This window comes from Gossypium arboreum, chromosome 10 (assembly GCF_025698485.1).
Source record: "Gossypium arboreum isolate Shixiya-1 chromosome 10, ASM2569848v2, whole genome shotgun sequence".
Classification (NCBI taxonomy): Eukaryota; Viridiplantae; Streptophyta; class Magnoliopsida; order Malvales; family Malvaceae; genus Gossypium; species Gossypium arboreum.
The window spans coordinates 110,102,572-110,163,519 of record NC_069079.1 but is presented as its reverse complement, the minus strand read 5'-3'; the positions used below and the strand labels follow the sequence as shown (position 1 = coordinate 110,163,519).

At 30.9% G+C, this 60,948-nt stretch overlaps 1 protein-coding gene and 1 long non-coding RNA gene across 2 annotated transcripts; one reads left to right on the top strand and one right to left on the bottom strand.

Moving 5' to 3' along the window:
• Positions 1 to 5,536: 5,536 nt before the first annotated feature.
• On the bottom strand, positions 5,537 to 6,837 carry LOC128282539 (uncharacterized). Its single transcript, XR_008272841.1, has 2 exons — positions 6,751 to 6,837; positions 5,537 to 5,729 (listed from the first exon to the last, which is right to left on the bottom strand). It is a non-coding gene; the product is annotated as an uncharacterized LOC128282539 (long non-coding RNA).
• A 29,078-nt stretch (positions 6,838 to 35,915) lies between these two features.
• LOC108489391 (acetate--CoA ligase CCL3-like) lies at positions 35,916 to 39,129 on the top strand. The gene is made up of 3 exons (XM_017793923.2): positions 35,916 to 36,236; positions 37,135 to 37,725; positions 37,959 to 39,129. The coding sequence occupies exons 1-3, from the start codon at positions 36,024 to 36,026 to the stop codon at positions 38,853 to 38,855; spliced, it is 1,701 nt and encodes a 566-aa protein (XP_017649412.2). The 5' UTR covers positions 35,916 to 36,023; the 3' UTR covers positions 38,856 to 39,129.
• The last annotated feature ends 21,819 nt before the right edge of the window (positions 39,130 to 60,948 follow it).

The window sequence follows — 60,948 nt, the reverse complement described above, 5'->3', positions numbered from 1 at the left end:
TACTTTCTTCCAAGGAGAAACTTTGAGAAACACTTTATCCCCGACTGAGTATTCAATGTCCCGACGTTTCAGATCAGCATAAGATTTTTGTCTGTCAAAAGCTGCTTTTAATCTCTGTTGAATCTTCTTAACTGTTTCTTTTGTTTCACGAATTAATTCAGGTCCACTTATCTTCTTTTCATTTAATTCTGTCCAACATACAGGTGATCGACATTTTCTACTATATAGAGCTTCATACGGAGCCATCTGAATACTGGACTGATAACTGTTATTATAAACAAATTCAGCTAACGGCAAGTAACGTTCCCATCTAGATTCAAATTCAATAACACAAGCTCGAAGCATATCTTCCAAAATTTGAATTACTCGCTCAGATTACCCATCAGTCTGTGGATGAAATGCTGTACTGAAATTAAGTTTAGTACCCAAAGACTCATGTAACTGTTTCCAGAATCTTGATGTAAACCGAGGATCTCGATCAGAAATTATAGAAGCCGGTATACCATGCAACCTTATAATTTCTCGAATATAGACCTCTGTAAGTTTTTGAAGTGACCAATCCATTCTGACAGCTATAAAATGAGCCGATTTTGTGAGTCGATCAACTATAACCCATATAGCATTTTCTTACTTGCAGACAATGGCAATCCCGTAATGAAATCCATCGTAACACGATCCCATTTCCATTCTGGAATAGTAATCGGCTGTAATAATCCAGTAGGAACTTGATGCTCTGCTTTCACCCGCTGACAAACCAAGCATTTACTGACATATTCAACTATCTCTTTTTTCATCCTAGGCCACCAGTACAATTCTCGTAAATCTCGATACATTTTCGTGCCTCCGGGGTGCATAGCAAAGGACTATCATGAGCTTCCCGTAGAATTAACTCTTTAAGCTCAGAAGTATTTAGAATACAAATCCGATTTCGAAACCTCAAGCATCCACAATCATCAATACTAAAATTTTCTACTGTACCATTCTGTACCATCTCTCTTTTCTTCAATAATTTGTTATCTTCCAACTGAGCTGATCTAATATGATCAAACATTACCGGTTTTACTCTTAATTCAGCCAAAAGACTCCCATCATTAGTGATACTAAGTCGTGCAAACATTGCCCTTAATTCAATTACAGCTTTTCTGCTTAATGCATCAGCTACAACATTAGCTCTTCCCGGATGATAGTCTATAACACAACCATAATCTTTCAGAAGCTCGATCCAACGCCTTTGTCTCAAATTCAATTCCTTCTGAGAAAGAAGATACTTCAAACTCTTATGATCAGTATAGATGTAACATTTTTCACCATAAAGATAATGTCTCCAAATCTTCAATGCAAAAATCACAGCTACTAACTCAAGATCATGAGTAGGATAATTCCTTTCATGTGGTTTCAATTGACGAGATGCATAGGCTATTACCTTCCCATCCTGCATCAATACACAACCCAAACCACTCAAAGAAGCATCACTATACACTACAAAATCTTTACCCGATTCTGGCAATGTCAAAACTGGTGCCTTGGTTAACATTCGCTTCAATGTTTCAAAACTTTTCTGACACTGATCATCCCAAATAAAAGGAACATTCTTCTACAGTAGTTTAGTCATTGGTAGTGCTATCTTCGAGAATCCATTTACAAACCTCCTATAATACCCAGCTAAACCGAGAAAACTGAGTACTTCCGATATATTCTTTGGCTCCTTCCACTGAACAATTGCTTCGATCTTCTTTGGATCAACTCTAATCCCGTCAACAGATACTACATGTCCTAAAAATACAACCTCTGATAACCAGAATTCACATTTACTAAGCTTTCCATACAACTGTTTCTCTCGCAAAATTTGTAAAACTATTCGAAGATGCTTATCATGTTCTGCCTCTGTCTTCGAATATACCAATATATCATCAATGAAAACCACCACAAACTGATCTAAATACGACTGAAAGATACGATTCATGAGATCCATAAAAGCAACTGGGGCATTTGTTAACCCAAATGGCATTACCAAGAACTCATAATGGCTATACCTCGTATGAAAAGCTGTTTTTGGTACATCACTTTCTTTTACCTTCAACTGATAGTAACCCGACCTTAAGTCAATCTTCGAAAACACAGAAGCTCCTCTCAACTGATCAAATAAATCATCAATGTGAGGCAACGAGTACTTATTTTTAATTGTTACCTTGTTCAACTATCGGTAATCAATACAAAGTCGCATAGAGCCATCTTTCTTTTTAACAAACAATACTGGAGCTCCCCAGGGTGAAATGCTTGGTCTAATAAATCCACGATCTAGTAAATCTTGTAACTGCACCTTCAACTCTTTTAACTCAGTGGGTGACATTCGATACGGAGGTATAGAAATTGGTGTTGTACCTGGATACACCTCAATAGCAAATTCAACCTCTCTGTCAGGTGGTAAGCCCAGTAATTCTTCTGGGAATACATCTGAAACTCACGTCATACCCTAATCATCGCGACCGACTCCCAACCGAATCGAATTAATAACATATGCCAAGTATGCTGGACAACCTTGCTGCAGTGATTTATTAGCCTTCATCGCTGAAATAATGCGTGTCGAACCACTGGTACGGATGCCATTCACTTTAATTCTATTCTCATTTTCTGTCTGAATACTAAACCTCTTTTTATAGCAATCCAAAACTACCCCATGTTCATATAGCCAGTCCATACCCAAAAATGATATCAAAATCACCAAAAGGCATGATCAACAAGTCCACAAGAAACATTTTATCATGTATTATTAACGGGCACCTCCGACATACTCTATCTACTAACACCGTTTGTCCCAAAGGGCTAGACACTTCTATAGAAACTTTAGACATTTCAGATTCTAATTTCCCCGATTCGACTAGTTTTGAATTTATATAAGAGTGTGACGAACCCGGATCAATTAAAGCATAAATAGGCTCAGAATACAATAGAAATATACCTGTAACAACATCATATGCATCGCCCTCCTCAAGGGTCCGGACTACGTACGCTCTGGCTGGCGCTCTGGCCTCTGACTGTTGTGTAACTATATCGATGTTTCTTCTGACACCTCCACCTCTAGACATAGAACCCGAACCACCCCTACTAGATCCTCTGTCACGAACAGTAGGTACTGATCTTTGAGATGTTGCAGGTGTGGCACTTTCACCTTTCGGACAATCTCGGATGAAATGATCTGTAGCCCCACATCGAAAACATCATCGAGTTATCCTCCAACATTCACCTAAATGTTTCTTTCATGATGCTCACGATCTGAATTTCTATACTTGGGATGGACCTCTCACACTACTAGTAGATACTCATCATCTGTTTACCTCTGCTTCTACCACCTTTGTCTGAACTAAAACTGGATCTCCAGTCACTTCTTGATTCTCTGAATCTCTTCGGTAATGGATTAAAACTAGTAGTTCCCATACGTTTCCCGGTGATTTACCAATTTCGATTTTTATCCGCACCAAGACTTGTTCTATCATTTTGCTCGCTCAACCGGATCAACAAGTTCAAGAATTCGAGACTTACCAATTGAATCTTGATTTCATCTCGCATCCCCGTAGAAATCGTTTACAACTATCAGCCTCGGTTGGAACATATTCTAAAGCATACCGCTCAATCTAGAGAACTCTCGCTCATAATCCAAGATCTTGACATATTCCCTGTTTCAACACTAAAACTCTTGCTTTTCTCTTCGATGTACAATTCCCCAATATACTTCTTCGAAATTCTTTTTGAAATAAGTCCCAAGTTACCGATCATCCGCAAATGTCTAACCACGATTCCCACCAGAGATACGCTTCTCCTTGTAATGTTGATACAAACACATATCGAGACTCTCTGGGTGCAATCTAATTGTTGCAAAACTCTTTTGTTGTTTCTATCCAATTTTCAACAACGGATGGATCAGCTCCTTTTAATCCACGAAATTCCGTGGCACCATATTTTCGTAACTTTTTAATTGGGGCTGTCGACAATGGGCATGATGTAGTAGCAGGTATAGCTCTCACTATATGTTTGTAATGCATCAGCTATATCTCTTAACACTTGTGAGGTATTTCTTTCTCTCCCTACGTTAGGAGATTGATTATTTAACTGATTCACACCAGGTGTAACAGATTCAGTTTCTTCTAATTCTCGACTTCCAGTATACATTTCCTATTCAACATTATCGATTCTTTCATCTGACATTTTATCTATAAAACAAAATCAAATAAATACATTAGCATCCAAAAATCCTGACTCAATTTCGACTCGACAGTGGCATGTACTTCTAAACTCACTTCCGAGCCCAATTTAGCCCGAGAATCGGCTAAACCTGATAGCTCTGATACCAATAATTGTAATACCCCCTAACCCCAAACCGTTATCGGAACGAGGTTATGAGGCATTACCGGACATATCAGACAACTTACTAATAATTTACAATTATTAAAAATTTTCATAGTATAATATAATAATTGAGTCCCTATCTTGAACTCTCGAAGTTCAAACACGTATTAAAAGTAGAACGGGAATTGTTCGAGTATTCTAATTTTTTTTATTTTTTATTTTATAAAAATTTCGGCAGCATTTCTGCTTATTTTTACTTAACCCTCCTGCAAATTCAAACCAAAACAACCAACACCAATATTTCACAATCATATAACTAATATTTATATCATTAACAAAATTTTAACTTAATTACTATCATAGCATCATTCAAAATTGGTTAAAAACTTCATTCATTTAACAACTTAATGTTCATGTATCAAAATATCATGTACTTTTCTTTCCATTTCATTTAACCATTTAAATTTTATAATTCATCCTTCACTACCCAAAGTAATATACATATTCAAGTGACTAAACAACACCTATGTACATGCCACCTTTACCCAAAAGAAAAATATACATCACCAAGTTTGTGTTTGAGTCGGGATTGTTCTGGATGCTGAGTCGGGACACTTGACTTCTACTAACCCGCGCACGGAAACAACCGTACGCTGAGTATGGATATACCCAGTGGTATTACTATAAATCAAGACTATTTAATATTAATAAATTACAAACATCAACCATAAATTTTTATAATTATTTAAACTACTTTTATATATAATTATTTTACTTCATAAAATCTTAAATTCATAATTCATTTTTCTCATACTAACTCAATTCATAATTTAACTCATACATTCTTTCTCGTACTTTTCAATAGTGCTAAAACAAATAATCTCATTTTCAAAATTTCATTTCAATTATTTACCCTATTAACAAAGCTCGGACTATGACAGATACACGGATTTCCACCCAAACACACCAGAATATCCAACCCAAACACACCCGGAATATTGTAAATCCTCCATAACACACCGGTATAATATATCCTCCCAACACACCAATAAGGCATTAAATGCGTATTCGGATAAACCGAAGTATATAATAACAGAAACATCTTCTCAGCCGAACTACAATCTCTTTATCACATCACAAATCCAATGGCATACCATTTGTATCGAATCTAGTCCGACGAGTTAATAGGGTATTATTTTACTTTTTCTAATTTTAATTTCACATACTTACCTCAAGTCTTATTTACCATACATAACAATTAAAATTTCAGCAATCAATAATAATTAAAATTCGAATTATAGTAATACACAACGTAATTCTCCCGTTTTAGTCCTCGATGACTTTCTCCTTTCCTTTCGATGCTGATGCTTCAGGTTCTTTGTTGGCTACGAAAATAATAATTTATAATCATCAATAAAACATGATTCAATTTAATTCATGAGCCTAAACATGCAAATTTAGCCATTTTTAATGTATATATATATAATTTCACCATTAAGCTGTCTACTTGAGTCATTGTTACTAAATTATTTATATCTTGAGCTACGAAACTCCAAATTAATATCCGTAAATTTTTCTTAAAACTAGACTCATGATATATCTTCTAACCATAAAATTTCCAGATTTTTTGGTCTAGCCATTTAGTATAGTTTATTCGTTAAATACTCCCCTGTTATTTCATTTGACAGTTCTGACCTCTCTCTACTAAAAATAAATTATCTCATTGTACAGAACTCGAATAAGGTTCTTGTTTATTTATTTTGAAACTAGATTCATTAAGGAGTTCACATATATAAATTATACTCCATAATAATTTTTGTACAATTTTTAATGATTTTCCAAAGTTAAAACAGGACATCTCGAAATCACCCCTAACCAGTATTACAAAATTTCAAATATCTCTTGATTCATCAATTAATTGCTTACACTGTTTCTACTATAAGAAACTAGACTCAATAAGCTTTAATTCCATATTTTGTTCATCTTCTAGTTCAATTTATAAAATTTTTAGTGAATTTTCAAAGTCAGACCATTGCTACTTCCCAAAACTGTTTTGATGTAAAATGTTAATAACCAAATTTATAACACCAATTCACACCTTATTCCTATTCAAATTTCATTTAAACTCAAATTTAACTATTAAATTTTCAACATATTTTCTTAATTCCGAATTTTCCTCAATTTAGTCCCTAAAACACAAAACTTATAGCTTACTTTGCAATTCAATCCTTATATCTATTCTAACTTGAATTTCATTCAATTAAACCCCTATTTCATCATTTTATTCAACATGAACTTTGTTTAAAAACCTAAGAACTTCCAAACTAACAACTTAATTTGATCAAAAACTTGTTTTAAGACTTCTAAAATATCAAAATTATGAGAAAAGAACTTGATTGAGCTTACCAATTAACTCCAAGCTTCATAGACCCTATTTCCCCTTTTCTTTCTTCTTTCTCCCCTGTGTCTTCTCTATTTTCGTTTTCATTTCCTTTTCTTTTAACTTATTTGTCTCTTTTATATATAATAATAATATAATATAATATAATATAATATACTTAATTATTAAATAAATATATATTTTTTTAATCAATAAAATCTTTGATATTTTCCACGTTAAACCGCCTCAGCTATAGGAAATGGTTTAATTTCCTCTTAAGTCCTTCTAATTTTCTTTAATCTATAATTAAACTTTTACCCTTATTCAATTTAATCTTTTTACTAATTACTCTAAATTAAGCTAAATTTACTTAATTAAAACCTAATTAAACACACTACTAGACTCATAAATATTTTTAATAATTATTTTCGAACTTATTTCACTAAGACGGAGGCCCGATAACACACTTTTCTGGTGCCCACAGATTTTGGGTCGTTACACTCAAATAATTTTATTCTTAATAATATGTTAATAAATTTTATTTTATTTAGTTTCAAGATTTAAATTGGTATTTAAGATTATTTATTTAGGTACCTAAACTTCATTTAAATGTTTAATTTAATACTTAAATTTTTTTGTTTAATTAGGCATTTGAACTTGGCTTTATAGTTCAAATTGGTCCATATAATTAAGTACTGATTTGAAAAAAAAAAGCTAAATTCATGTACCAATTTTAACCAAGAAGCCAAGTTCACATACCTATTTGGACCAAAATAAATTTTAGCTATTAAATTGAACCTTAAAAGCAAATTGACATACATTTACCAATAAAAATTTTAGGTACCAATTTGAACTCTAAAACTAAGTTCAAATATCAAAACGTACATTTACCTTATTATTTATGAATTTTATATATTTATTTTTGAGTGCGTAATTTGTTGCATTACATATGCTTTGTTACTGTCAAATTTATCACATGCTTATACATAATTATTTTTAAAGGAAAATTTATTAATTCATTTCATAAATACAACCATACAATATTAAAAAAAATTAGTACAAGAAAGAAATTTATGGTGCAAGAAAAGAAAATTAAAAGAAAATAAATAGACTATTAATTTTGCCTCTAGAATACAACAACAAAAATAGAATAGTGAAAATGATATTTTGAGTTTTATATATAGACACTTACTACAAAACTTGTGGTGTAAGTTACATTTTTCTGTAACATTGTAACTTTTAGAAAAACCGTGCTTTTCATTAAGATTCTTTTTTTTTTGAAATTATGTCTATTTGAATAAGATTGTTCAAATACAAATAAATAATAATTATAATTTATTTCAGACAATAAAAATAATAATTATATATATACAAATTATTTGCACCAACAATTAAATCCCAAGAGTCCGAAATGCACATATTTTTACCTTTAAAATATTTATATAAAGCCCAATAGGTAAACTCGTCCACTTTTCCAATGGGCTAGGCACTTAAGTCAATTATCCAGGTTACAAAGAATTGTATATTTAAATAATTTATACTTAAATTTGTTAGCAATGTGAGACTATTAACATTGCAAACTACTAACATACAAATCAAGTAAAAAAAAAAAAACAATCAATACCCATCATCAATAATGAAGGACAAGCTTTATCAACACGATAAAGACTTCAAACACAACATTAGTAGAACATTACAACACGTTAACAATCGGCTATGTCATAACTCAAGCATGACATATCTAGAGTGATTGCAAGCAACTATCATAATAAGAAAACTAGCCCTAGATGGTCCAAAACGACAGGTGGGCAAAATCAGCAAAAGAATCGAGCATCCACCAAACTAGAGAGGACGACGAAAAAACCATCCCTAAATTCACTTACTCCCTAAATTCACTTATAAAGTAAGACTACATTCATAAGCAAGACTAAAAAAGTGCTACAAGAGTGGACGAAAACTTCTAAAAGTGAAAAATACATAATAAGAAATGGAAAACAAACAAAAAAAAAACATATAAAACTCAAGAAAATATAGGTCAAAATTAACTCATGAAAATATTTATTATTCTAAAATACTTTCAAAATAGAAATAGATTAAGAAATTGATTTATCGTAATATGATATATCAAATTAGGCTCTTGCGAACACTTGATGAGTTTGTTCTCAAGTAATTGACGAGTCTTTTTAATGTTTTTTGTTCGCTTATACTTTTTAGTGTTAATGATAGTTTTCTGTCCTTTTAATCCTTTTGAGACCCAAATTGGCAAAACTATGCTGTTAGGACTTTAATGGTTAATTTGAGTGTGTGTAAGGAAATGGCTATGACCAAACCTTGAGGAAAATATCAACTACTTTGGGTGTTGTGACACTAATGAAAGGATGTCGCAACACTAATCCTTCATTACCTCAGAGGAGTAAAACTTCAACGAGAAACCAACCTGGAGCAGTCTTTCAAGGATGTCGTGACACCAAGTGTGTTGTGTCGCGAAATCGAGCCTCGATCTCGACTCTAAGCCTTTAAAGTTGTGACTCTACAGTTGATGGTTGAAGTGAAGGAACCAAGGCTACTATTGAGGATGTTGTGACACCATCTAATTTGTGTCACGACATCGAGAACTCCAAAGCCAAAATTGTGCCTACTTTCGAGGACGTTGTGACATCGAAGCTTGTCTGTCGCAACACTGAAGCTTGACAGGGTGAAAAATACTGCAGAGACAATTTTGTTTCCAACACCAACTCAAGTCAACTTATGCACTTTAAAGACATTTTTTAAACCTTAGGGTTGTAAACTTGGTTGTATTAAAGGCACACTTGATGTTGTAACACCCTCACACAACCCAATCACTGGATCTGGGTATATGGTGCTACAAATGAACCTAATTTGATCAACAAATTTTAAACTCACTATATTGAAAATAAACTGTATTACTTGTTAATAAAAATTCTTACAACAGATACAACGAATTCAAAATAAAAGTTTACTATCTCCAATCTCAACTCTAAGGGAACTATTCGACTACAATAATTTGACCCTGAGGCGAAACCTTTAAAGGCACTACATTTTTCTAATGTGCATGACACCTTTCTGACGTAGACCATTGATCTAACACAGTCTGGCTTAATCCCTCCTTGAATTCCTTATCCCGCGAATTCCTGCAACTATATGTTAAAATTCTATAAGTTCCAAAAGCATTTTGTGAGTTTCTTACTAGATTTCTCACAAATAAACCATGCCTTGTAGGGGTAGTAAAAGAAAGGAAACTAAATACAATTAACTCCGTACTTATTTTTTAGGTAACTTCTCTCAACTTGACCTGACGGTCTCTGATTTATTTTTTGAACTTATCTATTGTGATTAGATTGTTAAACAATCTTTCCATAAACCATCCTGTCACCTTTTAACTAATTTCAATGGTTCCTTAGATGACTCGTCATATCTACGGACTCTGCCCTTCCTGTATTTGTATTCTTTCTTTCATTCATACCTCAATGTGGATTCTTCTTTCCACTATGTACGTATAAGGTAGTCATTCGGCCTACCCTCCTAATGGCCCTTAGGTAGCTCCCTCCTAGGTGATTATTCAAATCTATTTAATCCATGGCGGTCCCCCTTACTTACCAGAGTCCCGAAGGACTTGCCAACACTCCATCCATCGAGATAACTAATGAGGTCCTCTGCCACTCTGGCGGACTAAATATCATTTCACGCTACATTCGGGTTGAAAAGTTGTTTCAGATTACTTCTTCGTAATCTGCCCTATTTGCAACATATTGGTTTTAGTATGTAATATATCTGTTTGCAACTAGACAATTTGGACTTATAGTTTCTAGTAGACTGATATTTGATTTACCACTCTAGTTACCAATCCCTATTGTATGACATTTTCCCCATGAAACTACTCCTTAACAGGTATACTCACAATAGACTTTCTTAAAAAAAGAATAGTCTTGACAAACGTAATTGTTACTTGGACTAACCTTTTTAGCGTCTCCTCCTACCGATGGGTTCTAACTAACCCCTTTTTGCCAATTCATTGATCCAGAGAGTAGACGATTAATCTTCCCCGCTCAGACTATAAGTTCGACAAGGTTTATGTCGGGAGTGAATCTCCCAATAACCTCTTAAGGATTTTCACTAGCATGCAGGGCTTCATGGAGGTTCTTAATAGCAGATCCTTAACCGTAACCTACAGATAGATCCCCTTCCATTGTCTTTCCATGAATTATTAACGGCACATCTTTCCCCTAATAGTTCTTAACTCGGTCGTTGCCATACACCTTATTGTTCCTCTTGTTTATCAAAGGGGCAATCTTTTCCCATTTCTATTACCTTTGTTCCTTTTTAGCGGTTTTCTCAAATCTGTTAGTTGGCTATCGACTGCCAATACTTGTAATTTTCCTTGTTTACATGAATTTCCTTATTCACTGTCCTAGGAAACTTCTTACTTTTATCTTTCTGGTGGACTATCCCATATCTGATGTCCTTATGAACTCTCTATGTTATAATAATCGAGCTATGGTCTTACGCCATATTCTCTATATTTAACGTCATGGTAGACTACCTCATTCTAAATGTCCTGACGAGCTATCTCTATATTGCCATAGTCAAGCCATGATCTTACACACTCTATCCATGACATCGTGTTCACTATCCTAGCGGACTATCCCGTGTTTATTGTCCCCAAGGACCATACTGGTCGAGATATGGTCTTACACATTAGACCTCTTTAGAGGTGTTGCCCCATAAGACCTTATCGCCGTCGTGATGTCGCATCATAGAGTCTATTGGCTGTGGTCGTGATGTTGCTTTACGAAACCTAATAAATGTCGATATCGATTCATATCATATTTAAGCTTGATGTTTGAATATTGAAATGTCCCCTGCAAGGCCTGAAGCTTCGTACATCACGACTTACATACAGTAACACCATATAGCGGTATCTTAATGGAATTCCATTTTCCTTTTTCCCTATTCCTCTTCTCGTTCCTCCATTCGTCGTCCTAACTGTAACGACCCGATAGTCAGGGGTGTCAGAAAGTGCATTTTTGAAACTCCGTTCCCGTAAATCGGACTCGAAAATATTTATTAAAAATATTTACGAAGCTAGTTGTGTAGTTAATTAGGTTTTGGTTAAGTGAATTTGCATGAATTAAGAATAATTAGGTATAAGGACTAAATTTCATATAGGGTGAAAGTTGAATTATAAATTAAAGAAAAATTAAAGGGACTAAAGAAGAAATTATATCATTGCTTCTTTAGTGAGGCAGCATAAGGTAAAATTATTATGTATATTATTAAAAAATTAAAGTTAAAATATATATTATAATATGTTTTACTTAATATTTAAGCAAATATATATAATATAATAATAAAGTGAATATAATGAAACAAATAAGTAAAATAAATGAAGAAAGACAAAAGCAAAATGAATGAGAAAGAAAGAAAAAGAAAAAGATAAAGAAAGAAGAACTTACGACTTAGGGGTTTCAAAGTTCCAAGTTCAATTGGTTAGTCAATTTAGTCCCCTTTTCTTGTAATTTTTATGTTTTTGAAATCCCAGTGTTAAGTACTACCCGACTCATGTCGAAATTTTAGCAATTATTGAGTTTTTAAATATTGTTAATGTTGAATAATTTTAGTATTAGGGATTAAATGGATAGATTTTAAGTTAGAAATGAAAAAGGATTAAATTGTAGAATGAATTGTAAATTTTGAGTTATAGAGACTAAATTGTGAAAAATTTGAAATTTAAGGATTTAAGTGAAAATAGGGAGTTAAATTTAGTTTAAAGTGGAAATTGTATGAAAATATAGAATTAATTGTGAAGAATAAAAATTAGTCTCGGTTTAGGGATTAAATTGGAATTTAGGCAAATATTGAATAAAAATTGAAATATTCAATATGAAATTGAATTATGTTGTATTGATAAATTTTAATTGTTTTAATCCCGTAGCTAACATCGTATCGGAAACCTCAACTAAAAAAAAGAAAGATAAAGTTGACGTGAAATAGCTCGGAATTCTTGGTTTATATTTCTATAATCCGAAACTAGTTATTAATTGTTGTATTTTTTTATTTAATACATATGGTAAGTATTGAGGTGAGTATTTAGCACTTTGACATTGAATTGAATTAAAAGTTAATTAAATGGATTGAATTGATATATATATTATGAATATATTGATTATTTGAATTGAAATGAATATATATGTGCAAATATGATAATTGAATATTAGTTGTATTTGGAAAGTGAAATTAAACCCTATTAACTGTATCGGGCTGAGCCTGATATAGATGGCATGCCATAGGCTTGGAAGAGTTCAAGGATTTCTTCAACTTTGAGTCGATGAGGCACTGGGTGCCAATTTGCTTTGGTTTAACCGATGAGATACTGGGTGTCAAATTTATATAGCGCTGGGCGCAGTTATTACTTCGGATTTATCCAATAATGCACTGGGTGCCGAACTGGTGTATTGGTTGGATCTGTGTATCCGTCCGAGTTTGAGTCGTGTTAATAGGGGTAATTAAATAAAATAGTACTATTATTGATATTGAATGATATTTTGTGTGAATAAAAATGGGATAGTGAATTGAAACATGAAAATGAGACACATGAATTACGTATTCATGAATTGGATATGGTTTGAATAATATTATTGTTTAAATGATATATATTAAATTGTGAAAAGCTATTATATAGCAAGTGATGAGATTTGAGAATAATATGAAATGATGTATTTATGAATTGATTATTGAATGGCTAATGTCATTGTATGAATAAATGTGGTCTTAAATATTCAAATGTGCTTATAATTAAAATATGCATATTACATTATCTTGTCTTTAAATATTTGAATTATAAAAATACCACTGAGTTTTACTCAGCATACTATTTTTTTTTTCATGTGCAGATTAGGTACTTCAATTTTGATCACCAATTCAGCATCCAACAACACTCTCGACTCAAATGTAGTGATGTCTATCTTTTGTGTCGGCATATACCTAAGGCCTCTAAATAATAGTTATTTTGTGGATTGAATGCAAATGAGATTATAAACTTGGTAAGATACAAATGAGAATTTGTGAAAAAATGGAATGTGAAAAATGAGATCATTATATATAAAGCACGACTTATAGCAAAAGAATTTTCACAAAGCTCAAAACTAATTATGGAGATACATACTCTCCTATGGTATATACAATTATGTTAGATATCTTATTAGTCGACAATATGTGAAAAACTTGATATGTGTCTAATAGATTTTATTACAACTTATTTGTATAACTCATTAGATGATGAAGTTTATATGAAAGTCCTTGAAGAATATAGAGATTCTCGGAAAATTACTCAATTAGATTAAAGAAATCCTTATATGGATTAAAATAATCTAGTCATATGTGGTACAATCGTTTTAGTGAATAGTTGTTGAAAGAATATTATAAAATAATCTAATTTGCCTATTTGTTTTTATAAAAAGTTCTTGATCAGATTTTGTTATAATTATTATTTTTCTAACGATTTAAATATTACTAGAACTCACAAAGAGCTTTAAAATGCAATAGATTACCTAAAGAATTAATTTGAAAAGAAAGGTATTGGGAAACAAAGTTTTGTCTTGACCTGTAGATCAAGCATATAAAAGATGAAATTCATCCATCAACCAACTTATACAAAAAAGATCTTAAAGAAATTTTACATGGATAAAGAACATCTATTGAGTACCTTGATGATTGTAAAATCACTAGATGTGAATAAAGACTTGGTTCATCCTTGTGAGAATGATGAAAAGTTTCTTTGCACTAAAGTACCATATCTAAGTGTTATAAGGCCATTAATGTATCTTGCAAATAACACACAACTTGATATAGCACTCGTTGTAAGCTTGTTAGCAAGATTTAGCTCTTTTTCAATATATAGACATTCGAATTGAATTAAACATATATTTAAATATCTTAGGGGAACCACTGATATGAGGTTATTTTATTCAAGTGATTCATCTTTATTAGTTGGTTATGCTGATACTAGATATTTATCATATTCAAATAAAGGTCTATCTTAAAAGGGATATTTATTTACATCTTAAGATATTATCATATTATGGCATTCAACAAATTAGACATTAGTTGTTGCCTCTTCAAATCATGTAAAAATAATTACAATGCATGAGACATGCCGAAAAAGTGCTTGGCTAAGGTGATTGTGTTGAGATTTTGTGCTCTTAGTGCAATTATTTTATCATAATGCTGTGATTTTTTTACTAGATTGGTTAATAATATTTCATAGTTTAATTATTATATTTCTTGTTTGGTCCTCTCTAGTTTTTGCATGAAAAAAAATGAACTAAGAAAATATTGGCTCACAATTACTTTAGGTTTAACTAAAACTAAGTTGCATTATAGGGATGGATTATAATGTAGGAAGAAAACTTATATTAGTAGGTAATCTAAATAGTTTGTAGTCCGACAAATCAAAATGAGAAACTAATTCAAGGGGCTATTATGTCATCTATTCAGTCCAATTGGAAAGATATCTTGTTTTAAGTATCAGAGCGTATGACTCCCAAAAAGATAAAGACGTGTGTGGTTTTCTAGCTTGGCAATACATTAGACCAAGCCCAAGTTGAATTAACCCTAAATTTGTTTATAGATAAATTCACTTTTGATGTTCATAGTGTGGTTTATCTCAATTCTAAGTAAATAACTGATTGTGCGTATGTAACTGGCATGTTGAAAGCTTAAGCTTAGTCATTGTTAGAGCTGAAAGTTGATGTGTTGGGTATAACATTATGTATGGCATGAATTTTCTTACAATAGTAGAATTCATAGCTTAATTAAAAAAGTAAATGATATCCTCTCATTGACATTGCATGAATTAAGAAAAAGGAAATGTGATCACGGGTTATTCGATGGGAACACATGATTGTTATTCTAATTCATTAGTAATAATCTTTTTTCATCATGGAAAATGCAATGGTGGTCATAAGATAAAATATGATTATATTTGAGTGAACGAATACAACCCAAAAAGACTAATAATATCTTAAAAGATTAACACACAAATGACAAGATCTTTGGACAAAGCATAAATCTAGGTTGTTTTCATGATAGTATATAATGAAGAGATCAATCATGCTACTTATAGTGGATTGACTCCATTACTAAATAATGTTGTAACTAATAGATGAAGAGTAGAAAGTTAATTACAAATTATTTAAGGCCTAAATATATATGTCCAAGCGGTCCCTCTGCCAACTCAACACAACCTTGTATTGGTTGCAATTAGAACTGATATAATGAATGAATGAAAACAATGAAAGAGAAATATATTGAATAAATTACTATTTGCAGTAAGCATTTTCTCAAAAGGAACAAAAAATTGACTTAGAAATTAATTTAGTTTCTTTTATTTGTCATTTAATTGATTATAATTACATAATTGAAGTTCAAACTGAAAATTAAATTAATCAGTCATCATATTTTAACTTAATGAGAAAATTAAATTTATTTACTCATAAATTTTAATACGATAAAGTCATCATTACTTTGGCAAAATTAAAACTGAATTGAGAAAATAAATTAATTTGATTAATTAATTTTAATTAATTAAATAAATAATATTTTGGGAATAGAAAACTGATTATTAGGTTGGATAATTATATGAGCTTGTTTTAATTAATATTAAAATTTGTTTATAGATATATAATTGTACTCCATCTATGAAAAGCTCAAACAACATATCTTGAAGAAGGGATGGATGGCACACTGATATCCCTAAGTGCCAGTGCCGCCCACCATATATTATCTTAGAGGGACTCTGAGTTTTCTATTAAAATATTATTTTTCCTCTCTTCCTGTTCAAATAGAAATCTTATGATTTTTTTCTATATAAAGGGGCCATGGGTGACCTAAAAACACACGCATCATATACATGGACACTCTATCAAGATTTAGAAAAATTTACTAGTTAAAAAATAATATCTAAATTTTCTAAGTACTCAATTCTATGTTTTGACCTAAAGAAAGTTGAATTTTTCCTACTGGAAAGTTATTATTTTTGTTTTGTGATCAGTTTGGGTTAAGAGCTTACTCTCTTACCAACCGAGAGTTCGAGAATAACGGAGAAGATCATTTGGTAGAAAGTCAGGAATTCGACGGGTCTTGTGATTCCAAAACACAAGTACTAATTTTGATAAAATTTATTGTCATAGATAACACAATATGGATTTAGTTTTATGAAAATTTTAAAATTTTCACATAAGGTACATTTGACACGCTACGTGTAATTGTTTAATTATTTCATCAATCACGTTAGTTTTTAACAGTTAAAACCATAAGGATTTGAACATCCAAACATTATTGTTCATTAGTTTAATAATTTCTAAAAAAAATCTATCCATCATCCTTTCAGATCACTCCCTTTTGTTATAATTATGTTTCCAATCCTTCCCCTTTTTTCCCATCCTTATTATCTACTTATTTCATATTTTTAGTTTTAATGCTATAGCCCAACACTTTTACAATTTAGTAAATTCCTTGAATTAAATTTCCTAAATTCAGAAGTCCTTTTAATTTCTTAAAATGTCCAATCACCTTTTCTATTAATATTATTAATTCTATTTTTTTCATATTTGAAAATTTTGAGTACATATGAACCCAAATTGACATTGTTCACTTCTCGAAAAATACCAGGAATGTTACTTGTGGCCTTAGACACAAGTCTTATGCTAACATTACCTAAATCAACATTCAATCTTTCTTGAAGAGGTACTAGATAGCCTTTAGGATCTAATAAGCACACTAAGAGAGCACTTTAAAGCATGCTGAGGGCCAATTTGACATTTCTAGTGCGATTGATAAGTGCTTTTGAAAAGCTCAGTTTAAAAAAAGTGCTTTTAAAAAGTGCAACAGAAAAGTGTTGTGAAAAAGTGTGATTTGTTAATTTAAGGTGTTTGACATTGTTCTCAAAAACTACAATGGGAAGTTAAAAAGTTCATTTTAGATGTAACACCCCTATCCCGTCTCTGTTGTTGGATTAGAGTTGCGTAGCATTATAGTACAATTCGAACATTAAATCCCAAATAGAAACAAATAAATCAATTTAATTTCTAACATTCATTTACACAATTCATTTATAAAATAATATACACTTAATGACTTTAAATCGAGTTTATGAGACCCTAAAAATAATTTAGAAACATTCTAGGACCATTTTGAAACAAAAACAGAAAATTTTGAAAAATTTGAAAATAGAGGTCACGTGGCCGTGTGGCTCAGGGACATGGCCGTGTGGCCAACCATGTGAGAAACCGTGTAACATTCAAAGTAATTTCACACGGTCGTGTCCCAGGCAATCCTACATAACATCTTAATTTTCTTATTTATGTATTTATAATTTATGATTATAAATGGGTGGAACTTGAAGTTAAATTTTCAAAATTTCTTTATTGACATTAAATTGAAATTTTGTGATCCAAGTTTTTCCGAATTATACAACATAAAATGATTAAATAAATAATTTAATTCAAACTAATAAATATAAGGAGTAACCTATACATTTATACAAGTTGTGATGCAAAGCTGAAATAGTCAAATTAGGCGACTTAGGATTTTTGTCTGCCTGTGATGAAGTAAAATGGAATTTCAACTTTCCCGAATGATAAGATGCCAATTTCAAACCCAATTGTTGTTTGTCTGGATGTAGTAAGTTCCACTATTTACTCAATTACACGTTGGTTTACGCAAATTGAGATCGTAGTTATCACTAATTTTTCAACTATAAAGTTTAGGGACGGAAAAGACCACCAACCCACAAGTTTTGAGTACATGAATCCAGTTTTTTTTTTTAAAATCAGGTTTCCGGTGGATTGGTGTAAGGTTGGGTTTAGTGTGAAATCCCCCCATTTCGTGTTGTCCTTTTATATATTTAATATTAATTATATTTAAAAAAAAATTAACATTATTTTACTGGATTTACTTTCATTTCATACCAATTTATTTTCCCTATCTTTTTCATCTTTTTAATGTAAATCACACCCACACAAACATTCACAAAATTTTACTTAGGCATCTCAAGATTTGTTTTTGTTGTAAATCACAGTAGCTCCAAAAGTAAATCATGAACCCAACAAATTCGAAGTTAGAAAGAAAAAAGAACGCAACAAATTCAATGGGAAGTAGTGCCATTTTTTTAAAATTAATTCATTACAAATTCAAAAAAAAATTGAATTCTGGTAGGATATACAATTATTTTTTAGTGCAGATTCGAGGCAGGTTAACTTTTTTTTTTTTTTTTTTTTGAGGTTGGGATCAGGTTGGGACATGGTGGTAGAACATCAAGCCAGAGTAAGCAAAAATCCGCTCCGTTCTGTTACCATTACTATACTTAATCCTGAATATTTGATTATTCTTCAGAGATTAATATTTCACTCGTATGGACTTCTCATTAGATTAATTATTTAATTCTTTTTATTAAATTATAAAGTAAAATTTATAAATTATAATATGCTTTTAAGTTTTTATATTTTTGTATATTTAAAATTTAGAATTACTTTTTGAAATTTAAAATTTAAATTCAATTATTAAAATTGTTAAAATACTATTTTAATGAACCTAATATTAACAAAAAAGAAAGAAAAGAAAACATTAACCATATTAACAATTCTTAAAAATTACAATAATATTTTAATTGAATAAAATATTTAAACTAAATGATAATATTATAAAAATCATATCAAAACTAAAATATAAATAATAAATCTCAAATTTTGTAAAAAGTGTAGAAATCAAAACTAAATTTAAATCATTTTAAAGGGTTTAACCAAAAAGGCAATGGACAAATGTCATGCAGGAAGGCTTTAGAGACTTCCTTTTCTATTTGGTAGTATAGATTATTATTACATCTTTTTTTGCCAGAAGTATGGAACGTACAGTATCTATACTGTAATAATAGTTTTACTGAATTTAGTATTTCAAGCCATCAATTCAAATTTTTAAAAAGTGATAACTATTATTATAATTGTATTTTCTTATTTATAAAAATGCTTAAATAAAACAAATTAGAAATCACCATTAGAAACTAAATATCTAGGATTAAACCCAAAGTTAATTTATATCTAAATAATTTATCACTCCACCTATGATTCAATAGTTGAATAAATTTTATATAAATACATTTTTAATATAATTCTTTTCTTTACCTATATTCTCAGTGATACTAATCTAATGTCTATTATTTATCTATTTATCTATCTATAATATAGAAATAATTGTATGAAATTGTGAAACCACGTCATCCCTATCCCTTTTCAATAGGAGAATGACAAATTGGATTTTTCCTCTTAAAAAAATTCAAATCCAACTAAAAATACTAAAAATCAGGAGAAAAAATCTGATTTGTCATTCTCCTATTGGAAAATGACAGAGATGACGTGGGATCAAAGTTTCATACAATCCTTACTCATCTATAATATTATTAAGGGGTTGACTGAGTCTAGTATCACTCGACTTGATGACAATAAGCAAAAGTAGACTCTCAAGCGAATAAGCAATGAATGAATAGAAACCCACATGAAAGCAAATGCAGACCAAGTGTTTGAATAAATGCTCTCAAAGTATTTTATTACTCTGCATAAATTACATTGAGTGCAAAATGGAATGATTACAAACGAGGGAGAAGACCTCTATTTATAGTTAAGCACCTATCACATCCAATAATACAATTTAAATTACATTGACGATCGAGGTGAGATCCAATGTAGATCCAACTTTTTATTCACTCATGGGATCTGGGCGATCCAAAGGGGACCACCATGACTCTTCTCTTCTCAATAATCCTTATATCCTTTTCAGTGTATGGATAACTATCTCTTGAGCACATGTTTAGGTTCGGCCTTAATGGGAAAATAAAATGGAACACCTAATAACATATTTGAATCTTCTTCCATAATAGTACGAAACAATAGTATCATTGGAGCCTATCTATAATATTAGAGTCTTAAGGAATTTAAACTCTATATAATCTTATCCCTTAGGATTACAAATATTCACCATAGTAACTCTAATTTTACTGGAGTGTTTCATTGGGCCACCAAGGTTTTAAGTAGATGGGTTTCTTAATTTGTTCCACGAATCAGGCCAATTTGTGTGGGTTATATGAGCCTAGAATTGACCTCTGTGGCCAATTCTATGAGCAATGGTCATGGGCTTTCATCTATGACTCGTGAAAATTTCCCCCACCCATTCTCGCGACGCCCTCATTGTATTTTTGAAATAACACTAGTTTAACTCATCCAAGAACTTCCTGAATGTCATGGCTGATTCCCAACTAGTCTTTGTATTGGGTAGTTCCTTTCCTTAGAACATGTTGGAAAAAATCTGGTTCAAAAATGGTTTTCTTGCATAGCGAAGAATAAAAATTTTAAAAATTGACCCAGTTTGTAATATTTATAGCAATAAACCCTAAACTGAAACCATACCTATGTTTTCAAATAAAAGGATCCTTGCCGTTCTCGATTTTCAACCAAATGATCTTCTCCGCTATTCTTGTACCATGAATTGCTTCGAGTTTGGGTTCGAACAATTCGAATTAAACACAAAAAATAGAAATAGTTTTATTTTCTTTTGTGGTTAAAATGAAAAATTCTCTTTTTAAATAGAAATTAGCAGAATCATTATTCCAGAAAATATATTTATTTCTTAGAGAATAGAAGTCTCTCTATTTTCGGGTAGAATAACGATATCCAAAAGTTGTGTAAATAGCTCTACCAGTGCCATCTATTTTTAAGAAGAGAATGTAGAACCTTGTTGAATTGTAGAAGTTTATTTCAACTAGAAAAATAACTTCCTACTTAGAGTAGGAGTGGGGTGGACGCATCCCCTAGTATTCCTACTAGGGTTGCTGCCCCTTCATATTCCAAGAGAGGATTTTGGCCTCTTTCACATCAGGTCTAATTACGAGTACTTCGCTAACTTTTCGACCTAGTACTTTATAATTTGATCCAATCCAATTATATTTTTCTATTTCTGAAGATAAACTTCAATATATTTAAATTAAATGATTTTCTCATCCCAATTTACCCTCAATAAAATTATGATGATTTTACCCTTGGTAAAATTTTTGAAATTGTATTTAATATTTCACAATTAAACTTTTTCATTATGATCGAATAGTTTATTTTCAATTTTCAAGCTTTGAAATTACTCAAAAACATAAACTCAATCTTATGATCATTTTTGAGAAATTATTGTTCATTTCGTATTTTCATTTTCATTCCCATTTCTATTTCCATCTTCATTTTGGAGAAAACCACATTTTCTACATTTTCATTTTCATTTTGGATAAAACCTTAATCATTTCCAAATGTTTTCTATTTCTCTATTTCACCATTTCTATTTATTTCTGCAAATTTGATTCAACATGCAATTCATTTCTAGTTTCAATAAGTTAGCGGAGGAACCGATTGGACATATACAGTTGAGGCTCAAATGATTTATAATTAAGTTCCAATTTTCACCTATTAATTATAAATTCATTTAGTCACGAAGTCATTCCACCACGTAATATAAGTTGTCTTTTTGTATTATAATCCAACCACGTAATACCACTTAGTATTAGTTAAACATTAGACAACTAGTGAGCAACATTTTCTTTTATTTTGCTTTACTTGCAAAAAAATTGTAAGGAAAATATATAAACTATTAATGTAATTCATGAATAATTTTATTAACCAATCTGTTCGAAAAATTACATGTATACATAGGTGAAAATACTACATTTAGGGAACCAGATCCAATAGAGCATTTACCTCTTCTTATGTTTTCGTCGTCTAACTCAAACTATTCCTCATATTTTTACACTTCATTTGCAATAGCCCACCACTCCTACTTGCCCCTATTGTGACTTTCCTTGATTAGGGATCCCTTTGATCCATACAAATAGGCTCTGTCATGCCCACATTGAACACTGGTTAACCTTGAGTATTGCCGCCAACTCCGGTTTGTAAGCCCATTGACTTACCTGCTTCAAAACTCTAAAAAGTCCCCTGTGTCTTTGCGAAAGAAATGGTAAGTCATAATGAAAAACACTAGATAAGTGTTTGCGATGTACCTCGCTCATAGCATTTACTCGATTTAACTTCCCAGTTTGCACCACTTCTTTACCCGTGAAGTTAGATGCAAAACCCACCTCTCATAGGTGGTAGCCCCACTAATAACTCAACAATCTGTTGAAAAAATTTGGTTATTTAAACTATTTTCGGTTACAACAAAAGTCTAAATTTTTTTAAAATCAAGACGGTTTGTGATATTTATAGTAGTAAATATTTTCTCGAAAATTATCAATGTTTTGTGCAAGACAAATCCAAAACGTTCCCAGTTTTCAACCGAACGACCTTCTCCACTATCCTCGTACCTCGAATGACATCGAGTGTGGACTCGAATAACAAGAACCAAACAAAAAAATAAAAACGATTTATTACTTTCAATAGAAAAGTAATTCTCTCAATAGAAACCGGTAGAAATTATTATTTTCAAAAAAATAAAATTTAATTCTAAGAAAATAAAATTTTATACTTTTTGACATAAGAACAATATTTGAAACTTATGTGTTAATGGCTTTACCAGTGCCATCTATTTATAGAATGAGATAGGAGAATCTTGGTTGAATAAGTATAACACAAAATGTATATTTAATAATAATAATAATAACTCTCTTTGTCTAACTAGAAAAAGGGGGTGACACACCCTAGATAAAAACACTAGGGTTGTTGTCCCTCATATGTAAAATGAGAGGAATTGGACCTCTCATGTATTAGGTCCAATTATATGTGCTTCCTAGACTTTTTATTCAACACTTTATAATTTAATCCAACTCAATATTTGTTTTCTATTCCCCAAAAATATTATTTACTTAATTAATTTATCAAGTAAATAATTTTCTCAACTCAATTCTAATTCCATCAAAGTAATGATGATTTTACTATAAAATAAAGTGACGACAATTTTACTATAAAAGAAACTAGTATGAAATATATTTAATTTACATATTCAATGGATTAATACTGAATAATTAATTTAATTCTATTTTTGAACTTAAATTATTTAATTAAAATTAATTAAATGATAATTTGAAGACATTAAATTAATTCTCAAGTCATTTTTAAAATCAGTGATAAAATTCATTCATTTGTGAATGCGACTCATTTCTTTAACTTCATCATTTCTATTCATTTGATTTTACATGCAATTCATTTTTGGTTTCAAAAAACTTGTAGAGGGATCAATTGGGCATATGTAATTAGGGCTCAAATAATTTATAAATTAAATTTCAACTTTTCGCCTATTAATTATAAACTTATCTAGTCATGAAGTCATTCCACTATAGTCTCGTGACTAAGCTCTTCCTAACCACATACCATTAAGAAAGCTACTTAATTAGTGCTTGTCTAATGACCTTATCATTAGTGTATTACACTCATAGGGCATCCTTAACCAATTTAGGATAAATTCGTTCTCCCAACATGGTCCTATTTTATCTTATGTTAATCATCACATCTTCCTTCATGAAAAGTTAATTACTATCAAACAGTAATAAAGTCATTTATCAAAAAGTCAAACGACCGGTGGCTATGTTTACTTTTCATCTAATATGAAATATCGATGAGAAGATATCATTTACCCATTAATTAGGCTACGAATTTCACTATTGTGAATGATACTATATATTGCAGAAGTCGTATACCCAATGCACCAACTTTTGATTCCTTATATATTTTAACTTAGCCTTTTACTTACATCAAATTATACGAGTCGCGTATAAATAGTTCATCATCCATTAATGATTAAGGTATGTCATTCTATGAATGTCAAAAGTGAATAAAGCCATAAACTAATTTAGGATTTCTTCTACTTGGGTCTTGTCTAATGTACTGTTAGTCCAATCAGTCACTTTTGTCTCTATCTTCTAGGAGACATCCGCTCTAATGCTCAAGACATAGCATCTCCCCAATTGGACTTGATAGACAACATATTAGTCTTTCAATCGGTTTGCTCATTTTCAATTAGACTAAAGATATGTTTAGCTTCATCTACTAAACAAGCCATCAATCTGTATTACAATTCGGCCATGTGATACCGCTTAGTATTAGTTAAATGTAAGATAAACAGTAAGTCAATATTTGCTTCCACTTTGTTTTGCATGCAAAAACATTGAGGACAATATACAAAGGGTGTTACTATAATGAATAGATATTTTTATTAAACAAGTGCCATATATTTATAGGAAGATAAGGTAGAACCATTGTTGAGTTGTAGTGGTTTATTTCAAATAGAAAAACAAAATCTTATTTAGAATAGGACTAAGGTAGACGACACACCCTAGTTTCCTCCTAGAGTTACTGCCCCCTTTATGTCTATGAGTGGTTTTTGGGCCTTTCTCACATTGGGTCCAATTACAAGTACTTCCTAAGCTTTTTTGACCCAGTACTCTATAATGTGATCCAACCCGATTTAGTTTTTCTATTTCCCAAAATAAACTTTAATATTTATATATAAAACAATTTTTTCATCCCTATTTTACCCCTAGCAAAAATTTGACAATTTTACCTCTAGTAAAATTTTGATGATTTTTCCCCTAGAAAATTTCGAGAAAATATGTTTAATATTTCACAATTCAACATGTTCACTATGACCAAATGGTTTATTTTCATTTTTGGGCTTCAAAGCAGTCCAAAAACATAAACTTATTCTTCCGATCATTTTTAAGTAATCCATATAGGATTGCAAATGGATTATTTCCATTTTCATTTTCATTTCCGTTTCCATTTTTTGAAACCTATATTCATTTTCAAATGATTCCATTTCTCCATTTCGAAGAAAACCATAATCATTCCTGAACATTTCTCATTTCTCTTTTCCTATTCATTCTGTTCGTTTCTATTCAAACACACAATTCATTTATGGTTTCAATGAGCTAATGGAGGGATCAATTGGATATATGTAGTTGAGGCTCAAATGATTTATAATTAAGTTCTGGCTTTTTTTCTATTGATTATAAACTCATTTAGTCACGAAGTTATTCCACTATAGTATCGTGATTGAGCTCTCTTCAACGACATACCATTACGAAAGTAACTTGATCAATGCTCATCCAATGACCTTGTTATAAGTAAGTTACCCTCATAGGATATCCTTGATCTCTTTGGGTTAATATTCATTCTCCCAATGATCCTATTTTATCTCATGGTAATCATTACATCTTCCTTCATGAAAAGTCAATCACTATCAAATAGTGATCAAGTTATATATCACAAAGACAGATAACCCGTGATCACGTTTACTTTTCATCAACTATGTAATGCTAATGAGAGGATATCATTTACCCATGTTTTGGGCTATGCATTCCACTATTTTGAATGACGCTACATATTACAAAAGTTGTACACCCAACACACCAACTTTTGGTTTCTTATCTATTCGAACTCTGAATTTTACTTACATCAAAGTGTACGAGTCACACATACATAATCTGCCATACACTCAGGATTTAGGTATGCCACATTATGAACGTCACAAGTGAATAAATCCATAAACCAATTTAGGATCTATTTTGCTTCGGTCATGTCCGATGTACTGCCAGTCCAGTCAGTCACATTTATGTCTCTATCTTTTGGGAGTCATCCATTTTGATACACAAGATAAGACATCTCTCAAATTGGACTTGATAGACGACATATTAGTCTTTCAATTGGTTTGCTCATTTTCAATTAGACTAAGGACATGTTTTGGTTGTCAACTAATATAAGTTGCCTTTTTGTATTACGATCCAACCCCGTAATACCATTTAGTATTAGTTAAACATTAGACAACCAATGAGAAACATTTGCTTTCATTTTACTTTGTGTGTAAAAAACATGTAAGGAAAATATACAAAGTACTAATGTAATTCATGAACAATTTTATTAATCAACCTGTTCAAAAAAATTACAAGTGTACTTAGATAAAAATGCTACACTCAGGGCACCAGATCCAATAAAGAAGCACTATATTGGCTTCTTTTCATTCTTTTTGCCCTTCAAATGATTGTTGGGTTTCCTCTTCCCATTCTATTATTTCTCATTACCACCGTTGTCATTTTATCCTATTCTTCCTCATAGACTCCACCACCACTGCCTATCTCTTTAGGCTTGGAAGACTTGAACTTGTATTTCCTCGAACCAAGCTTGACAAAGGATTGCACCTTGGCCATGGCTTTGGTAAGCTCTTTAATCTCTAATCGACTCAACTCTTGCTTCGTCCAAGGCTTCAAACTCATCCTTGACCTAGTAAAATGCCTCTTTCTCACTCAATTCAGGGATTTGGTGTAACAACTCAATGAACTCCCAAACATACTTTCGAATTGTGCCTTACTTTGTAAGTCAATGCAACTTAGCCAGAGCCTCCTCCCCCGCATACTGAAGGTAAAACTGCTTCCTAAACTTATTCTAAAACTCCACCCGAGTCCCAATTATAGTACCATATTGTTTCTCGTTTGTGAATCTACAACGCCACTATAAAAGAGCGACATTAGTAAAATAAATTGAAGCAGTGTTTACATTAATGACATAATCCTCAATGTTCATTGCATGAAAGTACAATCCCATCTTACAAAATAAGTTGTCCACATTCCTCGCGGATCTTGCCCTCTTAAACTCTTTCGATTTAGGTACATCCATCTTAAGTTTGGGTGTTGCCTTCAACATCTTTTTTTTTTCCCACGATAACTCTGCACACAACAAGCTTTCCCTCAAGCTCTTTAATTTTTGTGTTTAAAGTCATCACCATAGCTTCAGTTTCCCCCTTCAAAGCCATCATCATAGCTTTGAGAGTTTAACACCCTATACCCAGTTTGGTCGCCGAACCTGAATATCAGGATGTCACACCACCATCTCACATCATACACAGTACAAATGAGATTATTATTAAAAAAAAAAAAGGTCTTCCATTTTAACATATGCAAGAGTTTTGAGTCAAACTTACTCTAATCATCTTTATTACATACTAAACATACATCAAATAGTCTTATAAATATAATTGAACATGCATAGGGTTCATTTAGCAAAATTCCAAAACAAGTTATGTAGGTATCGATACTGGAACATGGGTACCAATATTTTCCTTACCCGATATCTATACCGATTAGAAAATCAGTATCAAAACAACATTTTGTTTTTCATCTAAAAATCAAATCCCAAAAAATACCAGTACATTTATTAAAGTATCGATTATTTTACCCCAAGTATCAATACTCATGATAAGGTATCGATACCAAATTACAATACTGACTTCTTGCGCAATGAAATATCACAGAGGTATTATTTTTAAAATTCGAATATTGATACATCTGCTTTAGGCACCAAAAATACAACATAACAAGGCAAATAATCCAGCCCAATCATAGATCATTCAACATGTAACTAATACCTCGTCAAATAAACATCAAAATGACCACAATAATAGTTCAATCATCAAAAACATGTCCGAGTAACCAAGCGACATAACAAGAAAAATATCCATAAATCCTAAGAATTAATAAACTATGAAAATAACCAAAACATCATGGCAACACTTATGCAATAGTTCTACCACATTGCTTTTATTTCCCAAATAAAAAACAAATAATAAATCACCTATAAAATATTACTAAAGACTTACTTGGATCAATCCCTTGGAACCACACCGCTCACACCGAAATGCTATAATTTGAAATTGATTAAAAAGAGTGGGTGAGCTTTACAAGCTCATTGAATGATCAGAATAATTACCATGCAAACATGTCATCATACATTAAAGAAACAATCATATAGCACAATTACAACAGTCCCAACTTTAATGTCATATTATACTTAGTCATATTTAACTTATTGGCTCATTTACATATTATTCACATTCATGTTTAGGCATATAACACATTAAACATGAAGACAATTAAAAATAATTTGACATTTGAGCTATGAAACGTAAAAATGGGCTCTATCACCACTCATCGGATACATGGATCTCCAACACACCAAATGACTCATAGAGTCGAACATATCTCAAAAAGTTAAGCATATAGCTAACACTCTCCATCATACCAAACATGTCATATTGAATGGAGCTTAGCTTACATTCCCTTATCTCTTCGACATGTCAACGCCCAAATCACATAACACATATCGGTGAGTACTCATAATCCTATGGCATGCCAACTATATCCAATGGTCTCAAGTTCACTAGGTCAAAGTATTCGTTATTAACACACATTTACTTACCGTTCACCGCACTTATTCACGGCAAATATCACATTATAACACAATATTATTACTATCATCTAGCATGTATAGCATGCTCACATTTGCACATTCTCAAAGGTAATCATGAGCACATATCATATAATATAACATCTCTTATTAGTTCACAGTTTTACAATTAACAAGCAATATTAAATTAAGAGTACGAGAAAGCTTACACTTAGAATTTAGAGTAGGGGTTTAGGCTACATCTAAAATCCCAATTAATGTAATGAATCGTGTCCATAAGCAATTATTCTAAACACTCACCAATTACACTTTCGTCGAAAAGCCGAAATCTCAAACTAGCCTTTCTTTAACTTGTTAAAAGTCCTAATGAATTCAAAGCTTCAACACATTAAATCACACAACAACACAATAAAAAATCAGCTAAGGACTCAACTCAAGCAATCAAAAACATAAGCCTAAGCTAAGTTCTCAAGTAATCGAAACCTTCAACATAGCAAACTTAAATTCCAAATATCTCGGTCTATACTTAATCTTTTCATCTAAAATTGATTTTGTTCATCTATTTATTGGCCTATGGCTAATTTTCAACCTTTAAACAACGCAAAACTACTCAATTCATGGTATCAAAATTTTCAACATGTTTATGGCAATTTTCACAAAAATCCATTAAAACATTATAAATCTTTAACAAAACTTCAAAAAAAGTTTAGAAACCTTTTAATCATGTCAAAACTAATTGAATAACACTTTGAAACCACGTTTTTACCCAAAATCCTGAAATCCACCATTAACGATCCAATTTTCGGCTTTTATTTAAAACATGCGATTTAATAGCTAAAAACTCAAATCAAATAACATCAAAAACAAATAAGGAATCAAATCATTATCTTAGTTGACGAAAAACTAAACGTTTGATCGAAAAACCTGAAAGTTAAGCAATGGAGAAATCTATGGTGTTTTTGGATATTTTTCTTGAAAAACTATAGAGATTTATTTATGACTTGGGAATGATAGAAATCTAAGGAACTAAGTTTGGGCTTTGGAATACAATGGATGGCAAAACAAAAATATGGAGAAGAGACTAACGTGGATTTTATAAAGATGAAAGGGGAAAATAGGGTGAAAAATTAAAATTTGGTTTAATTGCCTTTCAAAACTCATAATTTAGACTCTTTTACAAATTAGTCCTTATTTCAAAATTGAAAGTCTTTTGAACATTATTTTCAAAAAAAAATTTGATTTTCAAAATTCCATAGACAAAAACATTTTCGAATATCATGCTTACGAAATACCTGAGCACACTAGAGCTAAAATTCCTAAAATAACCCTAAAACTCTTAGGCCCAATTTTGGGGTGTGACAGAGAGCATCATTCTTCTCAATCAACTTATTATTAGTGGAGTGGAGTGGAGTGCCCTTTGTATCTCATCCATATTCATGTTCATGGCATCCAACACCTATTATTTGAGTTGATCTTTCCATGATTCCAACCCTATGGTATGTCCCCCAACTATATCAAGACTTTCCTTCATACCACTTACAGATACCTCGAGATTGGTCACTCGACATTCTATAGCTGATAGCATATCCCTCGATTTGCTTACTTTCTTGGCCTTTTCATGGGTCTCCCTCAGCTCAATCTGATCATGTACTTCTTTCGCCATCTAACTCAACACCTTCAAACCTTGGCTCTAAATACCAACTGTCATGGGGCTAGAACTTTAGTATGGCAGACTCGTGCGGCCTTAGGCAATTTTTTTGCTTCACATCCGCTTAAGTCAGCATAACATTAGAAATGTAAGAATTCTCAAAGGAAATTCTCTAAGGTACCAAAAACAAGTGGAAACAAACTTTCAAGTGAAGAAGTAATAAACGAAAAGAAAAGCCACAAGAAAACAAATGCACATCAAGTGTTTGAGTACATGCTCTCAAAGTATTATATTACTTTGAATGAATTACATTGAGTATAAAATGGAATGACTACAAATAAGGGGGAATACCCCTATTTATAGTTGAGCTCCCCCAGATCTAATGGTACACTTTAAATTACATCAATAGTCGAGATTAAAGCCTATCTACAAGATGAGAATCCCAAGGGATTTAAACTCTATATAATATTATCCCTTATGATTACCAATATTCATCATGATAACTCTAGTTTTATTAGAATGTTTCATTGGGTCAACAAGACTTCAAGTAGATGTGCTTCTCCATGTGTTCTATAAATCGAGCTAGTTCATGTATCTCATTTAATCAATTGACCTCTATAAGCAACTTTATATGCAATGATCACGGACTTTGATCCGTAACCTATAACACTAAACTACTTTTTCCTTTTTATTTGACTCCAAAAATCTACCCATTAAGAGTTTATTTTATGTATAATAATAACTATCATTAAAACCAATCATTTACTTAAAAATAGTTTTTTTGATCTATAATAACAACAATCTAAATACTGTTATTTAAAACCATCCACTTGTCTTCTTAACTGTTGTATTCATCAATTGTGGATATTTACCCCAAAAGAAAATTGAAAGCCTCTGCTTTAATTGCAAAGTTTCATTGGCTTGGGCTTTATTTATATGTAAACGAAAAAAATGAAAATAAAACTTGAAAATGTTTTATTTAATCTCATGTTATAATTGTTGATACGTATATTTATACGCTTGTGAGTATACAGTGAAACTCATAAAGAAATAAATCTGTGGGCGATTAGGAATGGCTTTGATGTGATGTGATTGTTTCCATTCACCAATTATGTTATTTTATTTAAAACTATAATATCACAATTCAGTGTAGAAAAAAGATAAACATATATATTGAGGAAAATTATATAAAATTTTATAAAACCAACACCACTTATCCATTTTAAGATTTATTTAAAATTGTAGTTCAGACTATTCAATTTTAAAATAAAATTATAAAAATGTTCAATTAATTAATGTTGCATTTATAAAATTTTAAATAAACATAGAATTATTTCATTTTACAAAAATAAAAATAAGATTAAGTACAATCAACAATTCTGACTTTATATTTAATATTGTAATCACCCAATTTTTTATTTTTATTTTATTAACATATAATGAAAAATATTAGTACAATTTCTACCAAAAAATCAACTACAAGTGTTAATAAATTTAATATATCAAATTCTTATTTTTTAAATAAAATATTGTTAGGTCTAAATATAATTTTACTATATTTTTTATATAATAATACAACAATATTAATAAAATTAGCCATTATACAATCAGTTGGTGAAAATTTTAAAATATTTACAAAATAAAAGAATAATAAGATGGATTTTAGTAATTTATTTTTGGATAAGGAAGTTTTTTAAGTGGGTAGTGTATTTTTTTTAAAAGAGTTATTTGTATTCTGCAATTTTTAAATTCAATAATTATTTAATGTCATTTTAAAATAAAACTTTAAAGTAAAATATCAATTATTCTTAACTTAATCTAATATAATTTTCATAAAAATTCATCTAAGATCACGTACTAAAGTTGATTTTTTTTCTTTTATATTTGTCTAATTGATTTGATATTGGGCTGATTTATGATATTAACTCCATTAGCATTTTTAAAATTAGAGTGAGCATTTAACTAAATTGAGCGAATTGGTAAAAAAATATTCAAGTTAAAGGTTGACAAATCCTATTTTACTAACCGAACTTATTTTAAAATTTTATGAATTTAATTAAAATGAAATGAAATGAAATATGAGTCAAGCGAATAAAAATATTCAAGTTAAATAAAAAATAAACAAATTAAATTAAATTTTATTCTTGATATAATTAAATCTCAAATTAGAGCACATAAATTTAAAACAACTTTTTTAAAGCAAAATAAGAGAAAAATAAAAGAATTTAAAATTTTATAAAAGTAATTTTTATTTTATAACTTTTTAAATTTTAAATATTATTTTAAATATTTTGTAATTTTGAAAATTTTAATAATAATATAGATAAAATAATTGCAGAAATTTAGGGCAGCCCTTTGGATTGGCCTATGTTTTTAGTTTTCTACTTTACTTTCTTTTTTCCAAAATAATTTATAAAATTTTATTTTAGGCTCTCTAGTATATAATTTTTGTAATATAATCACTCCCTTATCCATATCAAAATTTATTTAGATAGTATTTGGAAAATACTTAATAATTGTAGTTGAGTGTAATTGCTTGTAATTATATAATGATTGACAAGTTTGTGTAATTATGATGATTGATGGGTCCCGCTAAATTATGTGTAATTGGAGCACTCAGATTACACTTTTTAATTTTAGAGGAGGTGAAAATTGGAGACATACATGAATAATTACACTTAAATCCAATTTTAAAAAATAATTTTATAGAAGTTATAAAAATTATATTATAAACATAAACATGTATAACTATTTCGGTTGGTTATGGTAAAAAATTCTTATATTATAAATCCTAAAATTTATATTATAAAAATAGTTGACGCATTTTATAAAGTTATAGCAAAAATATATAATATTTAAATCCTAAAAATATTTCTAAAGTTAAAAGGCTAAAATTTTTTAGAAAAAAATAATTTGATTATTATAAAATTGTTATAATATATATATTTATAAAAATTTATGGTTTAGAAGTATGTACATAATTTATTTATGTGTTCATGTTATATATTATAGAAATAATATACTTATACATAAAAATGTTATAATTTTTCAATTATAATTTATTTATAAAAATAACTTTCTAAAATTATCGCAAAAAGTATTATTTATGAGAAATGTTTGAAAGTTATTGAACAATTTATAAAATATTTTTATAAAGGTTATATATTATGCATTTTATATTATTTTGACTTAATTTACATATTATAAAAGGGATATAGCTTAAGTGTTTGTTCAAATTAAATTTATATAAAATTTAATAATTAAAGCCTATTCTATTTGGACTTTGAACCTAAATATTATAAAGTTGGTGTTAATTATGCAAATACAAAAAAAGTTCTTGTATCATATTGTGGGGTATAATACTATTTAAGAGAATGATGTTAGACACAAGTACCATAGACAACTCACAAACTCTTTAATTTGATACATCTAATGTTTTGAAATATGGTTGAGGAGACGTTTGTTGTTTTAAAAAATATATTTTCCATATTAACAATATCACCTTAGTATAACATAAAACAAGGTTGAATCATACTAGTATGTTACATATTTCATAATTTGAATTATAGGCAGAATTGAGATTATTCATACTTCAAAGATTATATGGAAAAAAATAGATCTAGATAATCTTAATGACACAGATTCAAATTCAGATGATGATTAACCTAGTCAAGGACCAACAAATGATGATAATGAACATATGTTAAATATTAAAGATGGAATAACCCAACAAATATGTATTAGAATAATTAGATAAAATTGTGAATCGAGTGAAAAAAATTTCGAGTTAATCGAGTTGACCAGTCCTATTTTATCATATTAACTCGATTTGAATTTTTTTAATCGAGTTGAGTAAAATGAAATTTTAAGTCGAGTCGAATCGAATAAAATCGAGTGAAATTGTTTGAGTTAAATTAAAAAAATTAAAAATATCAAATTAAAATCTTATTACAAGATAACTAATCTCATGTTAGAGCACATACATTTAAAACCATATATATTTAAAAAATTTTCAAAACAAAATAATAAAAATAATATATTTTAGTATGATAAACTTGAATCATTAGTTAACTTATTTAGGTCCCTAAAATTATTATTTTAGAAATTTTTAAAATTTTAACTTTCTTTATATATTCTTTAGATATATTTTAGAATTTTTATAAATATTTTGAAAATTAAAATTATTTTGAATTATTTTGTAATTTTGTTCGGAGAGAGACCAATTTACTCATTTTCAAAATTGATAGTGACCAAAAGGGTATTTATACATCAATCTATTATTCGAATTATAAAATTGAACTCGACTCGAATTCAAAACTGGAAATATTTATTTGAGTTGACTCGAATAATTCAAACAATTTGATTCGGTTAATTAAAAATTCGATTTTATTTTATTTTATTTTATTTTTTCAAATTGAGTTTTGCTCACCCTATTATCATTTCCTCTTTTATACTAACATAATATATATGGTGATTTGATTTTAATTTTGATTACATGTTCATACTAATATTTTTATAGTAATTAATATTTTTAAAATATAAATTATATAACTGTGTAATTATAATTTGTATCATCAAATATGACATATGAAATTACGATATAAATTATACTCTATCGATTAAACATATTTAAAAATTACAATTATTTATAATTACGGAATATAATTACACTTTGATTTAATTACCCGACATGATTTTACATTAAAATCGTTTAGTAAAGCATTAAAATATAGAAAATGTATTGGCATAAATGGTAAAATTTATTACCATCAATGTATATCAAATTTAATGACAGTTTGGGATAAACATCAAATATTTCCATTTCTGATCCCTTAGAGTAGGAACTTTCTTTTCTAAAATTATAAACCCATAGATACAGTGTATATGTAAAAACAAGGAAAAAAATATTTGTTTTACACTAAAAAATTGAAAACATATTATTTTGATAATTCACATTCTTTCTTTTTATATGAGATAAAATTCTTTAAATTTACCTTATAAAAAATTAAAAAGAAAGGTAAAATTTTATCCTCAATCCTTGTAGTTTGAAATTTAATCTTACATTAAAAAATTAAAGCAATAGTCTTACCATTTAAAAATCTTTAATATATCCATACGAATTCTTAACTCAAATAATAAACTCAATAAATATACCTTTAAATAAATGAATTTTTATCAATAATTATTTTTTCATTTTTAAATATAAAAATTTCGCCAATATATTTAAACAGAAAATCTACGTGGCGGTTTCGTACAATTCCTACTATAAATTCTGACTACGAATGAATCACTTTTTCAGCTTCAAAACCTCAGCATTGAATTTTTTCTTTCATTTTTGGATAAACAGGAAGGAGACGGAGAGGGAGTATCGACGGTGATGGAGATGCGAGACATCGACGACCTTCCAAAGAACGCCGCTAACTACATGGCTTTGACGCCGTTGTGGTTCTTGGAACGAGCCGCCACGGTTCATCCCACCAGAAAAGCGGTGATCCATGGATCTCGAACGTACACGTGGCTCCAAACTTACCAGCGTTGCCGTCGCTTGGCTTCAGCTCTTTCGAAAAGCTCCATCGGCGTTGGTAGCTCGGTAATCAAATTTTTTTCCATCGCCTATCATCATTATTAACGATAACGATAGAAAAAATTCGGATAAAGTGAAATCTGTCAGTTTTTAACGTTTTTTTGCTTGAACAAACTTTAAAAAAAGAAAAAGACAAAAAAAGGAAGAATTCTTTTCCTTTTTCCTTGTCAAATTTAAAGTTTTTAGATTTTATTAGTAAGCTTTAGTAGTATAACTATACTCATAGATTTTGTATAGTGGAGTGGAGTTGGTCTAGATCTGGTAATTCATGTATTTATCGGTGTGATTTGCAGAGTAAGATATTATATCTTCTGATGTATAGATTTTGAGACATTTTGTATATTTGTATCTTCTGATGTTTATATCTATGCTGTGAATGTTTAAGATATTATTATATTATATAAAATTTAATATATTAATAATTTGTATTATAATGATTTTTGAAACATTTGGTACATTTGTATCATGTCATGTATGTCATAATGTTTTCATGGAATCGTGTTTAGTATAGCCGGTCTCGTTGGTCCCATGCTGTTGTTCCATTACTAGTTATTCTGGTATTATTAGTGGAATAAGATGGAAGTTTTTAATTTGGAAAAAAAAAAAGATAGAAGGTTTACTGCTTTTAATGCTTGATGCGTGGCCCAAATTTGATATGGGGATTGCCAGTTGTGTTAATCTATTGAATCTGGAATTTTAAGGTTTTCTTTTTGGTGGATTAGTTACGTACTGACTTCTTATATGTTTATACATAGTTGAGAAATCTGAGTATCATTTACTAGATTGAAAGCATATTAATTTCTGCTCCAGAGAATTGTGGATGGATTCTTTATATAATGACTGTCTTTTATGCAACTTAAATGGTTCTATTGCTTGTATTCATTTTTTTTTTAAAAATTGGCAGGTAGCCCTAATTGCACCAAACATTCCTGCTTTGTATGAAGCTCATTTTGGGATTCCAATGTCTGGTGCTGTTGTAAACACCATCAATATTCGCCTAAATGCATCAACCATTGCTTTCCTTTTGGGTCATTCACAATCCACCGTCGTCATTGTGGACCAAGAGTTTTTCAATTTGGCAGAGGATGCTTTGAGAATCATGAAGGAGAAAAGCCAAGGCAATTTCACACCTCCGCTTGTTATTGTCATTGCTGACGAAAGCTGCAACCCGGAAACACTTAAGTATGCTTTGGGGCAAGGAGCCATTGAGTATGAGAAGTTCTTAGAAAGTGGTGACCCTGACTTTGCTTGGAAGCCTCCTCAAGATGAGTGGCAAAGCATTGCTTTGGGCTATACTTCCGGCACGACAGCCAGCCCAAAAGGGGTGGTATTACATCACCGAGGGGCATATCTAATGGCTTTGAGTAATCCTATTATATGGGAAATGAATGAAGGAGCTGTATATTTATGGACTCTGCCCATGTTCCATTGTAATGGTTGGTGTTTTCCTTGGACACTTGCAGCTGTTTGTGGAACTAACATATGCCTCCGACAGGTAATTTCTTGTCTAAATAATAGCTTATTGTTTCTTGGTGTGATTTTGTAGAAATTCTAAAGTGTTGGATTCATTGTTCTATTTTTGTGTATGTCATAATTTCAGTTCAGAGATTCAGACTTTGAGAAGTCTTTAGTCCATTATAAACAATGTGGATGCGAAAGTTGTGCGCTTTATCTATGATCATAGCTTAAGCTTACTGATGCCCCTATTTGTTTCTTTCGTATCTGCAGGTAACAGCGAAGGGCGTATACTCGGCCATCGCGAAGTACAGGGTGACTCACTTCTGTGCTGCACCTGTGGTTCTCAATTCCATAGTTAATGCCCCGCCTGAGGAAACCATTCTGCCCCTCCCCCATGTTGTTCGTGTAATGACAGCTGGTGCAGCCCCACCTCCTTCTGTCCTTGCTGGAATGTCCCAGAAAGGTTTCCGAGTCACCCACACTTACGGTCTCTCCGAAACCTATGGTCCTTCTACAGTGTGTGCATGGAAGCCTGAATGGGACTCCCTACCACCTGAAACTCAAGCTCGTCTAAATGCACGTCAAGGTGTCCGATACGTTGGTTTAGAGTGCCTAGATGTCATTAGTACTCAAACTGGTCAGCCCGTACCTGCTGATGGAAAAACCATTGGAGAAATAGTGTTTCGCGGTAACATTGTGATGAAAGGCTACTTAAAGAACCCGAAAGCAAATGAGGAAACATTCGCAAATGGCTGGTTTCACTCCGGGGATCTGGGTGTGAAAAATCCAGATGGATACATTGAAATAAAAGATAGGTCGAAGGACATAATCATATCGGGAGGCGAAAACATCAGCAGCGTGGAAGTGGAAAACAGTCTCTATTTGCACCCTGCAGTAATGGAGGCATCGGTGGTGGCAAGGGCGGACGAGCGGTGGGGAGAGTCACCTTGTGCTTTCGTGACCTTGAAGCCTGGGGTGGACAAATCCGATGAACAACGGTTAGCTGAAGACATAATGAAGTTCTGCAGGTCCAAGATGCCTGCATACTGGGTTCCAAAATCAGTGATATTTGGTCCACTGCCAAAGACGGCCACAGGTAAGATTCAGAAGCATGTGCTAAGAGCGAAGGCAAAAGAGTTGGGACCCGTCAGGATGAGTAAGTTATAACTTGGAAGTTCCAAAACTAAATTATTAGGCATCTAAATATTGCTGTTATTAACAAAAAAAAAAAAAAAAAAGGAAAAAAAGAAGGAAAAAATGGTAGGGGATGATTCCTACAATTACTGTTGTATTTTGTACTGTCTACGAACACTGTTTGTGTAGGCTTGTAGCGGTATTTTATGAATAAATATTTCTGGTCAAGTAATCTTTTTGCCCAAGTGTCTGAATGTAATAAATACATATTTGATTGAATGTGATAGATAAAGAATAATTAAACTGATAGGAATGGTGATATGATATAATTTAGTAATAAATGTATATAATTTTAATACTATTTTTTAAAGAATTGTAATGATATAAATAAAAATATAATCTACAGAAGAAAATATAAAATATAATTATTTTATGAGAGTTGGAATATATAATTATTAATTACATTCAAACTTATTTAATTTTGTAAATTAATATATTCGATAATTATTGTTAAATTAATATTCATATTTAAAATTTTAAACCATTTCATTTTTACTTTTCTCTCGAAAACCTCTCCCCCTCAATTTCTCATAATCTTTTTGCCCATTGGTTCTCATGTCCCTACAATACCCAGAAATTAGAGAGAAAAAGAAATCAGTTTCTGCAAGTTAACCACCGTGACTATCGTCGCAATCCACCATCCGCCGCCGGTCAAATATCCAGAATGTAACTTTCTTCCATACACCTGATCATTATGTATATTCTTCCTCACTCTTTTTCTCCACAAAAGTAGATCATTCTAAATCACATTGAGTTTCTCCTATTTATGTTTCTACAAAAAATATGGAATTGGTAAAAAATTAGGATTTAATGTTCTGATTTTTGGATAGGGAACAAAACATTCCTGTTTTCTTTGTTCTTATCGTGCGTGCAAAAGAGTCTTTTTATAAACTACTGAAAAGATTATTATATATATTTCTAAATTGTCCATTAAATGACAGGATATATAATAGGGAGGATATTTGTAAATTTAAATTTGAATTTAAATAATAATATCTGAATTCCATAAATAAAAATCTGAAAATCCAAGTGAAAAATGAATTCCAATATTAAGATTTATAAAAGCAAAAGTAACGTTGGTGATACATATTAGAAAATCAATAATCATTATTAAAATATTTGAAGTCATCCCTGGGCTTAGTATTTAGATTTTAAAACATGGATTGGGGTCTCATTTCAAGAATATGAGGCTGCCTAGACGTGAAAGTTGAAGGCTTGTCGTCTATTATGCTCAGAGAAAGGCCTAGCCCCAAATGCTTAAATCCCATTTAAAAACAAGGCTTAAAGAGCTATGGATGTTTGGAATGCTTTATGAACAAGGCTTGGTACATGTTTTCATCACCATCAAGTTTGACTCATATTCTAAATTCTCAATATATTCAATGAAGTTGATACAAGCTATTCACATCTTAACAAATCTCTTGGGTTTACATGGAAAACTCTATATCTTACATCATGTCCTCTATGCACCAGAGTCATTGGAATATCATTTTTGTTCTGTCAAACTTCTATATTTGCAGCAGTGTTAATTGCCTCAAGTATGGGTGATGAACCAAACATAAAAATAATGAACACAATTATATGTTTGCATATTTCGAATTTCTTATTTTTGCTACGCCTTTTCTTGAAATATAATCTATTATTTAGCGCATTATACAAACATTAACGCTCATCATATTAGAATCTCACTCTTTCTTCTAAGATCTAGATAACTCCCTCTAAAACCCTATTTGATAAACTATTAAATAGCTTTATTTTTTCAAAATATGTTTAATAACTATTCAAGAAAACTAATTGATAGAATTTTTCCAAAAAAAAAAATATGAAAATGATAAATAAATAGAGACATACTTTTCACTTAATAGTAAATAGTTCAACATTATTTTATTTTATTCTCTTTTAGACTATATTTTCCTTCAAATATTTTACATTTACTCTAATCTTTGTTCATTTATTCAAACTTCAAACTAAGTAATAATTAGTGGTGAAAATTGTTTGTATTTCTATTTTAATATTTGAGCTTGTCATGTTCATTAGCGTAAACTTAACTGTTTTTGGTTTCGTTATCTTTGCTCATAGTTAATTAGATGTATTATAGTGTATTTGTATTGTTAATATAATGTATTTATATGTTTTATTTATAATTTAATTTAATTTTTATTTTATCGTAAATATTTTTATTTGTTATTATGATTAATTAGTTTCATGTCATGTGTTTTAATATTTTAATATGCTATTTTTAAATACATATTTAATTTTCATATGTATATATACGTTATAGAATTTCTAGAAGAATTTCTAGAAAGTTAACCAATTGTATTCTTGATGAAGAGAATGGCTTACCTTCACCCATCTAGCAATAGCAAGAGGGATTTTGACTGGCTAATTAATTCATACGATAGAAAAGGCTAATGTATAACCCAGAGAGGACCCATCTAGCAATAACGACCGTCATGAAGTCTACCTACCAGTAAATTCAGCCTCCATTGTTATAGGTTGGAATGCTTGATTAGGTTTAATTTCATTGTTGATAGGTGATGAGTGTTAAGCAGAGGAGGCTTGTGAATTTCAATATCCATTTTCAGATAACTCTGGTACAATTGATTTACCCCAAGAAATGAATTTATGATTGAATCTAAGGATGAAGTTGTTATGGTATGGTATGTAGCTGAAAAGTGGATCGTTACAGAGTTAACATCACTGAATCAAATCAATCAGTTTGGTGTGGAAGTCTTGAGTACAAGTTTTATTTTCACAAGAATCTTCTAATCATTTATTTTAACCAACATACGTATCAAACTTAAAGTCCACGTCATTCAGTTTCTTCTCACAACAAGAGATTGAATGATGCATTTCGTAATTGGTTTTACTTCCTTTCCGACAAAATTAAAAAGAAATCGTTGAATTCAATTTATTTCTAAAACTGAAATCCTAAAGGAATTTCAAATTCACAGTAGCCAAACCTAATGGGAGATGGGGATCTTGCTTATGAAATTTTGGAAATTTCTCATTAATTTTTTTGAAGTTTTTAATTAAAATCTCTATAATTTTGAGAATTCTTGTTAAGCCTCCAAACTTTTTAAAAATTTAATTAAGCCCCTCCAAAACTTATTGTCTTCTTCTACCATTAACTGAATAGGTATCTAACAAATTCATGGTGTGAAGCCTTGGATATTTTTGAGAATAGAAAAAGTATACTTACTCTATTTGATGTTGACTAAAATAAGGTATTTTAACCTTACTGCTTTACTTCTATTTCCCTTTGATTAGAATAAGGTTTTTTAAACCTATAAATAGACGTAATCGTCTCTCCTCTTGTATCATTTGAATTTGACATAGTATATTTTCTTTTCCTCTGCTCGTGATTTTTTCCCGAAAGGGTTTCCATATAAAATTCTGTGTGTTCTATTTTTCTCTCTTTCTTTGCGATTCATCATCATTATCAACGTTTAATTTTACACTATCTATTGGTACCTTTGCCTTGTATTGCAACATTTTAGCTACTAACTTGGTTATATTGATGTAAACAAGCCATGTTTCGATACCTAGACTCTTGAAGCATAAAAATTAATTAAAAAAATACACAAAATCATCCCCAAACATCATCATACGATTCCATCAAGTTCCAAATAATTCCAAAACATTTCTAAGGTCCATTCAAACAAAATTTGAAGTCATACACATGTTCAAACCAATTCAAGAGTAAAAAATTAACTTTAAAATAACAAAATAGTTTCAAAATGCATAAGATTACACAAGATACTCACAAATACTTAAAATAGCCTAAGCCTTTACTTACATGCCAAAATACAAATAATAAATAAAAATCCTCACTTTAAAATTTCAAACTTTGTCAATGATGCAATCCTCCCAAGAGCATGAACTCAAACTTCTTCTAAAGTGTAACACCTTACACCCAACCCAATTGTTGGCTTCGAATGCATGATATCATATTACGTTAACGAAGCAAGTCAAGCTATCGCATTACGTAATCACAAAATTTAAATCACAATTATCATTCAAACCAATTTAGTCATTAATCGTGCTCACACATATGCATTCATAAGGTTTAGAATTCAAATTGATCATGTTACGAGGTTGTGCTAGGTTAAATTTTAGAGTTAGGACTTGAAATGAAACTCAACAATCAACTTTCAATGTTGTGTCTCAAGACAAAGGACTTCTTGTCTCGAGATAGGCCTCAATTTATTTTAGGTATTTTTTGTTTCAATGTCAACATGTCTTGAGACACTAGATGTGATGTCTTGAGGCAAGGTCCCTTAAGTCTTAAGACCAACCTCCTATGTTTTCTTGTTTTAGCTTCGATGTTTGGATGTCTTGAGACAAGGGGTTCTTGTCTTGAGACAAGGGGTTCTTGTCTTGAGACCTAAAGTAGGGCAAAACTAATTTAACTTCAAAGTTTACTTGTCTCGAGACTTAAATAGAATTGTCTCGAGACACTAAGCATGTAGGTCTCTTGAGACATGATCATATTATCTCAAGACACAATGGTAAAATGGCCCTAAATGCACATTTTCAAATGTCCAAACTAAACCAAATGGCACCTCAAGTGTATCTAAACTTTACATCAAAGTTACACCATCAATCTAACATATCTAAACACAACCAAACATAATCAAAACATAACCACCAATGCATCAACATTTTACTATCTATTTCTCATAATCAAACTTATATAAACTAGTATCATTATCTACTAATTAAAGACTAAAATTCAATTTAAAAAACTTCATAGGTGAAATATAAATATATGAAAATGACCATTTAAACAACATGAACAAAACAATCTAGGTACATGTTGTTGAAAATGGATGCTTTGACACTTTCAACTTACGAAAATCCTCGTCCAAGACCTGCACACAGGAATAAGCAAAGTCGTTTGACGATTATTATAATTCAAATTCATTTCATTAAAGGTAAACTAAAGTACATTGCTGAAAAATAAAATAAAATAAAATAAATAAAATAAAGAACATACAAATTTTACGTGGAAACCCTTTCGGGAAAAAACCACGGGCAGAGGAGAAGAAAATTCACTATGTCAAAAAATTTGAATCAAATACAAGAGGAATAGACTATGTCTATTTATAGGCTTGCAAAGCCATATTCTAGTAGGATTGAAACACCTTATCCAAATCAATATAAAATAGATGGAGTTTAATAAGGTTTAAAAACCTTATTCTAAAATAAAATAAGAGAAGTCTAGTTCTATATGGATTTTACTTTTATTTTATTTTCCATCGTATTTTATTTAAATAAGAATTTGGGTCACTTAATTCTAACAATCTCCACCTTGACACAAATTCTCAATGAACAAGTTCTTCATCGCGAACTTTCAATAAACAAGTTCTCCACCTCTTCCATAAAACCCCTTAAGGGTTTAACTTCAACAATGAACACCAACTAAGTGTAAGCAATGCTCAAACTTGGTTATAGGAAGTGACTTAGTCATTATATCTGCAGGATTTTCATGAGTACTAATTTTGCTCACAACAATATCACTACGAGCAATAATATCACGAACAAAATGATACCGAATATCAATGTGTTTTGTTCTCTCATGAAACATTTGATATTTTGTAAGAAAGATGGCACTCTGACTGTCACAAAATACTGTGCTGATTTGAAGGTCTTCATTGAGTTCACTAAATAGTCCCTTCAACCAAATAGCTTCTTTACAAGCCTCGATAATTGCCATGTACTCGACGTTGATAGACAAAGCGATGTAGTTTGCAAAGTGGCTTTCCAACTAATTGCACAACCTCCGATTGTAAAGACGTAACCTATGAGAGATCTTATTCTATCAAGGTCTCCAGCAAAATCAACATCAACATACTCTATAATTCCATCTTTAGTTCTTCCAAACTGTAAGCAAACATCAGTAGTGCCTTGTAAGTATCTTAAAATCCACTGAACCGCTTTTCAATGTTCTTTACCGGGATTTGCCATATATCTGCTAACTGCACTGACTGCTTATGATAAATTTGGACGTGAACAAACCATAGCATACATGAGAGATCCCACTGCACTAGAGTATGGAACATGTGACATGTACTCAATCTCATCATCTGATTGTGGAGACAAAATTGATGAAAGTCTGAAATGGGCTGCTAAAGGAGTACTAACGAGCTTAGTACTCGCATATTGAACTCAAAAGAACTTTCTCAATGTACCCTTCCGACTTAGGTACAATTTACTTGTTTTTCTATTTCTGAGAATCTCCATTCCAAGTATCTTCTTTGCTGGTCCTAAATCTTTCATCTCAAATTCTTTACTTAGTTGGGTTTTGACATTTCTTATCTCTCATTTATCTTTTGCTGCTATCAACATGTCATCAACATAAAGAAGTAGATACACAAAAGAACCATCATTGTTTTTCTTAAAGTAAACAAAACTGTCAAAACTACTTCTTTTGAAATCATAAGAAGTCATAAAGGAATCAAACCTCTTGTACCACTGTCTTGGTGACTGTTTCAAACCGTAAAGGAACTTTTCAGCAAGCAAACATAGTCCACTTTTTTCGAGACTATAAAACCCTCTAGTTGTTGCATGTAAATATCCTCCTCAAGTTTTCCATGCAGAAATGCAGTTTTTACATCTAACTGCTCAAGCTCCAAATCATGTATGGCCACAATACCAAGCAAAGCTCGAATCTAACTATGCTTAACAACTGGAGAGAACACATCTGTGAAGTCCACTACTGGAATTTGACTGTAACCCTTTGCAACAAGACTTGCTTTATATCTGGGTTCTTCAACTCCTGGAGTCCCTTCTTTCTTTTTAAACACTCATTTACATCGAGCAGCCTTTTTACCTTTAGGAAGTTTCACAAGGTCCCATGTTCTATTTTTATGGAGTGATTCCATCTCTTCTTGCATAGCAAACATCCACTTTTTTGAGTTTTCACAGCTAACTGAAATTAGATGGCTCTTGATTTACATCTATATCTTCAGCCACATTTAAAGCATAAGCAACTAGATCAGCCTCGGCATACTTCTTTGGAGGTTTAATTTCTCTTCTAGTTTTGTTTTTGGCGATAGAGTATTGTGGTGAAGAAGCAACTCTATTCTCAATTTTTGTTCTGGCTTGAGGAGTTGACTCAGATTAATCGATGCTCCACCGCTTTTGATTTTCTTTATTGGAAGAGTCTTTAAGAGATAAGTTAGGTAGCATAGCGTTTCATCAAAAACAAGATCTCTGCTAATCACAACTTTTCTATTTTCAAGACACCATAACTTATACCCTTTTACACCAGCTTTATAACCAAGAAAAATGCATTTAATAGATATCGGTTCCAATTTTCCATTATCAACATGAGCATACGTAGGACACCCAAAAATCTTTAAATCAGAATAATTAGCAGGATTACCAGACCATACCTCTTATGGAGTCCTTTTCTCAATGGCAACGGATGGAGATCGGTTGATAAAAAAAACATGCAGCAGAGGCCGCTTCTGCCCAAAATGCCTTCGGTAAGTTGGCATTTGACAACATACGTCGAACCTTCTCCATGATCGTTCTGTTCATTCATTCTGCAACGCCGTTTTGCTGTGGAGTATGACGATCTGTCAAGTATCTCATGATCCCTTCTGACTTGCACAATCTATTAAACTCATCAGAACAAAACTCTAAGCCATTGTCTGTGCGGAGGTATTTTATCTGTTTTCCCTTCTGTTTTTCAATCATAATTTTCCAAGACTTAAATGTGGAAAACACATCGCTTTTCTGCTTCAGGAAAAACGCCCATACTTTTCTGGAAAAATCATCAATAAAGGTTAGCATATAATTAGCTCCACCTCTCGAAGGTACTCTGGATGGCCCCCACAGATCATAATGAATATACTCCAATATTCCCTTCGTGTTATGGATTCCTCTAGTGAATCGAACTCTCTTTTGCTTCCCAAAATACAAGTTTACGAAATTTAGTTTGCAAATTCCTTGCCTATCAAGAAGTCCTCTTTTACTCAATTCTACCATGCCATTCTCACTCATATGCCCTAGGCGCATATGCCAAAGTTTAGTAATATCATCATCTGACAAGGAAGAGGAAGCGACAATTGCATCACCGTAACGATGAGAACCACGCAAAACATATAACTTGGCAATCTTTCTCGCCTTTCATCACAACAAGGGACCCTTTGAAATCTTTAAAACCCCACTTTCATTGTGTATCATGCCCTTTTGAATCAAGAGTACTCAATGAAATTAAATTTCTTTTCAATTCTGGAACATGCCGCACGTCACTAAGTGTTCTGACAACTCCATCAAACATCTTAACTTTAATTGTTCCAACACCTGTGATTTTACACGAAGTATTATTTCCCATCAAAACAACACCTTCAGATACTGTTTCGTAAGTTGTAAACCAATGCCGATTGGGACTTATGTGGAAGGTGCAGCCTGAATCAAGTATCCACTCCTCGCTTACTTTAGAATCATTGACAGAAGCGACTAGAAGTTCACCATCGTTGTCGTCTTCTACAACATCAGCTTCACTGGAATTTTTTGGTTGTTTTCCCTTTTGATTCACAGCCTCCCTTTTAATCTTATTTTGTCGCTTATAGCACTCAGATTTAATGTGCCCTTTCTTCTTGTAGAAGTTACAAGTTTTACCTCTATTTGAAGACTTCGATCTACCCTTAGATTTACCACGAGGATTATGTTCCTATGTCCTACCACGATCATCATCAGCATTCCGATCTTGTCTCCCACGAACAATGAGACCCTCTCCCTGAGAGTCGGGTTTAACCACAAGATGCTTCATCTTATTATACGAGGTTAAAGAATCATAAACCTCATCAATTGTGAGAGACTCGCGGCTATATAAAATCGTGTCTCTAAAGGTTGAATAAGACGGGGGCAACGAACAAAGTAGAATCAACCCTAGATCTTCCTTATCATACTGAACCTCCATGGCCTCCAAGTTTGTGAGAATTTCTTTAAACACTGTTAAGTGTTCGTGTACAGACGCACCTTCCTCCAAACGATGAGCATAAAGACGCTGCTTCATATACAACTTGCTTGTTAGAGTTTTTGACATACATATTTGCTTTAGCCTCTTCCATAATGCAGCGGCAGTTTTCTCTTTCATCACATCCTGCAAAATTTCGTTGGACAAATGCAAATGTAATTGTGTTAATGCCTTTCGATCCTTACGCTTCTTCTCTTCATCTGTTAATGTCGAAGGCATCTTATCTATCCCTAGCAGGGTATCCTCCAGATCCATCTGTGCAAGAACTGCTTGCATCTTAATTTGCCACAACGCAAATCTGGTGTTGCGATCCAATAGTGGAATTTCATACTTTAAAGACGCCATTACCGTGATCGAGATGAATAACCCGGAAGCTCTGATACTAATTTACTGAAAAATAAAATAAAATAAAATAAATAAAATAAAGAACACACAAATTTTACGTGAAAACCATTTCGGGAAAAAACCACGGGCAGAGGAGAAGAAAATTCACTATGTCAAAAAATTTGAATCAAATACAAGAGGAATAGACTATGTCTATTTATAGGCTTGCAAAGCCATATTCTAGTAGGATTGAAACACCTTATCCTAATCAATATAAAATAGATGGAGTTTAATAAGGTTTAAAACCTTATTCTAAAATAAAATAAAAGAAGTCTAGTTCTATATGGATTTTACTTTTATTTTATTTTCCATCGTATTTTATTTAAATAAGAATTTGGGTCACTTAATTCTAACATAAATATATGAGTATATATATAAAAAGTATCAATTACATTTATATTTACTACTTTAACTAATTATACCAATCATCCAACTTTCTTTTTAATTTCACAATTCAATATGAATTTCCTTGCTTATTCATTTTGGCCCCTATTATTCGACGATAGACAATAGGACGAATACTCGAATCTATTTTATTCTGTCATCCGGTGTTGCACATTCATACTGTTCATTCTGCCATCCCAGATTGTCCAACAATAATGGCTAGTAAATCACTATATCGATGACCTTATAGCATGCCAATTATACCCGAACTATTGCTAACATTGTTTAATGGGGCATTAACATCATAATCACCTTTGTACACATATAATCATAATATCAATGCCTCAACATTTATATACATAGCAAACACGATTTGGATATTTATCACATATTCCAATTATCACCAATCGAATCCATTATTTAAAGTTAATAAGGAAAATGTCATTGTCTCGATGCATAGTCATATTGATTATAACGATTAATTAGTTAAATAAAGCAAATTGAAATTAAATTATAAAAGCAAAAACTGCAAAAATTAGTAAACATTTGTCTTTTCCTTTCATTTCATCTTTGACGTTCCAACATCGTCTTTGGCTACGTTCAATAATACAATTACAGAATTGTTGTTAATCACACAATTCAACAAAATCAAACATAAATGCATTTAATTCAATTTAGCCCTTTACAACCCTAATATTCGAAATATTTATATTACACAATCTATCTGATCAAATTTAGCTCCGACTTAATTAATATAGTATAGTGACCTCTAGCATTCAATTCATGACATAATTTCTAATAGTTTTCAATTTATTCAATTTGAACCTTAATATCAAATTCAACAATATAATTCATTTTGTAAATCCAAGCTAATTTCAATATCCATTAACATAATCTTACATAGTTTAATTTTAGGATTGAACTACCTATCATCTTTAAGCTTTGAATCTAGCAATTCTTTGATGGTAACTTAATGCATACTAAATAATTAAAGAAATCAATATATAGGTTAGCTTAATCAAGCTCTCATGATTAAAAATCCATAACAATACTAAGAAAATGGCTTAGTTACCTATAGTAAATTTGCCCAAATGTATAGAAGAAAAGCTTGGAAAGTTTCTTTCTTTCTTCAAGCATGTATGACAACTTAAGGTGGAAGATGATAATGGTATGTTCTCTCCCCATTCACTAAATTTTATACTTAGATTAAGGAATTGGTTGGTCTTAATTAAATAAGATTATTCACTAATTACAAAGCCACTATAAGTATAAAATAGTTATATTAATGTTAATTAGTGCACATGCACGTTCCATTCCATTAATCCAATGTGAAATTGGTTAAATTATCCTATAGTCCTACACTAAATTTCTAACTAAATCCTTTTTTATTTTTAAATTAAAAATTTAATATTGATTGCACTTTTGTAATTTAGTCTTTGTATTTTAATTGTCAATCAATTCATGAGAATTCTACTAAATAATTTAATCTATCACTATCGTAGACGACACATGAAATTTTCACTTCCAAACCCAACTATCTCGTTTAGCATTTTGACTCCAAAATCAGGTTTTTCTAACACTATTGGAATTTGGGTCGTTTCACAATGCCTCTCACCAAAATGTTTAAACCATAACTCGTTAAACTTAAAGAGCTAAATACACAAAGATTTCCTATCTTATCCTAACTAGATTAGTGTTGAGTCTTTTATAGCCATAAGGTTAAGTCCAATTAAGCCATTCTCATTATAATTCCACATTAAGGCTCAACACTCAAATAATTTCCATTACATTATTTTCTCGTTACTTATTGAGGTGACTTGCACAATTAGCACCTATTAACCATTTAATGAGTATCCAACTTATATCGTATCAAACTTAATTCCAATTATAATCTTTATTCATTGCCAAAATAATTTCATATTTTATCTACATTTCTCAAAGCTTACCATACTAATATTGAATCCTCGATCTTATTAAGCCAAAGGCTTTTGACTTCAAATTCTTATTTCACATACTAATTGCTTCATATTTATTAATAGACAGTCCATTTATACCGAATACTAATTTAATTCATATTATTGCTAAGTCAGTTATCTTTAGTTAACCTTATTATTAAATAAAATCTTTAGTAGAATTAATTCCCCCTTCAAGGTTCTTATGAGCTGTCAAATTAAACTATTTGTGAATTGAGTTCAATATTTATTACTTACTTTTTCAAATAAACTTATTAACAAATTAAATTGCATATCCCTTTGTAGCTTAAGTAAGAATAGACTCAGAATACGCAGATTTCCATCCAAAACACACCACATATAATACAAGCAAAAATTGCACTATAAGTGCAGACCCTTCAATCACACAAAGAGAACAAATATGTTATACCGTAAAGCATAATATCATATCTCCCTCACACACATACAAATCTGTACAAGCACACATCTAATTTCTATGGCATATCAATTGCATCCTAACTAAACTACCAAGCTCACAAGGGCATTCACAATATTAATCCATCAAATGATTTACAGTTCACATAACAATTCATATACTCACATATCACATAATATTTTCATGTTTTTTTGTCACATAAAAAATTTCATATGACAAACATATCATATTTTTTGTGCTTATTAGAAACCAATATCATTAAACTCATTCACATTATCAAATTGTCACCAAATGACCAATATCACCACACAAAGCTTCATATGTTTATGTAGGCACTTAACAAATCATCTCATTTCACATATTGTACAAATCATTCTTATTTTTCAATTTACTTACTCATTTGTGTTGGAAAAAATCCGGTTTGAAAATGGTTTTCTTGCACAGCGAAAAAACAAAAATTTTGAAAACCAAGCCGGTTTGTGATCTTTATAGAAATAATTTTTTTTCAAAATAATACCTGTGCTTTGAGTGAGACGGATCCTAGATGTTCTCAACTTTCAACCGAAAGACCTTATTCACTGTTCTTATACGATGAATTGCTTCGAGTGTGGGCACGAGCAATTTCGAATCAAACACAGAACCAAAAATAATGTTCCTACTTTTAGTAAGAAAGTAAATATCTCTCTCTCTTACGGAAACTGGTAGAAATGTTATTCCCCAAAAATATAATTTATACTTAGAAATAAATTCGCACTATTTTCGAGTAGAATCACAATATCTCAAAGTTGTGTTTTAGCCCTACCAATGCCATCTTTTTATAAGGAGAGGAAGTGAAACCCTAGTTGAATTAGTAGAACACAAATAATACTTATTTAATAGAAAAAAACTCATCCCGTAATTAAACAAAGAGAGAGCGGCGACTAATAGGGTGTGCCTCCTCTCATATGAATTATGATGGGGATTCATGCCTCTCCTATATTGGGTCCAATTATATGTGCATTTTAAACTTTTAACTCAACACTTTATAATTTAATCCAATCCAATACATGTTTTTCTATTTCTCAAAGTAAATGTTATTTATTAAATTAAATTTAATTAATTAATTTTTCAATTAAATAATTTTCTCAACCCAATTCTAATTCCGTTAAAATCAGGATAATTTTACCATAAAAGAATCTATAAGAAAATATATTTAATTTCTACATTCAATGAATTCACAATGCCCGATTAATTTAATTACATTTTCAAACTTCAATTATGTAATTAAATAATAATTTGAAAAACTTAAATTAATGCTCAGGTTATTTCCATACTTTGTAAGAAACCTATTTCTCTAACTTTATCATTTCTATCAATTTTTGTTCATTTGATTCAACATGCAATTCATTGTTCGTTTCAACAAGTTAGCGGAAGAACCGATTGGACATATATAATTAGGGCCAAATGATTTATAATTAAGTTCCAGCTTTTCCCCTGTTAATTATAAACTCATTTAGTCACGAAACCATTCCAATATAGTATTGTGATTGTACTCTCCCTAATAACACACTATTACGAAATTTACTCGATCAGTGCTCGTCCAATGACCTTGTCATAAGTGTTACCCTCATAGGATATTCTTAATCTCTTTGGGATAAATATGCATTCATGAAAAGTCAATTACTATCATATAATAATTAAGTCATTCATCACTGAGCTTTATTAGCTTACCCTATATTTTTATCTTCTCAAGTAATTAGAAAGCTTAAGACAAGACAGCGTGATGGAGCTCGGATTGATTTTCTCGCATAAGGTCTTTTTAAATAATTATTAAATTTATGGACTTTTAGACTGTCAGTCTAATTTGTAGATTTTTATTTTGGTTTTGGGTTTTGTTGAGTTTTTAGTTAATTAGTTTAAATATTTTGCATAGTTTCTGTTAATTAGATTAAATGTTTGGTTTTCAAAATTAAACAAGTTAAAGGCTTTTCCACTACAAAACAAAATAAGCAATCTAGTTTTCTGAAAAATAAGCAAATTAACGATACGTCTATTATTTCAAACTCAGTAATAAGGAAAAAATGTTTTAAAGAAACCCTTTTTTTTATAATGGTTTGTTTTTAATAAATGAGAATGTGTAACACCCCAAACTTGGCCTAAACGCTATGGCCAAATCTGGAGATGTCACAAAGAATGGGTTTTGAAAACGGAGTCGTTTACTTAAAACAATGCAGCTTAAAACTCATATTCATTTATATCCATTGTTGAAAACGTTAATTTGTTGATTTGTTTGCCAAATCATAATTTTCAGCGGAAGTTTAATAAAATTGTTACATTTTGGAAATCCAGTTTGTATTTTAGAAAACCCTTTATTTGCATAAAATCGTCGTTTTCATGAAAACATTTTGTCAAAGCACACAAATTATCAAACAATCAAAAACCAAAACCAAAATCAATAATTAAAAACCATACAGTCCAGATAGTCCAGAAATTACAAACTCTCAAATAAATCCAGAATTTTAAATAAACCATAAATTACTATGTTTAAATCAGTTTACAGTCAAGTGGTCACCGCTGAGTCTCCATCGTACAGATCTGCCTAAGCCTATGGATTACCTGAACAGAATAGACAAACAGATCTGAGTTTTTGTAAACTCAGTGTGTAACCCAATAGATTTAATCATGCAAACATACAGAAATCTCATAGACAATCAGATACAGATTCGGGCTCATGCCCATTTCAGATACAGTTAATAGAATCAGATATGTAGAATCCTACCCCATCCTCTACACACCAACTTTGGCCATCCCATCACACCATGTGGGGTTAAAAACACTCACTCATCCCTACACACCATATCGTACCATTACGATACAAGTCAGATAATGTGCAGCCACGGTTCCAGAATATAGGCGATGATCGCCGTACAGAATATTTCCTCATCATATACAAATCCCACCCCAACATCATATACAGAAATAGATACTAAAATAACAAACTAGACATGCTCAACATGCTTATCATGCTTGTGTACAGATATAAAATATATAGATAGCAGAATAGTCATGCATAATAATGTCCTACTCAGAGCATACTATCAGAATATCAAATCACATAATCTAGGGTTTGGTTAGCCATTACCAACCCTACGGTAGGCCCACAGTCGATCAGAACGACCCATGTGACCTTAGGGAAAATTTTAAAATTAAGCATGTGGGCCCACACACCTGTGTGGCCCAATCGCCCAGATTGACCTTGCCCGTGTGGCCTACACGGCCTGGCCCAAAACCCACACCCCAACTGGGCCTAGCCCGTGTGGCTCACACGACCACAGTCGTGCCACCACAAGACCATGTCTTGGGCATGGTTAAGCCTTCGTCGATCACACGGTCATGTCTCACACACAACCAACCACATGGCTAGGCACACACCCGTGTGGCATCAACAGTGGTGTTTTTCGGTTTTCACCGAAGCTCTTTTTTTTTCTGCAATTTGGGTATACACCTAATACTATTTTGGTGAGAAAACACTCTCGATACACCCAGAACCTAAAATTGAAAAACCAAACTCACAAAATCAGTCTTAATCCCCACTTAAACCGAAACAAAAAAATCGACAGTGATGAATAATCAAGCGTTTGACACATACCCAATCTCCCGAGCGATTTTTACAACAATTTCGCGAGAAGAGAACCCCGTCCTACTTGATTTACTGCTACAAAAATAGAAAATAAGGTTTCAAACAATAATTTGGAAATAAAAAACTACCAAGCACTAGAATCCCACTTACCAGCAGCTGAGGGAAAACGAAGAAGCAAATTTCAAATATTCAACAATCGATCAAACACAAGAGAGGGAAGCAGCAAAAGAATAGAGAAAACGAAGGGGCAGAGGGAAGCAAAACAAAAATGGATGTTAATTTTCTTTTCTGGAAAGAGAAAAATTTTTGAAACCAAAAGAATAAAAATAAAATAAAAGATAACTTCTAAATCCCTCAGATTACTCCCCACTAACCCAACAATCAACTTTTCAGAATCCAACTCCACCAAGACTCTATCAAAAAACCAAGCAAAATTAATACCCACGCTCGTGCAGGGATTCAAACACAAGACCTCCTACACACCAACTTCCTTACCAGTCAAACCAACAAGCTTATTCTAATATAGATTAGCAAATAATTTTATATAAGCCCACTCCACAAGGGTAAGGCTTGGATAAAAAATAACAAAATTTGCAAATGTGGGACTTAAACCCAAAACCTCTCACACACACACACCCAAAACACTTAACTACTAAAGCAAATATGCAATTGTGTTAAAATTCACAGAAACAAAGTTAAATAAGTCAGGGCGTTATAGAACGAGTTTTCAGAAATTACTTTTTTAGAAAAACAAATGGAAGTTTTTAGAAAGCAAACAATTTAGTTTTAAGTAGTCCGTGTAACATTCAAAATCTGGTCAAAACTTCTAAGCAAGGTTTGAGGTATTACGTTATAATATTATGTTATTTTTTAAATTTGGTAAAATTATGGTCTAAGCTCCCTTAAAATTTTGTTTGATTCTTTTATAGATCTTGTAATTTAATATGATAAATTTAGTAATGCTTTTAATTTAAACCCATTTATTTTATTAACTTAAACTATCTCTTTTACTTTACATTAATTATTCATAAAAAATAAAAAATGTATAAATAATTATAATATTTAATACAAACTTTATATTTTACTTATGCTAATAATGTAATTTTATATTTTCTTTTGTAATATGAATTAATTTTATGTAAGTTTTAATTATTTTAGTTAGAAAATAATTTTTTAACATTAAAACTTCAATTCGTATTAAAATCTTACATGTGCAACATAAATAATGATATTTAAATATTATTTTTAAGTGATAAAATATATATAATTTTAAAATTTAAATATTTTGAAACTGAGGTCTTTGTTTAATAACTTGTTGTGAATATTAAATTAATTAAAAATAATATCATGAGTGATTTAATTTTTAACACTTTTGATAATTCATAAAAAATTCACTTGATAAATTAAAAAAGTGTGAAAAATGATATGTGGATAAGAAGGTACTTATTACTTGAGAATATTTTCAATTAATTTTATCTTACTTTATATCTTTTAATGTCATATTATCCTTTAAAGGTTATACATTTAAAATTTGTCTTTGTTTAAAATAACGAGAAATATTTTTAAAAATAAGTGTTCATAATTTAAAATTTACACCTATCAAATGGTCTAATTATATTTCATACTTAATTTTAAGTAATATGTCAGACATATTTTATAATTTATCCAAAATTTCATATAGCTCGTAAAGCTTTTGAAACTTTTTTATTTAATTGAAATAGATTACTTTTATATATATATATAATAATTATAGGTATCTTTATCCGTTTTATAGTCTAAGTATAATCATGTTTGAGCTAGAGGTGGTATTCATGTAAAGCCTTCCCAACAATGTCAATTAATACATTTTATAATTAAAATTGAACAAGATATATATTATTGGGTTTTTTGCAATACTTTTTTATCTTAAAATTTTTCATACTTTTTTCGACTTTCCCCTGATAATAACATATGGTGTTATATTTTCCTATCAAAATTCTGATTGAATATTTGGTGAATAACATGATTTTTTCCCCTTAAAGAAACAAACATATTTGAATCTATGGTTTCTTTTTTTTTTACAAATAAAAAAATAAAAACAAAATCTCCAATTTTGTTGAGCGGAGTGTTGAACTAAGTAAATGAAGGAAGGATAAGAAAAGCATTAGCGTACGCCACTTACTAAAGGGGATAGGAATGTTATCACAATTATCTCTGTTTGAAGCCTCATAAGCAAAGCTTCGTCATCCAGATAAAATTGTTGGTATCCCTCTTCTTTTCAATCCCAATCTCATCCCTTTTCCTGATCTTTTACGTTTCTTTTTTTTTTTTTTGTGATAGACTTTTCTCATCCCAATGTTTGTGCAATTTTGAAGCCCAAATTCAAAGTGGGGTCTCATTTTCAACTCAGATATGATATGATCCATTTATACCCAAATGTCATCCAATCATCTCCCTTTCTCTCCATGCAAATTGTTGCTTTATTTATTTTTTTTCCATATAAAAATATCTTGAGTGGTGAAAGACTATCCCATTCCAGAATCTAGCATGTATGATTTAAGTTGTGGATAATTTTTTTTATCCAGTTAGATAAAGAAAGGCATGCATGATCTAAGTGAAATTCAAGTTTGAATGTATGAATCCAGATATGATTGATTAAAAAGAAAAGTTGTTAATAACAAAAAATAGAGTCTAAATCGTACAAATAGAATGATGAATTATTGCCAACTCATTTAGTTAGCATTATTGTTAGTTATTGAAGATGAGATTGGCATGGCAGGCTGTCCATATAAACCCCAATAAATACCGAGCCCCACAATATCCATATACTCATGCAAATGCAAGTAAATGTATTTACAATGTTTTTGGATAGTTGTACATGTTAGCAAGCAAGTGCTTGATTGGTTGTTAATGGCTGCAAGTAAGTGCCAAACCAAACTCTCCATGAAAATGTTTTATGTATGTATGTGTGAATATGTGTATTATATATATGGTTGAAATTCAGGCATTCATCTAGAGATTAAGGTTATGCTTAATAAATTAAAAAAAAAGTATAGAAAAATTAGTACTCAAAAGGGTTGAATTTAATTTAAAATTTATTTGGTAAACTATTTAAAATTAAATATTGAATATAATTAGATTGCTTGATAAAGGATAATATAATCTTAAATGGAATAGAATAAAATAAAATAAATTGAATTTATGCCTATTAAGTGATAAGTAAGAACAATTTACTTATCGTTTTCAACACTTTCTTGTAAAAAAAAATCTATTTAGTAGATTTTATTGTGGGTTATCAAACGTGTTTTAAAAATTAATTTATTGAAAATATTAATTTTCAGTTGATTAAATTTATTCAACACTTTATCAAATAAGACTTAATTTTTTTATCGCAAGTGCTCTTCAAAGAAATAAACTGCTAGACATAAAATAATATATATGACAATTATTATCACCATTTGATTAAATAGCCCTTGGAAGAAAAAGAATGAAAATATTTCTTTATCCAAGTTTAGGACTAAGTTTCCTAATTTTGGGACTAGAGTCGACAAAAAAGAAAGTTTAGGACCAAGTTGGGAGAAATTGTCAAGTTCAAAGTTTAAATGTTGCTTTATCTAAGGTTTTCAAAATTGGTCAAGCCATTGGTTTTCAACTCAACCAGTTCGACCAAATAAATTAATAAAAATTCATCAAAAAACAAAAATATTTAAAAATAGAGAAATTGATTCACCTGTTGGTTCTTTACGGCTAGTTCTCCATTGTTGTTGCAGTTGAAAAGTGATTTTCAAAAGTGTGATAAAAAAAAAGTCACTGTAAAAAAGTGTGATTTGTTAACTTTTAGTGTTCTCCATTACTGTCAAAATTATGATTAAATGTTAAAATGTCCTTTTTAGACATGATATTAGAAAGTAAAAAATTAGTTAAATTATATATATTTAAATAATTTGATATAATAGTACATGAAGTATAAAATTTAAATTTCTTTTAAGTAATTAATATCAATTATTTGTAAAATTAATGATACATAAAACATTTTAAAAACTTAAATATAAGGGTAAAGAACAAAAATGGTCACTAAAGTACTGCTCGTGTTCTAAATTGGTCATTGTACTTTTAATTTTATCTATTTTGGCTACTAAACTATACGAAATCAAATATTTTCGTCACTAAACTTTAACAACTGTTGAAATTTGATGAAAGTATTGACGTGGGCTTTTTTATTGGTCTAATAACAAATTTTGTCCCCAAAAACCGGATTAGTAGAAATTGGGTCAGTGAACCAAGAGTGGTCATGCCCTGTTTTTGAATTAATGTGGTCAGGATGTGTGACTAAGTTCTTGTGTTCAAATCCCTTCTCTTAAATTTTTGTTATTTTTGTTCCTTCATTTTACTGTTCACATGTAGGTTATATTTTATTCTTGTTTGCTTGTTGATAATAATGAGCTTGTTGATTTAGTAGTAAGGCTTTAGTTTACTCTCGGGTCCTTGGTTCAAATCTTGTTATTTCCAAAATTGATAATTTTTGTACCCTCTTGTTGTGCGGCCCATAGTAGCAGGATGTTAGTGAAATTCTAACTCTTGGTGGTTGGATAGGGATAAAGCTAATCATATTTGGGGGTATTTAATATTTTATAAATAAATAAATATATTTGTAAAATATCTCCTAAAATTTCTCCCCCACTTGGACGTTCCTCTCTTTCCACTTTCCCATTTTTTTATTTTTCTTTTAATTTTCGTTTTTGCTACAGAAATTCTTTCTGTCGCTTTCTCTTCCCTACTTTGTTCCTTTTTATTTTGTTTTATTTTTCCTATTTTGCACTATTAACAACCCTTGTTCTTTATTATCGTCCTTCCTTTTTTTCTTGTTGCCACTCTGACTTTTTGACCTGGGGTCGTTGCCTCTTCTGGATTCAATTGTAGTTAGTGTGTTCTCGTTTAGTGAAGGTCGAGTGGTGAATAATCCTCTAGCCATTAGTGAGCCTTAGGAACTATTGTTTTGATCGGAGGTTTGGAAGTGTGCCGTAGCATTGTTTTCTAGCATCGTCAAGTGTATAACTTCAATTCCGAAAAATTAGTAATTGGCGCGAAGCTGAAAACCACACTGTCGATGCTGCACGACCGTATGTCAGGCCGTGTACGTCACATGGTCGTGTATTAGGCTATATGGGTCACACGACCATGTGTGAAGCCATGCGCCAAACTATATGAGGCACACGACCTGTGCCAAGTAGGGTGTGTGAGTCATATAGGCGTGTGGGCCCATTTTGAGTAAGTTTAATTAGGGTCGAGTTTTGGATTGCATATTCGTGGTCAGTAGTTTCATAAACTCTGATGAATAATATGTATGTTTGTTTGATCAATGAAATCTGTTGTTTCTGTTGTGTGTGATTTATCTTTTGTGATATGTATATAGCATGTTTGATTTTTGATTAATTTAGTAATGTGAAAATTATTACAAATAGTATAGAGTGGCTGAATGTGTTAAGGATTTGTGTGTTGAAAGAAGGTAAGTATTTTGTTTAAACCTATCAAATGATTGTTATACGATTATGATAAATTATGTTTGTTCCAATTCTCATGGCATGTGACATTGTGGTTATTCTAATTATATTGATTTGTTATTATTGAAATTTGACATAATTGTTCTACAAAACATGAAATTCCAAGCCTGTTGATTTTTGTTAAATATACGATAGCATGTTCAACATGCTTATTGTTCTGATTTTGTATTTGCATGTCATGTCACGTTGCAGGGGGTTAGGATGATATGGTAAAGAGGAAGTTTTGGCAGTTTAATGATCTCCACTATTTGGTGGTTTAACCACATATCTATTCTGGCAGCTTCACTACAAATATGGTGTCTTGACCACATATATCTGATCTGGCAGTTTAACTACAACTTTGGTGGCATTGTCCACAATTATCTGTTAGTGTTTTTTTGGATGGACAAGTTTTGGAGAACTTTAATTGGTCTGTAGCGGAGTTAGGTAGAAAGTTTCCTTAAAAATCTACATTATGTTTTTCAAAAATACTGTATTGACATAACCAAGCATGCTCAATTTTGCTCATTTAAATTTGACGAAATTTTTTGTGATATTTTGATCTATTTTTTGTGTTATATGTACTTATGTTTGAGTTATGTTGTATACTGAGCTTCATAGCTCACCCATTTACTTCATCTTCTCACGTAATTCATGGACTTAGGATTAGGCGGCGCTCGGGTGCTTGGATTGATTTTCTCGCGTAAGATTATATTAAATAATCATTAAATTAAACTTTTCTGGACTTTTGGATTTTGGGATTGATTTTGGGACTTTTAA

Bases quoted from the DNA above. Each gene is read 5' to 3' on its own strand.
- LOC108489391 (XM_017793923.2), top strand. From the start codon at position 36,024: ATGGAGATGCGAGACATCGACGACCTTCCAAAGAACGCCGCTAACTAC. The intron at 36,237-37,134 runs GTAATCAAATTT...AAAAATTGGCAG, and splicing joins CCATCGGCGTTGGTAGCTCG to GTAGCCCTAATTGCACCAAA. The intron at 37,726-37,958 runs GTAATTTCTTGT...TCGTATCTGCAG, and splicing joins CTAACATATGCCTCCGACAG to GTAACAGCGAAGGGCGTATA.